Raw genomic sequence first — 72,089 nt, forward strand, 5'->3', positions numbered from 1 at the left:
CTGGGTAGCTTGGCACAAGCAGTCAAACTTACCTCAAAGTCAATGTATAAAGTATTTGTACCAGCACACACGGAAGCACACTGAATACACTACAAAATGGACATCACACCAGTTTAGAAAAATAGGCAATATTTATCCTAATCAAACAAGACCAAAATGAGAAAAATCCAGCATACACAAGTAAAGTTTTGAATTTTTCAAATAATAGAATCTTATTCCATAGAAAACAATGTAAACATTGTTGTTACACAAAGTACCTGGTTTGCATAAAAAATAAAGCTACACGGGTGAGCATGCATCGACAAAGTCAGTGATGTGTCGTTTTTCTCTCCCACAAGGGAGCGATGCATCGATTTCCAGGTTGGACACCTTGGGTCCACGCAGGTTCGCATTGATTTTGATGCGTAGCGATGATGCGTGCGAAATCTGGCCGCACGATGATGGAAAAATCACGCTGCATGGGGTTTGCATAATTTTCAGCAACTGCAAGTGGGTGTTGCATCGTTTCTCCAGCTGTGATGAAGGTGATGCATCGATTTCCCTGCCGCGATGCAGGGGATGCACTGATTTTAGCTTTGAGGTGGGTCATTTTTTACAGCCGTGTTGCAGGAAGTGTGTCAAAAGTTTCCCCACATGGCTTCCTGTGCATGGATTTCAGTTCATGTTCTTCCAGCTTCACCTTTCAAAGGCCGAGGGAGCTGGCAGGGCAGGAGTCTCAGCAGAGAGTCCAGATGCTGGCAAGGTAAGTCTTTGATGGCCCTAAGACTTCAAAACAGGAGGCAAGCTCAGTCCAAGCCTTTGGAGATACTTCACAATCAGGAATATACCACAAAGTCCAGTCTTTGTCCTTTTTCAGGCAGAAGCAGCAAATACAGGCCAACCCAGCAAAGCACAGTTATAGGCAAACGGGCAGTACTCCTCCTTCAGCTCTTCAGCTCATCTCATTGGAAGAGGTTCCTCTTGCATCCAGAAGTAAACTAAACATCTGGGGGTTTGGCTCCACTACTTATACCCTTGTTTAACTTTGAAGTAGACTCTGTTGAAGGAAAGTCTCTGTTGTTCACAAGATCCTGCCTTTCCCAGGCATGGCTTCAGACACAAACCAGGGGGTTGAAGACTCCGTTGTGTGGGGGCAGACACAGCCCTTTCAGGTATAAGTGACTACTCCTCCCTCCACTTTAGCACAGATGGCTCATACGGATATGCAGGCTACACCCCAGCCCCCTTTGTGTCACTGTCTAGGGGAAATTCACAAACAACCCAAAAGTCAGCCTGACCCAGACAGGGAAACCACAAACAGGCAGAGTCACAGAATGGCTTAAGCAAGAAAATGCCTACTTTCTAAAAGTGCAAAAAGTGCAAAAGATGGACAAAATGCTGAACAATGTCGAACATTCAACCCTTGTACAGAGATCTGGGCCTAACTCCATCATTTTATTGCTATCCATACCATTATAGTTTGGACCCAGCCATATGCAAATGATTCCTGACTCTGCTTCCTGTGGGAACAGTCGAGCCCTAACTAAGAAGCCTGATCCTCTCTGGATTGGAAACAAACATCCTGGGACCGGTTTCAGGGTATCATCCTTTATCAGCCAGGCTAGCTTGAATCCAGTGGATGTTCAGGTTGAGGTCTGAGGCCAGTTCAACTTTCTTAAAGGGATTTGTTTCCAAGCTTTGGTAACATTTCATCCACAGTGCTGGAAGTGTAGGACAGCCATAAAATGCTGACACTAGTGAGCTGTGGGGCTCAGGACGTCAGTTCCATTTTCCTCATCACAATTCTTTATATGAACGAGGCATATCTGTAGCTCCTGGAGGCCCCCATGACACCGCTATTAGCTGCTTTTATTTTCTGTCAGTAGATTGTAAGGCCACATGTGCACATGTCCACATGTGAAGGGCCTTCCCTTAACTGATCAACTCTACCCACAAAAGGAGGTGCTGAATAAGACCCAGCCGGGGGGGTGGGAGTGAAGTAGGGGGTACAAGCAGCAGGGGGGCTCACAACCTAAGTACTTCCTTCTTCCTCACCCTGGCCCTTCTGAGGCTCCAGCTGTGTCCCCTGTACTTTAAAGCACAAGGTGCACTAAGCATGAATGAAACACCTCCAAGGACCTGGCCAGGTGGATCCGAGGGAGCCGATGAGTATCCAGAGCTGTTCCCCCTGGCTCACTGCGGTGCCCTTGTACCCCCTTCAAACTGGACTCTGTGACAAGTCTATTCCCTCCTCCCTTCCACTGATATTAATATAAAAACAAACAAAGTCCAGTGTTTCTCAATGGAGGAAGGAAAGGTGAGTGAGTGAGTTACACAAGGTTGGAAGTGGTGGATCTCAGCCTTTCCTGCCCAGCAGCATTGCTCAGGAATGTTGAGGTGTGAAAACTTAAAATAACTCAGTCCCGAAAGTGCTCTTACAAAAGTAGGGTGACCAAAAAAACATTAGGAAACTTCTCTTATGTAATCCATCCAAAAGAGCTGTCTGACTGGCAAGCAGTAACTTTAACAAAACATTCCACTCTAAGTGAGATATGCAGAACATGAACAAAAGAAAAAGGAAGCAATAACTTTAACATTGTTTTTCTTCCAAATGAATTGATGAATTGAAAATCCTAAATGATTGTCGAAAGCTGACAAACCATGTATTATTAGTATTTAAAACAAATATGTAATCTTTGTAAACCAATAATTGTAATATATTTTTTGGCCAAACTATAGTAGAACTAACCCAGCAACAAGCAGAGTGCTATCAAAATAACAAACCCCTTAGAAGATTTGCAATATAAAGAGATGTTAATTGTGCCACCAAACCCCATCAACCTATCACAGGGGGTTAGTGGTTTTAGAGACCTTCAACTTCAGAAAAATAGGGATTTTTTTAAAGTGACTCTTTCATAAGCTACTATCACAAAACTGTAGTCCCTGCAAGTGTGTAAACAACAATGGGGGAAGTGAGTAAATCTACATGAGTATGTTTACCATTACACCTTCATCACAACTGCAAGGCTAAACTGAGATCCCTGTGCAAGCATGTGTTTGGACAGGGATAAAAAATTACAGGTTACTACAGCCAAAAATGAGCCATCGTAAGTCCAGCACCATACATGGCCAACCACTGATGGTGGAGAACTCCCTCATGGAAATTAATTGCAATCATTTCTAAAGCTTAATAAACTTTATCATCTTCCCCACACTTTACGATAGGGAGATCTCCGGTCGGGTGGCAGAGATTTCCCCATGATAAAGTTTAGGGAGAAAACTTATTTAACTTGTAAAAATATGTCAAATATTTTTGAAAAATATTGATAATTTTGAAGTAAATAACTAATTAATTTAAATGTATTACACTCAATATAATTTATTTTTCTGAAGTGTACATTTAAAAAATGCCACCTACAGTATAAAATATTTTATTATGCATCAATAATTAATAAAATTAATACACGTGGTGTATATAATTAATTACATGTAATTTAACTGTATTTTAATACATAGGTGCATTGATTGCTACGTTCAAAAGAGGTCATTAAAATGTGTTAAAATTAAATATTATGTTATTTTTAGAATGCCAATACTAACAATGTGATTTAATTCATGGAGGACATTTATTTTTTATAGAGAGGGTCATCCCAAAAATCTGACAATGGACATTGGGACTCAGTGAGTGTTTGTGAACTTGGCAGCAGTAACGCTGACAGAAACTACAGCTCATCCCCCCCACTGCACCCTCCCCTGCAGACTGATTCCATTTACACTTCCTCCTCCCCCGGCCGCCCCCAGATCAGAGCCAGGCTCAGTGTCTGTGTTATAGGATAAGATTAGACCTGTTGTACCCTGAGCCACAAACTGTCACCGGAAGTGCTGGTAACTACAGGTTACTGCTCTGAAGCATGGCTCAGCAGGGATCAGCTGCTATGTCATGTAGTGTGTCATACACATGGCATCTCACTGCTTTTATTAGTCCGACTGTGAACTTCAAAATGGTCCTGAGGTTTCCATCACAGACCAGGGTGTGAGTTGCTTGTGAAGCTGAGCTCTGTGTGACTGGTGTCTTCCTCTGTTAGAGGAGTGTGTGAACTTCAATCAGCTTTTGGTGAATGTTCCTCATATTTCACTCTGCTCTCAGTAGCAATCACAGAGATACGGACATTTATAAGTCAGTATTATGACAGTATTGTAAATATGCTGCTACCAAAGCAGGTCATTGCATCCTCAGGGGTCCAGTCTTCAAACAGTACAAGATCCCTGGGATCGAAGTCCATTATTAAGAAACCCACCACACTACGGGTCACGCCACATTAACTTAAAGTCAGGTCTGGATCTTTCCACTGACCCGTCAGCAGCAGGTGATCCTCAAGCGTCACTGTTTCTCAATGGTTGAAGGAAAGATGAGTGAGTTAAACAAGGTTGGAAGATGGATCTCAGCCTCTCCTCGCCCGCACCATTGCTCAAGGAAGATGGAGGTGTGAACGATTACAGAACAACTCAATTTTGAAAGTGCTCTTACGAAAGTAGGACGACAAAAATATTAGGGAATGTTCCTGGTGTTATTAATGCTAAGAAAAGTGCTGGCTCTTTGCCTAAAAGTAAGTTCATTAAATCAATTTGCATTACATAATCTACGGGGAAGGTGAGCAAAAAAGGAAAAAAACAGCAATTTTAGGGGCAGATTTAAGGAAAGTGACGCTGCACCCAGTGCTGCGCAACTTTCCTTGAGCACCTTAGCACCCCGTACCGCCACCATGTGTGCGCCAAATTAAAAATACGGCGTACCATGGTGCAGGGTAGGAGGCACTGGCGTCAGAATTCCTGACACTATTGATGCCCTCTGCAGTTTGGCGCTAGACCTGAACAGTATATAGAGGCCCTTTGTAAACAATGGAGTGCCCCCTTTTAACGCCTGCTCTGAAAAGGGGTTAAAAGTGCTGAACAAAATGCCGCAAAGTAATCTCTTACATTTCCTTACACCATTTGTCGGCCCCTTGCATACATTATGCCTGGCACAGGCATAATGTGCCGCAAGGGTTTACAAGTGTACAAGTGTACAAGTGCGTAATGGATGCCTTGTGCCACTTTGTAAATATGCCATGTGTGAAAAGCAACTTTAGCACTGCCTTAGCGTAAAAAAATAATTACACTATGGTGGCGCTAAGGAGCCTCTAGGGCTTCTTAAATCCAGCCCTTAGGTTTTTTTTTATTACAGCTAAAGAAAAAGGCTCAAAAGTTTGCAAAATAATAATCTATTTTTAGCACTTGGTACATGTCTATAATCAATATAAAACAACAATTGTATTAAACATACACATAAAATGCAAGATGCGTTTTGTTTTTAGCCAAAGAGTATTATTGATGTAGAATAAATACAGAAGTGGTCTGGGAGTAAAAGACCTCTTGCTAGAGTAGCAATATAAAGAGATATAACATCAGCCACTAAACTGGTTCTTTCATAAAATTAATTCCCCCTGTGATTCTCACTGTAAGTCTGTTAAAAGCACAGTTTTGTGACCCCGTTCAGCCTGATGTTGATAGGGGATTTAGATGCTGTTCCTTGTTTTATTTACATCTTAGAAACTTCTGAATGACGCTTTGGAAGGAATTACAAGTACTAGTTCCGTAAAACTTCACCGCCCCCTCCTTTTCTTCCTTACCTCAGTACTGTCTCCCCGATTAATCGGGACAAACACTTGAGGCCTGATTTAGATGTTGGCAGAGAAGTTACTTCATCACAACAGTGACGGATATCCCGTCCGCCGAAATCTAAATCTTATTATCTTCAATGGGATTTAGATTTCGGAGGACAGGATATCCGCTATCGTTGTGACGGAGTAACCCGTCCGCCGAACTCTAAATCTCATTATCTTCAATGGGATTTAGATTTCGGCGGACAGGATATCCGCTATCGTTGTGACGGAGTAACCCGTCCGCCGAAATCTAAATCTCATTATCTTCAATGGGATTTAGATTTCAGAGGACGGGATATCCGCTATCCTTGTGACTGAGTAACCCGTCCGTGGAACTCTAAATCTCATTATCTTCAATGGGATGTAGATTTCGGCGGACAGGATATCCGCCATCATTGTGACGGACTATCCCGTCCGCCGAACTCTAAATCTCATTATCTTCAATGGGATGTAGATTTCGGCGGACAGGATATCTGCTATCGTTGTGACAGAGTAACCCGTCCGCCGAGTTGTCAATCGGACCCTTGGTGATCTTCATAGGGTACACAGACACAGCTTCAGACTAGATGAGAGTGGCTGAATTCATTCCGGTTCCACAACTCCTCCACTCTCTCCAGTCAGGGGCTGAGGCTAGAGACATTGCTGCCTGTTCACGAAGGGAAACTCACCTGTGTAGATTTACTATTAGTCAACTTTCTCTTACTCTAAAGTATGGTCTGTGGTGCAGCAGAGGGTGCAATAATGCCAGGAGATTGGGGGTCAGTGGACAGGTGGACGTAAGGTCGGTGTAGATAGAGTGAGGGTTGTACAGGGTGTGGGTTGAGAGTTCTTCAGGCTGCCTCCTAACTATTCCCATAGTCTCTACGAGAGACACAGATCGACAACAATGTGTTATGCTGCCTCTGAGCTGCTGGGGTAAATCTGCTTGATATTGCTATCTTTAGTGAGCTACGTGTGCAAAGGAAGTAACTTGATGATTGATTCTGAATAAAATAGAACATTAGGTCTCAGAATCTCCTTATTCCTTTAGTCTCTTATCTGTAAACTTTAGGAATGCTTTGAAACAGGCTCAGTTAAGGGACAAGTGCTTTAAACACCCTGCTTTGTCGTGACTTGCACTATAATTGTTGCTCATAAGATGAGCAATTTGCATGGTTCTTCTAACTGCCATTTACAAACTCTGTGCACCCACTTCCTTCATAGCTTTAGGTTATATCACTAGGTGGCTTAAGATACCTGTGAAAGTCCTCTGAATGTGTCCCTGCTCTGTTTTCAGCCGATCATATTAAAATCTGTTTTGTGGAGATTTGAATTACAAATAACACAGTATACATACTTCACCGATGAAGACTAGTCTTTTTCAGCTCTTGAAGTGAAAGCTGAGAAGTGTGTGCCAGACATCTGGAGACATTCTGTTTAAACCGTAGTACTCAGCTTCCTTCAGGACCTGCTTAGAAGGAAGATAGTTGAAAGAAGTGACCAACAAGTGCGCATGAACGATTGACATTTTGCAATTGGCAGGTGCCAGATGGTCTGGTACAGTGTTGTGAGTGGGGGGGGGTAACTTTAAGGTTACATCACTGAAGTATCAGGTATTGTGAAATATCCATGTCTCACACAACAACAAGTGTAGCAAATGTATTCAGGTGGAGAGTGGTAGAGGGTGTAGAATGCAGCTGGTGGTTCAGTTTGGAGCACACAGTTTTTTTTTGTTTTTTATAAAGTGCGCAGCTCCTCCACTGAGCGCCTGGTCACAAGTCTGGAGAGAAGGACCTACACGCTCCCATCTACTGGGAACCAGACCGAAAGGTTTCCAGAGCATGCCTAGAAGTGGATTCCTGGGTAACAGCCCTTAATGAGAGTGGCAACAAATTCCACTCTTTACATGCCAAAGCCGAGGAGGCGCTCCCTCCTTTCCTAACTTATCTAGAGTGTGGGACCTCAACCAACAAGGCCAAGGAAGATCACCGAGGTCTGCCCAGAAAGTAACGCATATTCCTATTGATGAAGTTATTTGGGATCCTCGAATACAAGGGTCTGTGCATAAGCGGAAGACCCTTCAACAGAATCCTATTCTTGACAGGAAGCCAGTAGTGAGCTTGCAGATGGTGAGCTATAGTCCCGCTCTTGGGAATACCTAAAAGTGTTTTGAACCACTTGGAGTCTCCTGACCCACCTCCCAGGAAGCTGAGTCAGATAATGTCGGCTTAGTCAAGTCTTGAAGTTATCAAGGCACAAACAACTGTCCTACAGGCCATCACTAGGAGGGAATCCAGAATATTTTTCAAGTTCCAAAGTAACCTTCCCTTCCCTACTTAGGGAATAGAGAACCATTCTTGTTTTAGGAAGCTTATGACAACCTGGCCTTTCTCCTAAGGGGTGAGCGAGTCATTTCCAAGCTTTCAGGACAGGCTTTTTCCAGCATCAACATGCCCTCGGGTAAAACTGCACTCCAGAAATGCTTGTCATTCAAGAAGACTTTGTGCAGGAACCGTGGCTGCAGCGTTGTTTCAGTAATTAGACTTGTCTATTGTTAAATAAGTATACAGCATGTCTTCAGACATGGTCCCATGCAACACACAAAAGGAAATGTTAAAGCCTTATTGTGGAAAAGCAGAACACCCTAAGTACTGATAGGACTCTCACACCACTTACTGACTAGCAGCCAGTCACTTCTGAAAGTATTCGTACACTCTTTCACATACTAGCTGTCTCGCACTACTGACAGCACTCTTACATCCCTCACAACTAGCAGTCTCATACGGTGGAGGGCACTTTCACACCTTTCACAGTGTAGTCATGTTACACCATCAACAAAAGTGTTGGAAAGTACCCTCTTTCTTGGCATGGTTACCCCCTTTTTCTGCCTGATGTCAGTGTGCTTGACTGTGCTCACTGGGATCCTGCTATCCAGGACCCCCGTGAGTATGCTCTCTCTCCCAAAACTTTATATTTCACCCACAATTGGCACATTGGTGCCCCAATATAAGTCCCAAGTATATGGTACAAAGGTACCCAGGGCATTGGGGTTCCAGGGGATCCCTATTGGCTGCTGCATATATTTTGCCACCCATAGGGAGCCCAAGCAAAGGCTTCTGCTGGACTGGCATTGCAGCCTGTGTGAAAAGGTGCAAGCACCCTTTCACTGCCACTTTTCACTGCACCAGGTACCCACCACACACCAGACCAGCCTCCTACCAAAAGTCTCACAATACTCACAGATTAGTAGTCACACTCTACCAGAGGTACTTTCCCACCCATCACACAGCAGGAGCCACACACTAATGACAGCACACTCATGTCTAGTCCCATTTTATGGGAAGCATGCCCGCAGCCCTTCAAAACACGCAGCAAAATCAGTTGGTTGGTTGATAACCTCTTCATTAACTGGTGAGTTTGTGTGCATGGGAATTGGAGATCTGGCCGCGGTGGTCCATGAACACAGTTGAATTACTTTGGACACAGAGGTCGATGTCTCTCGAACTCCAGGTGAAGTCCAGCCAAAAAACGGTTGCTGCCGGTCTACTGGTCTCTGGTTACAGCAAAACCAGCAGTACCCTTCAAAAGTCGCTAGCATCTATCATGAGCAACCGAACTGCACTTTGACAACTCTCCCAGATCCAGCAGACTCACGTGCAACTTTTCAGTGTCAGGATTCAGTCTCCGGGCTGTGCTTTTGGGGTCAGCAGGGAACAAGAACTTGTGGCTATCAACTTTGCCAAAGTGGCTTCATCAGCTTTTGTGTCTCTGAAGCTCTCTCAGGAAATCAGTCAACTGATTTTTGAGTTCAGCTCTTCTGCCTTCCACGAGCAGGGCACCACAAGCACAGTCCTCTGATAGCTAGCCTAGGGGCAGCAAGTGCAGACCGGTATTTTGTGCAGCTTCTGCTTGCCAGGTCCAGAGGACAGAAGGGAAGTCCCTCTTTTGTCCTCTCTCCAATCCAGATGTGACCTAACGTATGGATGGACAGGGAGGGGCACATTTAGGCTCAGAACATGCCTTGGGGGGATATGTAGACTACTAGTCAATGGGCTACCAGGTACCCTCCCATCTGATGATGACTTCCAACAACGTGTAGAATCTAGCTATCCCTTAAAGTAAAATTTTGCCCATTTCCAAGATGGCAGAAACCTTCTCTTGGTGTCTAAAGTATGGTAGCCCACCCTAAATGTATGGCTACCTGTGGGCTACCCACCCATGGAAAAACAGGTTTGGCAAATGTTTTTCTCTTTCTGAGAACCAATCTATCAGAACAAAAGAGCAGCCTCTCTCATGTGTGTCCACCATTTGTTCTTCAAAGGCAGCTTCTACTTCGAGGCTCACCTTTGGGGCACACTCTCTGTGTGGCTTCCTGCCCAGGAGCAGTAATACTTCTTCCAATAGCAGGCCTCTATCGTTTCCATTTCTGGGAGCCATTCATACCTCTCCAGGGTGGGCAGAAGGCTGTCCTGTGTCCAGTATCTGTGAATGGCCACTAGAAAACCTGGACAACAGAGGGACAGCTTTCTAAAGTTGCTTTTATTCAACAATTTCATTAAGTTTGACTTGGGCATGAAGTCAAATTTAATGTAATGATTCTTTGGACACCCTGAAGTACTACCTTTATTAGTCCCATTGAGGATTAGTACAGCTGAGTGGTCAGGCCCAGATTTATGAGAAAGTGGTGCAGTGCAGGCAGCAAGTCACTGTGTCACTTTGCAAGGGCATGAATGTGCTGTATTTAAGGAATATGGCACATTCCTATCCTTTCCTCCTGCATTGGCACACAATGGGCTCCCTAGTGCCAACGCAGGCATCCTTACACCATGAGGCAAGGGTGTCTGAGTTGCATGCAGGATTGTTTTTGTGCATGAAGGGCACCTTCCTGCACAAAAACGATCCATGGAGGCTTTTTCCTTCTTCCATGTGTGCTGCAGAATGGAGCACACATAGAAAGATGAAACAACAATGAGAAATGAGGATATTTCTCCTTGCTGCGTCTCCCCTGGGGAAGCGTAAAGGTTTGACACATCCCCAGGTCCATGTAAAACTGGGGATGCATCAAGATCCATGGGTGTTGTGTGGGAAAACCCACCGTAATGCCCAGGGAACACCTCGCTAGCGCAAAGTAAGTCAACGCAACAATTTGCGCTGCCTTTATATATGAGTCCTGTGACCTATGTCATAATGTGCCGGTATGTACCACAACCTGTTGGCGGTACCACCGCCATATTACCACCGACCGCCGAGGTCAAAATGACCCCCTAAATGTTGAACAAGGTATTTTTTAAAATTTATAAATAAAGTGAAAAAATCCAGATGTCAGGTGACCCCTGGAAAAGACTCAGCTTTTTCCCTCCTGGTCAGGCTGGAACCAGAAGAAAGTATGGAAACTTTTGAAAACTTTTCCTTCAGAGTGGGGCCTGGCCGGCAGTTCCACAGTGTGGAATTGGATTTCAATTTTGTCCCACCCAGAGACATCCATACCTCTGGAAAAATTACTATGTGCCATTCTGCAGTCCTACTTAGATCATTTTCAGTGAGAAATGTTGCAAGCTCCAGCACACCAGAGGGACCCGCCTGTTATAGAAATATGCCCTTTGGTTCCATAGTATTGGCTACAATTTCAGCAATGCGCTGCGTGCAGAAAATTTTCTCCTCCAAAGTGACAAAATCTCAATCTTCATCGGGTCCAAGAAGAAATTATAAACATTTTCTACAAGAAAGTGACAAAGTCCCTTTCTGAAGTGAGACTAAGAGACTTTTTTGAAGTTTTTGATGTCCAGACTTTCACTGGGACCAATCCACGTGATGTATTTGACCCAGGTTGCACCATAGTCAGCTTGATTTTGCACCTTGGTTTAAGTCTGTGGCGATCACTGACTTACCTTGCTGTTTTATTTTTTTATGGTTGTTTTTCTGCTAAATCTTTCAAAATTCTCATCTCCTGCCACCCTAATTCGATTTTCGTCATTTTCGTGACATTTTGCTCATCACACCTTTCTCCATATTTTGGAAACTGGAGTGGGATTTTTATTCGGATGTGCCTTTGACTTTTTAACTGTTTTGGTGCTTCCAAATATTTTATACATTTTCTTTAAGTTAAGCCTGTCTGCTCTGTGCCTTAGCGAGCAGGGGTTGAGATCAGGTTTAAATTACTCAAACCTGTGACTGGGACTAACTGGTTGGTGACTTTATTACTAGTAGTGGGCTTCCAACCAACCCATAATTAATAATTCATGCTTGCAGATTGGTGTCCAGTAGTGGGACCCAGAACTTGCGTTTAGCAATTCCACACACTTTTAAAAGTTGAACTTAAAAATCCTGTAATTTAATTAACAACAAATATTGGTTTTTAATCTTTTATTGGCATAATGTATTTTATTGTTGAATTTTAGATTTTCCTAAATTCCATTTTACTGCAATTTTTGCATTTTAAGTGCTTTTTTGGAACAATGGAGGGGGATCTGTCTTCCATGGAGAGCCTTACTGTGGTAGAGCAGAGGTGAATGTGCAGAGAGCACTCTGGTTAAGCAGAGAATCCCAGGAGGAACATTTCCATAAAACCATCAGGGCCTGCAAAGAGGTCCAACAGCATCAACGCAGGATGAAGGGATTCAGGAGATCCAAGGAGAGGAGGAGGCAGATGATGAAACCATCGGGGCCTGCGAAGAGGTCCAACAGCATCAACGCAGGGTGAAGAGATTCAGGAGACCCAAGGAGAGGAGGAGGCAGATGATGGAACCATCAGGGCCTGCAAAGAGGTCCAACAGCATCAACGCAGGATGAAGAGGTTCAGGAGACCCAAGGAGAGGAGGAGGCAGATGATGAAACCATCAGGGCCTGCAAAGAGGTCCAACAGCATCAACGCAGGATGAAGGCATTCAGGAGACCCAAGGAGAGGAGGAGGCAGATGATTAAACCATCAGGGCATGCGAAGAGGTCCAACAGCATCAATGCAGGATGAAGAGATTCAGGAGACCCAAGGAGAGGAGGAGGCAGATGATGCTCTGACCCAAAGAAGCTTCTCATGTGCAGCTTCCGGGACAATCCAGGACATTGACTCTAACGTTGAAGCTCATCTTGAGTTACAAACGTACCAAGCCATTCTGGTGTGGCTCTAGTTGCTTCATCTACTCCAGCGACAAGCCCTTTGGTCACCACCCTTCAGGAATCAACCTTGGGTGGAGTAAGTGTCCATGTCAGGGTTGAATGTATGTTCACACCTGACTCTGCTCATCTGTCATGTGCAGAGAGAGCACCTAAAGACAACCTCAATCCCAGGAGTGTGCACTGGCCACGGGTAGGGTGAGGTATATCATTAAGGATACATCATGAGAAGAAGGCATGAGATGTGGAGAGGACAATGGAAGCTACATATGAAGAGAAGTAACAGGTGACAGAAAGAAGAAGGAGGTATTAATAGGCCCACCTAGTGCAATCAATGTCATATAATTTGCTCTTAACCAGGGCATTGCATGTGTGGTGTAGGCTGAAATAATGCACATTTGAAAGAGAATATTAATGTCCTTATCCTGGAGGTGTTCACCTCTACACACATGGTTACAAAGTCAAATACACACCGAGCACCTTCACAACTGTTTTATTAACAATATTTAAAATGAACAATACATTTGAAGAAGCCATTAAGGGTGGAAGAGAGGCTGCTGAGCACCGCATCCCTGGATGTGGCCTTCTCAGGGTGTCAGAAGCAGGCTTTGCTCCCACCACTAGCTCTTCACTTTGCCTTCAGTTGGTTTCGGGGTGCGGTGTATCTGACTCTGGGCCCCCGTCCACTGTCCAGCCGCTTCACCATTTACATTATCATTCGTTGAGAAACTGGCGGTCCCAAACCTGTGTTAAAGGAATAACAAATATGTTAGGAAGATGTCATGAATGGTAGAAAACCAAGGGAGGTAATGCTGGCATATTGTTCTCAGTATTGAAAACAGAAGATAGAAAAGGAATCAAACAAAGCACACATGCAGCGAGCACACATGCAGCGAGCACACATGCAGAGAGCACACATGTAAACAATCTCACATGCAGCAAGCACGCATGCGGCGAGCACACATGCCAAGAGCACACATGCAGCGAGCACACATGCAGCGAGCACACATGCAGCAAGCACACACACAACGAGCACACATGCAGCGAGCACACATGCGGAGAGCGCACATGTAAACAATCACACATGCAGACAAGCACACATGCATAGAAGACACATGCAAAGAGCACACATGCAGCAAGCTGACATGCAAAGAGGACACATGTAGACAATCACACATGCAGACAAGCACACATGCAACAAGCACACATGCAAAGAGCACACATGCAAAGAGCACACATGCAGCAAGCACACATGCAGAGAGCACACATGTAGACAATCACACATGCAGACAAGCACACATGCAACAAGCACACATGTAGAGATTACAAATGCAGAGAGTACACATGCAAAGAGAACACATGTAGACAATCACACATGCAGACAAGCACACATGCAACAAGCACACATGCAAAGAGCACACATGTAGACAGTCATACATGCAGACAAGCATATATGCAACGGGCACACATGCAGCGAGCCCACATGTAGCGAGCACACATGCAAAGAGAACACATGTAGACAATCACACATGCAGACAAGCACACATGCAGACACGCACACATGCAGCGAGCACACATGCAGACAAGCACACATGCAGAGAGCACATATGCAGAAAGCACACATGCAGAGAGCACACATGCAGAGAGCACACATGCAGACAAGCACACATTCAGAGGGAAGACATGCAGAGAGCACACATGCAGACAAGGACACATTCAGAGAGCACACATGCAGAGAGCACACATGCAGACAAGCACACATTCAGAGAGCACATATGCAGAGAGCACACATGCAGACAAGCACATATGCAGAGAGCACACATGGAGCGAGCACACATGTAAACAAGCACACATGCAGAGAGCACACATGCAGAAAGCACACTTGCAGAGAGCACACATGCAGACAAGCACACATGCAGAGAGTATGTTAACTACAAAAGAGGGTATTGCTTACTGGCACACTTCACAGTGCCCTTGCATCTTGTACACACTAGTTCCCTGTAGAGTGTAGTCACCTGATGTAACTTTGTCATCAGTTTCCCCCTTAACGTAATATAAACCCCATGACTCTGCTGACCCAACAACATGAAACGTGGGTTGACTGTACTAGCTGGGAACCCCTTGAGAAAGACATCTAATTGGAAGTTTTGATAAACTACTCTCCTCCCTGTTTAAGATCACAGGTGACACATTTCACATGCATTCTCTGTCTTCTGTCCTGAGGAAGGTTCTCTAATATAATTAATCAATCAATCAGAGTATTTGTAAAGCGCACTACTCACCGGTGAGGGTCTCAAGGCGCTGAGGTGAGGGGGTAATGATGAAATGATACCATTGAGTGGATAGGTTAAGGATTTGTATAAAATCAGCCCTCAGTAGGTAGATACATGTAAACTATCCGTTTCACTATACACAATACAGAGTCATCACTTCTTTTCCCAAAAGTACCACAGATCCACAGGCTGTGTTGTACCATTTTTCAGCTAGCATTCTTTGACATATGTTTAGGGTGTTTAATTTGAGAAGGTGATGTATTAAAATATGAAATCATTCAATTTCCGATATTTTAAATTGATTGAAATCCTTCCAGATAAGGCAATGACCGTGAAAGGGGCCACCCTGGAATGGCTTTGATTTTTCAACTGGCTGATGATATATGAAGTACCATGAGGCTTCATATCACTAAATGCATCCTTAAACTGTGAAAATGCATCGTGTTGGAATTACTCTACATAACATTATTTTTCTAGCTCCTCAGTGAGATCCTTAGTCGCATTGCAACCCTGATCCAAGTTTTAGTTCCAGACATGACAAGAGAACACCAAGTCAATGGGTGTGCCAGAATGCCGTGACACTACAGAGCCAAATAAGGCTTTGCAAGATGTCAAAACAAACCAGGAACTTTGATTTATTCATTGAAATCCCCAAACATTCCCTTAGAAAAGTATTAATGTAGTTGTCATGGTAACCCCATGACTCCCTGAGACCTGGGGCCTTAGAGGGTTGTGGAAACAGAACAGAAACTAAGTGAAGCCCTACGATTCCTCTTTACTTCCTGTTGGATTTGACCCTCTCTGCAGGGTCATCCCATACCCTTTTGCCTTTAACCCTCCTGTGGTGCTAACTTCAATGTTTGGTGGCTTTAACACACGTCTAGCTAGGGCTAAAGTGCTTGCACTCTCTCCTTTAAAAATTGTAAAATTGGCTAACACCTAATTGGCACATTTAATTTACTTATAAGTCCCTTGTAAAGTGGTACTACGGGTACTCAGGGCCTGCAAATGAAATGCTACTAGTAGGCCTGCAACACGTTTTGTGCCACCCACTTGATTAGCTTTTAAAGACATGTCCAAGGCCTGTCATTGCAGCTCGTCTGTGTAGTTTTAAAGGGACATTTAGACCTGGCAAAATAAACCCTTAGCCAGGCCTAAGCCTTCCTTTTTAATACATGTAAGTCATCTCTAAGGTAGGCCCTCAACAACCCATAGGGCAGGTTGTATTGTATTTTAAAAAGTTGTACATGTATTCTGAAGTCTTACATCTCCTGGTAGTGAAAAACTTTGAACTTTGTTTTTCACTATTGCAAGGGCTTCCTCTCCCATGGGATAGCATTGGGTCACCATGTTACATTTAATTCGTGTTAAGGTATGTTTGAGAGCAGGTAAGAATCTCATGTTTGGTGTCTGAACATTTATAATTTAAAATTCCTTTTAATAATGAACTCAGATTTTGAGTGACAGTTATGAAAATGCCACTTTTAGACATTTGTTTTTGTATGAACTAACCCTTTGGTGCCTGCAGCCTGTTTTCTGAGTCACGTGACTAGCTGTAGTTGGCAGATGGCCTTTGTGTATTCCTCCCAAACTGCCATACAATAGAGACGTTGGGTGTTGGCAGGATGGGCCATCTTGACTTGATCAGAGGGGCTGAGCTGTCACCTGTTACATTTGCACTTTAAAGACCCTCACTCTAGCCTGTTATGATTGCACACAGACTGAGGCCAGGGCAGGTGTGCAAGCATTGGCAACAGGTACAAAAATAGGACCCTCGGATCCACTCTTTAGTTCTCTCCTGTAGCAGTAGTTGTAATAGCAGTAGTAGCAGTAGTAGTAGAGGTAGGAGTAGTAGTAGCAGTATTAGCAGCAGTAGTAATAGTAGCTGTAGTAGAGGTAGTAGGAGTAATAGTTGCAGTAACAGTAGTGGTAGTAGAAGTAGTGGTAGAGGAACAAATAGCACTAGTACTAGCAGTAGTAGTGGCAGTAGTATTAGTAGTAGTAGTAAAGATATTAGTAGCAGTAGTATTAGCAGCAGTAGCAGCTGCAGCATTAGTAGTAATAGTAGTAGTGGAAATAGTAGAGGTAGAAGTAGTAGAATCATTAGTATTAGTAGTGGTAGTAGAGGCAGGAGTTGTAGTATTAGTAGCAGTAGTAGCAGCATCAGTAGGAGCAGCAGTAATACAAATAGTAGTAGAGGTAGTAGGAGCAGTAGTAGGAGCTGTAGCAATAATAGCAGTAATAGTAGTAGTAGTAGTAGTAGGAGCGATAGTAGTGAAGGTAGTAGTAATAGTAGCATTAGTCATAGCAGCAGTAGTAATAGTAGTAGCATTACCAGTAGTGGTAGCAGTGGCAGTAATACTGTAGTAGTAGTAGCAACAGTAGCAGTAATCATTACAGTACTGGTATTAAAAGTAATAGTTGAGGTAGAGGTAGTAGTAGTAGTAAAGGTCATAGTAGTATTAGTAGTAGTAGAGGTAGTAATAGTAGTAATAGTAGCAGTGATACCAAGAGTAGTGGTAGTATGAATAGTTGTAGCAGTAGAAATAGTAGTAGTACTAGCAGTAGAACTAGTAGTAGCAGCAGTAATACAAATAGTAGTAGCAGCAGTAGTAGCAGCAGTAGTAGCAGCAGTAGTAATAGTGGCATTAATAGGAGTGGTAGCAGTAGAGGTATTAGTAATAGTTGCAGTAGTATTAGCTGCAGTAGTAATAGTAGTAGTGGTAGCAGAGGTAGTAGTAGTAGTAGCAATGGCTGTAATAGTAGTAGTAGAAGCAGTAGCAGTAATAGTTATGGTAGTGGTATTACAAGTAGTAGAGGTAGAAATAGCAGTAGTAGTAAAGGTGATAGTATTAGTAGTAGAGGTAGTAATAGTAGCAGTAGTAATAGTAGTAGTGGTAGTTGAGGTAGTAGTGATAGTAGCAGTAATACCAAGAGTAGTGGTAGTAGAAATAGTAGAAGAGGTAGAAATAGCAATAGTACTAGCAGTAGTAGTAGCAGCAGTAGTAGTAGTAGTAGAGGTAGCAGTAGTAGCAGTAATAGTTATCCAGCAAAGCGCTACAATAACGCTGTTGTGGAAACGAGCCAACCGCGGTGTCATTAGGCGGGTGGGGACTGCACACTTTCTTGTAGATCTGGCCTGTTGTGTTTATGTTTCATGCAACCCCTCTTTTAGACCAAAGAAGGTCGGCACATAAGAGAATGGGAGGGGGTCACAGGGATTATTTGCAGTAAGATTAGTGAGCTGCTTCTGTGTTAAATCTTGAAAGCATTTCACTATCCCTGAGTATTCGATATAAACATATTTAGCATGTGGAATAGTGTGCCTGTGGCCAAAGAACACATGAAAGAGGTGACACTGGATCATATATTCAAAGTTGTTCTGGGCCCACCAAACCCTTAAGATGTCCCTGTCTGTCTCCATCACCATTAGTCTTGGCTGATGACTCCCTGGGTAGGCCTTCTGACACCTCCTAGACACAATGAAGAGCACTGTCTAGTTTCTGAATCCCCTCCCCAGCCCCCCACCACACCACCTCCACATCCTGGATCCAGGACAGCAGGAGCAGCGCCTGTTATCCTGGTCCAGCGTACTGAGACAAGTCCCTTCAGAAGTAATCAAGGTGCAGATGTCCCTCAGGCTCAGTTGGTCTGGCTCCAGTCTGGAATACTGAGCACAAAGATATGTGAAACTGGCAGCCAACAATTACCAGCTATGTTTCAAGAAGTCAACCCACATCATAGTTTTCGAGTCTGATCCTAAAATTATTGACTAACCTCTCATTGCGTGATCTCGATAGATGACACGCAATGGTTGTCTTGGCCTTTCAACTGAGCCATGACCAGGAAGCCTGACCACCATATTTAGTGGAATCTGTTGGTCTTTGGAGGAGAGAGATGAGCTGTGACGCTGTGCTTCGGTTTTACAAGAGTTGGTAATGTCCTCTGATGGCATTCCAGGTCTTAGGTCCATTGTGACCCACGGTATAGTGATAAATTGAAGTCCCAAAAAGAGCAGATTAAAATAGCACAAACAAAATGGCATAACCTTCCCTGCCCAGAAGGCAAGGAAATCTGTGTACTTTTCTGCTACAAACACAGGCCACTCTGAAGGGCAACAAATTGATGAGAAGCCCCTCTAGACTTACATCAATGTCTCTCCCCTGCAGTTGGGTGAGACCAGCATCTAGCATTGAGACTGCACTCACACCTGCTGCCCAATCTAGACTCACCTGAATGTCTCTCCACTCCATCAGGGGAGACGAGGATCTAGCACTGAGACAGCACTTACATCTGAAGCCTTCTCTAGACTTACACAAATGTCTCACCCCTGCAGTCAGGTGAGATCACGATGTGACACTGAGACAGCACTTATATCTGCAGACCCCTAGAATTACATGAACGTCTCACCCCTGCAGTCAGGTGAGACTAAGACCTGGCACTGAGAAGGCACTTACATCTGCAGACTTCTCTAAGTGTACTGAAGAACCCTAATAAGGGTGAAACTGGTCCCTGGTTCTGGTGTTCCTGTCAAGGGAGAACCTGGTCTGGCCGTTAGGGCTGGACTGTCCCCATGAGCCGCAGGTTCAAGACTGATTTGCATATGACTGAGTCCAAACTGAGGTGGTATGGAAGCGAAAACAATGGATTAGGATGCACCCTGATCAATTGTGAGTGGCTGAGATTAATTCAAGCATTCTATTTGCCACTTTGTTGTTATTGCATATGGTGCCCTATGTTTGGCAGGTATGCCCAGATGGGGGTCTTGTGCTCACTCTGCCACTGAAATCATATCCAGGTGATGAGCCCAGATGTGGGTCTTGTGCTCACTGTGCCACTGGAATCATACCCAGGCGATGAGCCCAGATGTGGGTCTTGTGCTCACTGTGCCACTGGAATCATACCTAGGTGATGAGCCCAGATGTGGGTCTTGTGCTCACTGTGCCACTGGAATCATACCCAGGCGATGAGCCCAGATGGGGGTCTTGTGCTCACTCTGCCACTGGAATCATACCTAGGTGATGAGCCCAGATGTGGGTCTTGTGCTCACTGTGCCACTGGAATCATACCCAGGTGATGAGCCCTTGATCAGATCAAAACCGGTCCTAAGTTGATTCTATTCCATTTCAGGAAGAACTTAGCCTGGCAGTTCAGACTGCGTCAAGACTGATTTGCAGATGACTGGGTTAAAACTGAGGTGAAATGGTGAGTGAAAAACAGCAAATTGAATTGTGGCCCAAGCGATTGTCAGTGCTTGAGATTAATTCAAACATTCCACCCATCATGTTTTTTTTTTAAAACACCGGAACAGTCAACAATACCCAAATTTTGTTGTAAGGAATTAACACTATCAATTCAAATATTTGCCATATAGTATATCGACTTCTCGGTATCCACTAAGGTATTGGCCCAACTAGAAGCATTCTTGCATTTACAGGAAATTCATACCTTCCCTTATCTTGAAAATTAGCTTATCTCTGATTGTTCTTTTTCTAAAACACAAATGAGTCTCAACAAAGTCTCAAAATTCCTATGTTCGGCGAGGTTACAGCACATCCAGAGCACCTCCGTCAGACTCATCCTGAACATCCCCCGCCGCAAACAGATCACCGAACACCTGAGATACTTCCACTGGCTCTCTGTCGAGAAAATGATCTACTTCAAACTCCTGTTACAAGGCTGTATGCAACCTAGGACCTACCTACCTCAACCAGCACATCACCTTCTACTCCCCTGCCAGGCCTCTCTGCTCCGCTCAACAGGCACTAGCCACCGTACCCCGTATACGGAAGACCTCAGCTGGAGGAAGACCCTTCGCCTACCCGGCGGCAAAGAGCTGGAACACCTTTCCTCTTCATCTCAGGCAGTCACCATTGGTACCTCAATTCAGGAAGGACCTTAAGACCTGGCTCCTCGACTGAAGCACAGAGGACCAAAGCCGCATAGCGCCTTGAGACCCTTGCGGTGAGTAGTGTGCTTTATAAAGTATGATTGACCGATTGATTGAGGTTCATCATCGACTCCAGTCTTCTCCCAGAACAGCAAAAACATTTGTTATAAACCTATCAGACGTGCAGAAGGGTCAGGCGTTTCTAAGGGTTTGGCAAGCGATCCCACAAGGTTACACTTCAAGTGACCACCTAGTTTCAGAAAATGTTCAGGTCAGTTTCCACTTCTTGGTCAGAGGCAGCAGGGTCTTCTCTGCAGTAAATCTGTGGGGAGGCCACCTGGTCCACACCAAATACTTTTATTTCTCATCACTTACTGTTAATCTTCAAAGTATTTCCACAATTATTGGACTTGTGGCAAACATTCTATGGCCCTAGCTGTACACTTGGGTTGTATCTCTGGAGTGGATGGTGGTGGGACCTTCTATTTTGTGAGTTGTGTCTACAAGATAAGTGTCCTGAAGGTAACGCACCTTGTCTTGGCATAAGTAACGCCTCTACCTGGACATCCATTGTGTTGTTTGTGCCACTGTGTCTTCAAGGTGCAGGTTTTGTTGCTGAGGGTGTCATTAGTACTGAGGCAGAAGGAGGTTTAGATGGTTCTGCTTAACGTTCGAGGGATGGTGAAGCGAGGGACCCACATACCCCAGTGGTATTTAACGCTCCTCATGAAACGGACGCAGAGATCCTGTTTTGCACTTCATCTTCATCGTGTGTGCTCTTTACTGCTATTTATTGTACGCATAACAGGGTTTTCTAATAAAGACGTTTCTTTATGCAGATAATTCTAAATGAAGTGCAGTGGTCGAAGTGGGAGGGATCAGATGGGCACGACAAGCCCATACTTTTTAATTTAAGAGAAATGGTTCCCCTACTTTTGTGGAAAGAGCACCGTTCCAGAATGGTTAAGTCTGAGAGTTGACATGGTTGGGCTGAAATGTAAGACAGGGAGTCTGTGAAACCGAGGGGGGGCAGACGGCTAAACAAGCCTTCCTGCCAGTGGACGGCTGCCTGACAGAAATGTGCACTACTGGTTAATCTGTAAATGTAAAGGGTGCCTGGAAGCCAGAATTGGCTTTAAATGATGGAGCCACTTGAAGCTTCCTGACGACACAGATGTATTCTTTTTGAGTGGTATTGCAAGGGAGTTACCAACTCAGATGTGAAGTGTGGTTTTTAATGGACAGTTATAAAAAATGTACTATGTACAGTCTGACTGTTACCAAAATGTAGATTTTGGAACCACTTTATGTTCAATGTTTTTTTACATTTAGTAGCAATATATCTAAAACTGTGAGTAATCCAAGTTTAAAATAATGATTTACATATTCAGTGCCTTCTGTCACTGGCTGGGGCCTCATGGCACTAGACATACACAAGTCACTGTTCTCCGCTGCACCACCCAGGAGTCAGTTCAGTGGCTCTCTGGTTACACACTGACCTCTGCGGAGCATTAACTAACAGGATTTGTGGTGTACAGAGCGCATTTCCCACTGATTAACAGAACTTGAATTTATTTCTCATTTAACCTGTGCCATATTTTGTACGTAGTTACCTGAAGGTGAAAGACTGAGAAAAGTTACATAATGTTTGTTTTTTAGCCACGCCTTTGACCCCACCCCCACTAACCACGCCCCTTTGCACACAGCATCAAGGATCCCATACTTTTTTAATGCGCTTCAACCACTGATGAAGTGTATGTTGAAAATATGAAGATATGTGATGCAATGCGGGTTATGATGAAACATGGGTCAGATTCAAGAGCCCCCTGTGCCATAATATCCCCACATTAGCATAATTTTTTTGGCACTAATGTGACGAAATTATGGCAAAAACGCTGCGCCAGATTTACAAAGTCACGCAATACATGCATTGCACCACTTTGTAACCCCTGGTGCCACATTATGCCTGCACCAAACATAATGTATGCACTGGGGGCGTTCCCCCGTTAGGGGGGGCTGAAAAAAGGGGCAAAGAAATCTACAAGATTTCTTTGCATCATTGTTTTTGGCATTTTTAAAGCCTGCTCAGAGCAGGCGTTAAAAGGGGGCACATAACAGTTTTCAAAGCACCCCTAGGAACTGTTCAGGGTTAGCGTCACAATTTTGGCACCAACCCTGACCGGAAAGAGTCACATAGAGCTACCCAGACAAACCACAGTTAGTGCTGTCAGTAACCTGCAAAGGGGCAAGTACAGAGCTATGGATCAAAGTGCTTCGAAGCCAGAAGTGAACAGTACAGAGACCCTAATGCATGCATGACTCAGGGACACCTCATCCATATTTTTTTTGCAGTTTTCTATAGTGCTAACTCGTCCGAAGGCATTGAAGCGCTTTACATGAGCACCAGTTACGTAACACAAGGACACATTCATTCTTCGTGGGCAGATTAAGTGATTTTCCCAGAATCACAGGATGTTGAGCCGGCGCCGGGACTCGAGCCTGGTTATGATACAGAGTAGAGAGATCGGCTCCACCAAATGGGTAGCTCTCCCACCCACACATCAGTGCCCCCCCTCACCGTGAGCTCTTCCAGTCCTCTGTCAGGTTTCCCATTGGCTCTCTCAGGATCCAGGTGGTTCTCAGGGTTGGTTCTCCATCAGGCTTTGTGTAGCACTGCCCTGCCAGCATGGTGATGGTGGCTGCAAGAGAGGGGAGCAAGGCACGGTGCGAAAAGGGTTTAATAAAGTGATAGTTGTGTACAACTGCTAGTCCGATCTCACATATCTGAACCTGATTTCATATGCCATAATGAAGAAAAGAAAGCTTTGGTGAAATAGAATATTTGCCTAAGATCAGATATTTTGAGCGGAGAAGCTGGTATTTATCCAGGTTTCCTGGTCTGACTTTACGTAAATCACCCAGTAAATGAATATCGATTTGTCTTCCCTTGTGTTAAGGCTCCACGGGGTCCTTGTGTACAGGCGCTGCGGGGAGGAATGTCTCTCTACCTTACCTGCCTCTAGGCTCGGCCTGTAGCTCGGGTCCATCACTTACAGACATTATTATATTGACTACAGCTCTAAAGGTGCGTGCAGTCACATTGTGACGTCAGTAGACGTGACCTGTACCTGCCCCTCCACATCCACCTCCATGAGATGCTGACGTCAGTAGACATGACCTGTACCTGCCCCCCTCCCCATCCACCCTCATGAGATGCTGACGTCAGTAGAGGTGACCTGTACCTGCCCCCTCCCCATCCACCCTCATGAGATGCTGACGTCAGCAGAAGTGACCTGTACCTGCCCCCCTCCCCATCCACCCTCATGAGATGCTGACGTCAGCAGAAGTGACCGGTGCCTCCCCCCCTCCCCATCCACCCCCATGAGATGCTGATGTCAGCAGAAATGACCTGTACCTGCCCCCCCTCCCCATCCACTCCCCATGAGATGCTGACGTCAGTAGATGTGACCTGTACCTGCCCCCCCTCCCTATCCACTCCCCATGAGATGCTGATGTCAGCAGAAGTGACCTGTACCTGCCCCCCCTCCCCATCCACTCCCCATGAGATGCTGATGTCAGCAGAAGTGACCTGTACCTGCCCCCTCCCCATCCACCCTCATGAGATGCTGACGTCAGCAGAAGTGACCTGTACCTGCCCCCCCTCCCTATCCACTCCCCATGAGATGCTGACGTCAGTAGACGTGACCTGTACCTGCCCCTCCACATCCACCCCCATGAGATGCTGATGTCAGCAGAAGTGACCTGTACCTGCCCCCTCCCCATCCACTCCCCATGAGATACTGATGTCAGCAAAAGCGACCTGTGTCTGTCCCCCTCCCCCATCCACTCCCCATGTGATGCTGATGTTTGCAGAAGTGACCTGTACCTGCCCCCTCTTGTACCTTCCAAGAGATGCTGATGTCAGCAGAAGTGACCTGTACCTGCCCCCCCTCCCCATCCACCCCCATGAGATGCTGACGTCAGTAGACGTTACCTGTACCTGCCCCCCCCACCCCCCTCCCTATCCACTCCCCATGAGATGCTGATGTCAGAGCAACAGTACAAAACATCCCAAGAAGAGGAAAGGGGTGTAAGGTAGGCGGGGAGGGGTTAGAAACAGGGAGAAGGGGGCGCAGGAGGGGCGTGCGCCTCCCACAGCGCCGAGAAGACATAGCGCCGCGCAGTACTCACGTGCAGCGCTGTTCTTGACCGTCACTCCGAAGGTTGGGTTGTCGCCCTGCTGCTGGTATCCAATCAGCACAGACGTCGGGGCTTTGCTGGATGACTGGTAGGTGCCGGTGATGATCCCGTTGACCCCAAGGCGCATGGTCATCAGGGTGCCATGTTCACTCCTCCAGGACCCCCCGAGGCTGCACTGGAGGGGAGAGGAGAGTGTGAGGTCACTACAGACCACAAGAGGTGCAGAGAGCACCAGCCAATCACAGTCACATCTTCACACCTCGACCCTCCAACAGGGGCATGACTCTATCACCAGGCTAGTCCACCACACAGCAGGGTGCCATGTTCACTCCTCCAGGACCCCCCAAGGCTGCACAGGAGGGGTGAGGCGAGTGTGAGGGCACTACAGACCACAAGAGGTGCAGAGGGCACCAGCCAATCACAGTCACATCTTCACACCTCGACCCTCCAACAGGGGCATGACTCTATCACCAGGCTAGTCCACCACGCAGCAGGGTGCCATGTTCACTCCTCCAGGACCCCCCAAGGCTGCACAGGAGGGGAGAGGCGAGTGTGAGGTCACTACAGACCACAAGAGGTGCAGAGGGCACCAGAGAGCATCAGTCACATCTTCACACCTCGACCCTCCAACAGGAGCATGACTCTATCAACAGGCTAGTCCACCACACAGCAGGGTGCCATGTTCACTCCTCCAGGACCTCCCAAGGCTGCCCTGGAGGAGAGAGGCGAGTGTGAGGTCACCACAGACCACAAGAGGTGAAGAGAGCACCAGCCAATCACAGTCACATCTTCACACCTCGAACCCCTGTGAGAAAGTAGCCTCTTTCTAGCCTTGTTACCCCCACTTTTGGCCTGTTTGTGAGTGTATGTCAGGGTGTTTGTCACTGTTTTCACTGTCTCACTGGGATCCTGATAGCCAGGCCTCAGTGCTCATAGTGAAAACACTATGTTTTCAGTATGTTTGTTATGTGTCACTGGGATCCTGCTGGTCAGGACACCAGTGCTCATAAGTTTGTGGCCTATATGTATGTGTCACTGGGACCCTGTCACACAGGGCCCCAGTGCTCATAGGTGTGCATGTATATGTTCCCTGTGTGGTGCCTAACTGTCTCACTGAGGCTCTGCTAACCAGAACCTCAGTGGTTATGCTCTCTCATTACTTCCAAATTGTCACTGACAGGCTAGTGACCATTTTTACCAATTTACATTGGCTTACTGGAACACCCTTATAATTCCCTAGTATATGGTACTGAGGTACCCAGGGTATTGGGGTTCCAGGAGATCCCTATGGGCTGCAGCATTTCTTTTGCCACCCATAGGGAGCTCTGACAATTCTTACACAGGCCTGCCACTGCAGCCTGAGTGAAATAACGTCCACGTTATTTCACAGCCATTTTACACTGCACTTAAGTAACTTATAAGTCACCTATATGTCTAACCTTTACCTGGTAAAGGTTAGGTGCAAAGTTACTTAGTGTGAGGGCACCCTGGCACTAGCCAAGGTGCCCCCACATTGTTCAGAGCCAATTCCCTGAACTTTGTGAGTGCGGGGACACCATTACACGCGTGCACTACATATAGGTCACTACCTATATGTAGCTTCACAATGGTAACTCCGAATATGGCCATGTAACATGTCTATGATCATGGAATTGCCCCCTCTATGCCATCCTGGCATAGTTGGCACAATCCCATGATCCCAGTGGTCTGTAGCACAGACCCTGGTACTGCCAAACTGCCCTTCCTGGGGTTTCACTGCAGCTGCTGCTGCTGCCAACCCCTCAGACAGGCATCTGCCCTCCTGGGGTCCAGTCAGGCCTGGCCCAGGATGGCAGAACAAAGAACTTCCTCTGAGAGAGGGTGTGACACCCTCTCCCTTTGGAAAATGGTGTGAAGGCAGGGGGGGAGTAGCCTCCCCCAGCCTCTGGAAATGCTTTCTTGGGCACAGATGTGCCCAATTCTGCATTAGCAAGTCTACACCGGTTCAGGGACCCCTTAGCCCCTGCTCTGGCGCGAAACTGGACAAAGGAAAGGGGAGTGACCACTCCCCTGACCTGCACCTCCCCTGGGAGGTGTCCAGAGCTCCTCCAGTGTGCTCCAGACCTCTGCCATCTTGGAAACAGAGGTGCTGCTGGCACACTGGACTGCTCTGAGTGGCCAGTGCCACCAGGTGACGTCAGAGACTCCTGCTGATAGGCTCCTTCAGGTGTTAGTAGCCTATCCTCTCTCCTAAGTAGCCAAACCCTCTTTTCTGGCTATTTAGGGTCTCTGTCTCTGGGGAAACTTCAGATAACTAATGCAAGAGCTCATCCGAGTTCCTCTGCATCTCTCTCTTCACCTTCTGCCAAGGAATCGACTGCTGACCGCGCTGGAAGCCTGCAAACCTGCAACATAGTAGCAAAGACGACTACTGCAACTCTGTAACGCTGATCCTGCCGCCTTCTCGACTGTTTTCCTGCTTGTGCATGCTGTGGGGGTAGTCTGCCTCCTCTCTGCACCAGAAGCTCCGAAGAAATCTCCCGTGGGTCGACGGAATCTTCCCCCTGCAACCGCAGGCACCAAAAAGCTGCATTACCGGTCCCTTGGGTCTCCTCTCAGCACGACGAGCGAGGTCCCTCGAATCCAGCGACTCTGTCCAAGTGACCCCCACAGTCCAGTGACTCTTCAGTCCAAGTTTGGTGGAGATAAGTCCTTGCCTCACCTCGCTGGGCTGCATTGCTGGGAACCGCGACTTTGCAGCTACTCCGGCCCCTGTGCACTTCCGGTGGAAATCCTTTATGCACAGCCAAGCCTGGGTCCACGGCACTCTAACCTGCATTGCACGACTTTCTAAGTTGGTCTCCGGCGACGTGGGACTCCTTTGTGCAACTTCGGTGAGCACCATTTCACGCATCCTCGTAGTGCCTGTTTCTGGCACTTCTTCGGGTGCTACCTGCTTCAGTGAGAGCTCTTTGTCTTGCTCGACGTCTCCTCTCTTTTCAGGTCCAATTTGCGACCTCCTGGTCCCTCCTGGGCCCCAGCAACGTCCAAAAACGCCAAACACACGATTTGCGCCTAGCAAGGCTTGTTGGCGTCCTTTTGGCGGGAAAACACTTTTGCACAACTCTCCAAGGCGAGAAGGATCAGTTCACCAAAGGGGAAGTTTCTAGCCCTTTTCGTTCCTGCAGAAACCTCAGCTTCTTCTGTCCAGTAGAAGCTTCTTTGCACCCGCAGCTGGCATTTCCTGGGCATCTGCCCATCTCCGACTTGCTTGTGACTTTTGGACTTGGTCCCCTTGTTCCACAGGTACCCTAAATTGGAAATCCACAGTTGTTGCATTGCTGGTTTGTGCCTTTCCTGCATTATTCCTCTAACACAACTACTTTGTCCTTAGGGGAACTTTAGTGCACTTTGCACTCACTTTTCAGGGTCTTGGGGAGGGTTATTTTTCTAACTCTCACTATTTTCTAATAGTCCCAGCGACCCTCTACAAGGTCACATAGGTTTGGGGTCCATTCGTGGTTCGCATTCCACTTTTGGAGTATATGGTTTGTGTTGCCCCTATCCCTATGTTTCCCCATTGCATCCTATTGTAACTATACATTGTTTGCACTGTTTTCTAAGACTATACTGCATATTTTTGCTATTGTGTATATATATCTTGTGTATATTTCCTATCCTCTCACTGAGGGTACACTCTAAGATACTTTGGCATATTGTCATAAAAATAAAGTACCTTTATTTTTAGTATAACTTTGTATTGTGTTTTCTTATGATATTGTGCATATGACACTAAGTGGTACTGTAGTAGCTTCACACGTCTCCTAGTTCAGCCTAAGCTGCTCTGCTAAGCTACCATTATCTATCAGCCTAAGCTGCTAGACACCCTATACACTAATAAGGGATAACTGGGCCTGGTGCAAGGTGCAAGTACCCCTTGGTACTCACTACAAGCCAGTCCAGCCTCCTACATTGGTTGTGCAGTGGTGGGATAAGTGCTTGAGACTACTTACCACTCTTGTCATTGTACTTTTCATAAGAGAAAAATATACAAAACAAGGTCAGTGTATATACACATAGCCAAAAAGTTTTGCATTTCCTCTTTTCACTCTTTTCTAAGTGCTGAAAAGTACTTCTAAACTTTCAAAAAGTTCTTAAAAGTTTAAAAAGTTTTTTTCTGTCTTTCCAAAAAGTTCTGAAAACTTTTTTCTCTTTTTCTATCACTTTAACTCTCTCTAAAAATGTCTGGCACAGGCCAAAATGTTGATCTGTCCAAACTTGCATATGACAACCTTAGCTGGAAAAGAGCAAGGAGTCTCTGTATAGAGAGAGGTTTGAGTGTAGGGAAGAATCCTTCCTTGGAACTGTTACTTAACATGCTTAAAGAACAGGATAAGGCCATAGGTGCCTCATCTGTTGAAAAAGTACCTAATAGTTCTCAATCTGATTCAGGGACTCCCCCAGGAAAAGATTCAGGAAAGAAACTTCCTAGCCTGCCCATTACTAGACAGTCTAGCATAGTTGGGAATGATGATGAGCCACACCATACAAATAGTGTTGTCTCACATCATAACAAAAGCATATATTCTCACCATACTGGTAGTAATGTTTCTGTTAACCAAGCTGTTAGGGTGGCTTCTGTAAGGGACAGGTCTCCTTCTGTTCATTCCCATCATAGCTCTGTTTCTAGGAATGTCCCTCCCACCAACCCTGATGACAGAATGTTAGAGAGGATACTCAATAAGTTGAGGGTGGAACAAACCAGACTGAAGCTTAAAAAGCAACAGCTGGATTTGGATAGACAGTCTTTTGAATTAGACAAGGAAAGACAGAAGTTGGGTTTAGATACCCATGGTGGCAGCAGCAGTATTCCCCATAGTCATCCTGCAAAAGAGCATGATTCCAGGAATCTGCACAAGATAGTTCCCCCTTATAAGGAGGGGGATGACATTAACAAGTGGTTTGCTGCACTTGAGAGGGCCTGTGTTGTACAGGATGTCCCTCAAAGGCAGTGGGCTGCTATCCTATGGCTATCATTTAGTGGAAAGGGTAGGGATAGACTCCTTACTGTGAAAGAAAGTGATGCCAATAATTTTACAGTTCTTAAGAATGCACTCCTGGATGGTTATGGCTTAACCACTGAACAGTACAGGATAAAGTTCAGAGAGACCAAAAAGGAGTCTTCACAAGACTGGGTTGATTTCATTGACCATTCAGTGAAGGCCTTGGAGGGGTGGTTACATGGCAGTAAAGTTACTGATTATGAAAGCCTGTATAACACAATCCTGAGAGAGCATATACTTAATAATTGTGTGTCTGATTTGTTGCACCAGTACCTGGTAGACTCAGATCTGACCTCTCCCCAAGAATTGGGAAAGAAGGCAGACAAATGGGTCAGAACAAGGGTGAACAGAAAAGTTCATGCAGGGGGTGACAAAGATGGCAATAAGAAGAAAGATGGTGAAAAATCTCAAGATAAGCATGGGGATAAGGGTAAAACCAAAGATCCCACTTCCAATCTTAAACACTCTTCAGAGGGTGGGGATAAAACAAATTCTTCCTCTTCTTCCCAACCTGCACACATTAAAAAGCCTTGGTGCTTTGTGTGTAAAAACAGAGGCCATAGGCCAGGGGATAAGTCCTGTCCAGGTAAACCCCCTGAGCCTACCACCACTAATACATCAAGCTCTAGTGCCCCTAGCAGTAGTGGTACTAGTGGTGGGACTGCTGGCAACAGTCAAGCAAAGGGTGTAGTTGGGTTCACTTATGGGTCCATAGTGGAAACTGATGTAATCAGTCCCAAGACAGTTTCTGTCACACCTAGTGGCATTGGCCTTGCCACACTGGCTGCTTGTCCCCTTACAATGGATAAGTACAAGCAGACAGTTTCAATAAATGCTGTTGAGGCCTTGGCCTACAGGGACACAGGTGCCAGTTTCACTTTGGTGACTGAAAACCTTGTGGCTCCTGAACAACACATCATTGGACAACAGTATAAGATTATTGATGTCCATAACTCCACTAAGTTTCTTCCCTTAGCTATAATTCAGTTTAGTTGGGGTGGAGTTACTGGCCCTAAGCAGGTGGTGGTATCACCTAGCTTACCTGTAGACTGTCTCTTAGGTAATGACCTAGAGGCCTCAGGTTGGGCTGATGTAGAGTTTTATGCCCATGCAGCCATGCTGGGCATCCCTGAGGAATTGTTCCCTCTCATTTCTACTGAAATGAAAAAGCAAAGGAGAGAAGGCCTGAAAACTCAGGATCCCTCTCCATCAACAGGTAAAAAGGGTATCACAGTATCCCCTAACCACCCTACCATTCAGGACACCATTCCTGTGGTGGGAGAAACCTCTCCTGGGGTGGCACCTGTTCCAAGGGAATCATCAGCTGACAAAGCTGGACTCCCTGAGGTAGAAGTACCTCTCTGTGGGATAACTAACATTGGTGACAAAAAGAGCACCATTTTAGTTAACATGGAGCATCCCTCCAACCCTCCCAGAGAAACTTTAGTGCAGAAACCCTGCACTGCCTCACAACACTTAGGACAGCATCCCTGCCCTAGTGTGGAGCTCATAGGACAGCATCCCTGCCCTGCTCCAACTCAAGAGAAACAGCATCCCTGTTCTCTCTTCCAGCCATATGGACAAAGTTTTTGCCCAGCTATGGCTTTTCTGAGACAGCATCCCTGTCTGGCATTTTCATCACTACAAATAGGTTCAGTGGACAATCCCCACTGCTCTAAACTAAAACTTACCGATAGAAACTCTGAAAATACATCTTCACATTGTTGCTTAGCTAAAAAACTTCAAACAGGGTGGTTTACATCCCCACAGGGAAGTAACCATATAGTGGATGATAAAGGGAGTAACCAGTCTATTGCAGAGCTACTCTATACTTATCACCACTTAGACAATAAAGTCTCAACTGGCCAAGGTTAGCCTTATTGTCCTTCGTTTGGGGGGGGGTTGTGTGAGAAAGTAGCCTCTTTCTAGCCTTGTTACCCCCACTTTTGGCCTGTTTGTGAGTGTATGTCAGGGTGTTTGTCACTGTTTTCACTGTCTCACTGGGATCCTGATAGCCAGGCCTCAGTGCTCATAGTGAAAACACTATGTTTTCAGTATGCTTGTTATGTGTCACTGGGATCCTGCTGGTCAGGACCCCAGTGCTCATAAGTTTGTGGCCTATATGTATGTGTCACTGGGACCCTGTCACACAGGGCCCCAGTGCTCATAGGTGTGCATGTATATGTTCCCTGTGTGGTGCCTAACTGTCTCACTGAGGCTCTGCTAACCAGAACCTCAGTGGTTATGCTCTCTCATTACTTCCAAATTGTCACTGACAGGCTAGTGACCATTTTTACCAATTTACATTGGCTTACTGGAACACCCTTATAATTCCCTAGTATATGGTACTGAGGTACCCAGGGTATTGGGGTTCCAGGAGATCCCTATGGGCTGCAGCATTTCTTTTGCCACCCATAGGGAGCTCTGACAATTCTTACACAGGCCTGCCACTGCAGCCTGAGTGAAATAACGTCCACGTTATTTCACAGCCATTTTACACTGCACTTAAGTAACTTATAAGTCACCTATATGTCTAACCTTTACCTGGTAAAGGTTAGGTGCAAAGTTACTTAGTGTGAGGGCACCCTGGCACTAGCCAAGGTGCCCCCACATTGTTCAGAGCCAATTCCCTGAACTTTGTGAGTGCGGGGACACCATTACACACGTGCACTACATATAGGTCACTACCTATATGTAGCTTCACAATGGTAACTCCGAATATGGCCATGTAACATGTCTATGATCATGGAATTGCCCCCTCTATGCCATCCTGGCATAGTTGGCACAATCCCATGATCCCAGTGGTCTGTAGCACAGACCCTGGTACTGCCAAACTGCCCTTCCTGGGGTTTCACTGCAGCTGCTGCCAACCCCTCAGACAGGCATCTGCCCTCCTGGGGTCCAGCCAGGCCTGGCCCAGGATGGCAGAACAAAGAACTTCCTCTGAGAGAGGGTGTGACACCCTCTCCCTTTGGAAAATGGTGTGAAGGCAGGGGGGGAGTAGCCTCCCCCTGCCTCTGGAAATGCTTTCTTGGGCACAGATGTGTCCAATTCTGCATAAGCCAGTCTACACCGGTTCAGGGACCCCTTAGCCCCTGCTCTGGCGCGAAACTGGACAAAGGAAAGGGGAGTGACCACTCCCCTGACCTGCACCTCCCCTGGGAGGTGTCCAGAGCTCCTCCAGTGTGCTCCAGACCTCTGCCATCTTGGAAACAGAGGTGCTGCTGGCACACTGGACTGCTCTGAGTGGCCAGTGCCACCAGGTGACGTCAGAGACTCCTGCTGATAGGCTCCTTCAGGTGTTAGTAGCCTATCCTCTCTCCTAAGTAGCCAAACCCTCTTTTCTGGCTATTTAGGGTCTCTGTCTCTGGGGAAACTTCAGATAACGAATGCAAGAGCTCATCCGAGTTCCTCTGCATCTCTCTCTTCACCTTCTGCCAAGAAATCGACTGCTGACCGCGCTGGAAGCCTGCAAACCTGCAACATAGTAGCAAAGACGACTACTGCAACTCTGTAACGCTGATCCTGCCGCCTTCTCGACTGTTTTCCTGCTTGTGCATGCTGTGGGGGTAGTCTGCCTCCTCTCTGCACCAGAAGCTCAGAAGAAATCTCCCGTGGGTCGACGGAATCTTCCCCCTGCAACCGCAGGCACCAAAAAGCTGCATTACCGGTCCCTTGGGTCTCCTCTCAGCCCGACGAGCGAGGTCCCTCGGATCCAGCGACTCTGTCCAAGTGACCCCCACAGTCCAGTGACTCTTCAGTCCAAGTTTGGTGGAGATAAGTCCTTGCCTCACCTCGCTGGGCTGCATTGCTGGGAACCGTGACTTTGCAGCTACTGCGGCCCCTGTGCACTTCCGGCGGAAATCCTTTGTGCACAGCCAAGCCTGGGTCCACGGCACTCTAACCTGCATTGCACGACTTTCTAAGTTGGTCTCCGGCGACGTGGGACTCTTTTGTGCAACTTCTGCGAGCACCATTTCACGCATCCTCGTAGTGCCTGTTTCTGGCACTTCTCCGGGTGCTACCTGCTTCAGTGAGGGCTCTTTGTCTTGCTCGACGTCCCCTCTCTCTTCAGGTCAAATTTGCGACCTCCTGGTCCCTCCTGGGCCCCAGCAGCGTCCAAAAACGCCAAACGCACGATTTGCGCCTAGCAAGGCTTGTTGGCGTCCTTTCGGCGGGAAAACACTTCTGCACGACTCTTCATGGCAAGATGGAAACGTCCACCAAAGGGGAAGTCTCTAGCCCTTTTCGTTCCTGCAGAAACCTCAGCTTCTTCTGTCCAGTAGAAGCTTCTTTGCACCCGCAGCTGGCATTTCCTGGGCATCTGCCCATCTCCGACTTGCTTGTGACTTTTGGACTTGGTCCCCTTGTTCCACAGGTACCCTAGATTGGAAATCCACAGTTGTTGCATTGCTGGTTTGTGTCTTTCCTGCATTATTCCTCTAACACGACTACTTTGTCCTTAGGGGAACTTTAGTGCACTTTGCACTCACTTTTCAGGGTCTTGGGGAGGGTTATTTTTCTAACTCTCACTATTTTCTAATAGTCCCAGCGACCCTCTCCAAGGTCACATAGGTTTGGGGTCCATTCGTGGTTTGCATTCCACTTTTGGAGTATATGGTTTGTGTTGCCCCTATCCCTATGTTTCCCCATTGCATCCTATTGTAACTATACATTGTTTGCACTGTTTTCTAAGACTATACTGCATATTTTTGCTATTGTGTATATATATCTTGTGTATATTTCCTATCCTCTCACTGAGGGTACACTCTAAGATACTTTGGCATATTGTCATAAAAATAAAGTACCTTTATTTTTAGTATAACTGTGTATTGTGTTTTCTTATGATATTGTGCATATGACACTAAGTGGTACTGTAGTAGCTTCACACGTCTCCTTGTTCAGCCTAAGCTGCTCTGCTAAGCTACCATTATCTATCAGCCTAAGCTGCTAGACACCCTATACACTAATAAGGGATAACTGGGCCTGGTGCAAGGTGCAAGTACCCCTTGGTACTCACTACAAGCCAGTCCAGCCTCCTACACCCCCCAACAGGAGCATGACTGTATCAACAGGCTAGACCACCACACAGCAGGGTGCCATGTTCACTCCTCCAGGACGGCCCCCCCCCCCGAGGCTGCACTGGAGGGGAGAGGCGAGTGTGAGGTCACTACAGACCACAAGAGGTGCAGAGGGCACCAGAGAGCACCAGCCAATCACAGTCACATCTTCACACCTCGACCCTCCAACAGGGGCATGGCTCTATCAACAGGCTAGTCCACCACACAGCAGGGTGCCATGTTCACTCCTCCAGGACCCCCCAAGGCTGCACTTGAGGGGAGAGGGGAATGCGAGGTCACTACAGACCACAAGAGGTGCAGAGGGCACCAGAGAGCATCAATCACAGTCACATCTTCACACCTCGACCCTCCAACAGGGGCATGACTCTATCAACAGGCTAGTCCACCAAAAAGCAGGGTACGAATGACATCATGGGCATACCAACAGGCAGAGGTCACAAACATCAGGAAATGCATGACGTTATTGTCATACCAACCGGCACAGCTCAGGGCACATGTCCTAAAATAGAAGTGGGGCCACTAACCAAGCTGGACATTATGCAAGTGTCATCATGGCACGTGACAGCATATGACATCACACGTGGAATCACAGGAAGTGGCATCACCATCCATGACCTCACAGGAAGTGACATCCCAAGAAGTGGCATCAGATCTTAACACCGCACACACGTTTAGCAGGTCTATCGTGAGTACATGTGACCACATTACAATATTTAACTAATGATATTTTGCATTGGGGTTGTCACAACCCTGACTCAAAATCTGGGCCTCAACTTAGAAAATGTATTTTTTTAAACCCTGCCACAAAGAAATTTTCAAGAACGAGAAATGTGGCAGTAAATCTGTTCTGCTTAATTGGTTGCAAAGTCTGTATTTTAAAATATCTGATGGAGTTAAGGCACCCGCTGCAGAGACCTTTGTGTTCCAACTAGATCTCAGCCAGTACTGATAACGGTAGGATAGCTCTGGAGGTTACACATTTGCTGCAGGGATCTCTGCAGCGCACAGTCCTAGTGTTGAATTAAAGTAGCAGAGAGGGTTAGAGTGTCTTCTGCAAAGCACATCATGTAACATGCAGGTGACACATGTGCATTGTATGTAGCCAGGTAAGTGGGTTACTGCTTTTAACACAGAGATCCTTTTGTTACTCGCAGTTCATAAATTGTGATCCTTCTATTGAGCACAGAGAGCTGTGAAGGACATGTGGCTACTACACCTTGTAACCCTCAGTGTCTTACGTAACACATCCTGTGCTATGATTTACACACATGATTTATTGTCATCGCATAATATGTACGTGTGATGTGAAGCGCTCTGACATCCTGCATTAGGATGATCAGCACAATAGATCTTTAAAAGAAATAAGATCAAATCGTGATATTTAAATTATTATTTGTGTAAATATTGAGAGAGACCAACACGTCAGACCTCCTTACAGTGCTTGCTTATGTCTCATATACAGAGTCACAGCAGCCTCTCTTAAGCACCTGCAAAGTGACGGCAAGCTGTGAGCCTTAATTTCTCTCCATCCCTCCATTGCACTTGCATTTAGGTGTGAGCCCCTCTAGCCTCATAGCCCCCAATCAGGATACTCTAAAGGTTTGCCCTTAACTTCGGCCTTTGTTATGGGTCCAGCTGGAATCTCATAAGGCCCTCCCAACTTCACCCTGCACGCTGCTGCTTGAAGGAAAGCAGGCACTGCCGAATGTGTCCCAGGGCCTGAAAATTACACCTGGACAAGTTTAACATGATTCTGTGCGCCTCAACCTCATGGCAGGGTAGACTGGGGGATACCCTGTGAAAATATTGGGTAGACGCCGTCTACTCACGTGTACTCCCGACTTGTACCCTGCATTGCTCACAGACACAAGGAAATGCATGACGTTATTGTCATACCAGCAGGCAGAGTTCACAGACATCACAACACGCCTAAAAGTCTATTTCAGCCAGACACATCTTTGTTATGGTATGCCTCAGCTGTACTAACCTTTGTTATGGTTTATCTCCGCTATACACATCTTTGTTATGGTCTGTCTCAGCTGTACTAACCTTTGTTATGGTTTATTTCCGCTATACACATCTTTGTTATGGTCTCTCTCAGCTGTACTAACCTTTGTTATGGTTTATCGCAGTTAGACACATCTTTTCTTATGGTCTGTCTCAGCTGTACTAACCTTTGTTATGGTCTGTCTCAGTTGGACACATCTTTGTTATTGTCTATCACAGCTAGATACATCTTTGTTATTGTCTATCACAGCTAGACACATCTTTGTTATGGTCTGTGTCCGCTGGTCACATCTTTGCTATCGTTTATCTCAGTAAGACTCACCTTTGTTATGGTCTGTCGCAGCTAGACACATCTTTGTTATGGTCTGTCTCAGCTGTACTAACCTTTGTTATGGTCTATCACAGCTGTACTAACCTTTGTTATGGTCTATCGCAGCTAGACACATCTTTGTTATGGTCTATCTCTGCTACTCACACCTTTGTGGCAGCATTTCCTCCATACAGGCACTGGCAGCCAGGAGGCTGCAGGAAGTGACAGGGCTTGCCACTAGTGTGTCTGTAGTTGGAGAGAACAGGGAGAACTAAGCAACTAAGACAATACTTTACAGAGAGGACTTTACAGCTGGAGGAGAAAGAACACTGGAAGAATATTGGCGATATAAAGTTACAGAGTCAGGACCAAGCAGTGAACCTGGAAGGCACCGATGCAGAGTGTGGTCCAAGGTTCATGGGCAGCAAATAACATGGAGTTTTTGGTTAAAATTGCCAAAAGTGTCTGCGTGGTCCCGTGCTAAGCTGATATCCCTGCCTGCACTGTTTGACCTTAGACAGGTCCCTTTATCTTCCCATGCCCACAATCCCTTGCCTACATAGACTTTGCGTAGCTAGCAGAGAGATTTCCTGCAGTAATCAGAGATGAGCATTTACACTAAGGAGGTCATTATGACCCCGGTGGTCGGTGATAATGTGGCGGTAGTACCGTCACATTATGACAACCAACCCGCCAATATACCATTCCAACCTCCAATGCAATAGCAGCTGCCGGGCTGGAGATAACAATCCCCAGCCCGGCGGCCGCTATTGTACCACCAGCAGCATTTTGACCCTGCCTACCGCTATGGTTTTCGTTGCATTCGCAACGCCACAAAAACCATAGCAGTAGGCCCTACAAGTGACAGGGAATTCCTTTCCCTGTCACTGGTAGGAGGATCACCCACCCCCCCAAACACTCCCCAGCTGCCCCCCAACCCACCTCCATCCACGCTCCCCTCTTCCAATCCCCCCCCCCCATTCATGCACACTCGCAGACACGCTCCACGCATACTCACACTCACTCACACAGGCATACACGCATTCATTCACACATGCATCTATTCATTCTTGCACAAATCCGTACACACATTCACACTGACACACAGACGTGCATTCACATTTCCATTCATACATGCATTCTCACACATGCACACACCCACGCAAACAACACTACACACACAGTCGCATTCACGCACACACACACATATTCATGCACACAACCCCATACACACACACACAACGCCCTCCACCCCCCTCCCCTGTTGGAAACCCAACTTTCCTGCATCCAGGGGGTCTTCTGTCAGGGAACAGGACGGGGCGCTGCTACAGCCAGTAGAGCTCGCCAGCAGAACACTGCCAGGCCGTATTATTTGTCATAATACGGCTGGTGGCAGTCTACTGGTATGGCGCAGCTGTTGGTAGCAGCGCCACCTTAACACCATCCGCCAGTATGGCCACAGCCGGATTTCCGCCCTTCTTATGGCGGAACTCCGGCTGTGGTCATAATTTGGCGGATGGATGTTAGCCGCGGCAACAGTCTTTTGGTGGCCGTCGCCGCGGTGATAGGCGGCATTTACCGCCAATCTTAAAATTAGGGTCTGAGGCTTGTCACCCTACAGGCTCCTAGGAAGGATTACAAATTTAATATAATTTCAATGTATCTTACCAGTCCATGGGCAGAATCAGCGATAGCCACTAGGAGTACCAGTGCAATGATCCCGGAAAGGCAGCGGAGAGCCATGGTGCTGTCAAAGAAGAACATTCATATGCACTGTGCAACTTTCTTATATACCTCTGCATGTGACATGCGCTACCAAAACATGTCGACTCCCTATAAAAATATGAGTAATAACCTGTTGCGACATGTTGTTAAAACCAGATGATCCACACCCAAGGAATGTTTCATCATATCAGGGCGGAGGATGTATCCTCAACATGGTGTTTTTCTTCGAAATCATGGTTTAAGAGGATGAGACTGACCACCTCCAAATAATGAGCTCTTATCGTGGTGGTGACAGCATAATAGTGTATAAAACGCGGCTGTCCCACTTTACACACGCGCGCTTCATTAACACAGAAACTTACACACTGATGAATCATCACTGCTCCACCCTGCCCCACACATGAGCAATGAAACTTGGAATCATTATTCTTTGGCGTGACCCATGTGGATACCGTGTAGTGCAGTGCCTACTTGGCAGAGCATCATACGCACACTGAGAAGAACCTTGCACAAGGCACATTTGTTGTATAGAAGTAGGGTGGACAAGATTATCTCCCCAGATGCTTAAAATTAGACTTATTTTTTCCTCTTTTTTCATGGGATTCTGTCTTCTTTCTGACCACAGTGTGAAGTTCTGTGGAAGAGCAGTAGGAAGTATGATAATTGGTTATTGCTCTTGCAGCATGTTAGAGATATGGTCACTAGTTGGCAGAGGTATCCACCCTTGTCCAAGTAGGGAACGCAATCCTAGACACGGAAAGTCACACACAATCCAAATTATCCTGTGGCCACCCTCTGGTAGTTTGGCACTGAGCAGTCAGGCTTAACTTAAAAGGCAATGTGTAAAGTATTTGTGCAATCAATCATACAGTGACACAGTAAAAACACAAGAAAAATACACCACTCAGGCTTAGGAAAATAGATAATATTTCTCTCAACAAACTAAGGTCAAAATGACAAACATCCAATAAGCACAAGTTGAAATATCACTTTTAAAAGGTTTAAGAGAGCCTTAATCCTTAGAAATAAACAGTTGTCTCTTTGTTATACTCAGTACTTGGTATGGGTAAAAAATAACAACGCATGGAGACCGCAGAGGAAGAGATGCGTGGAAAAATAAGGTGTACGTTGAATTTTCCGACGCAGCACAGACGATGCGTTGTTTCTTTCCACATTGCAAGGGGCTTCCGTCGCTTTTCGGTGTGAAGTCTTGGTTCCTCACTGCGATGGGGAGATATTTTGACATCCAGGGACAATGCGTGGAAAATCCTTGATGGGCTGGCATAAGGCACAGGTGCTGTGTCGATCCGGTAGGCGATGAGTCTAATTTTCTATTGCAAGGCAGGCGCTGCGTTGAATTTCCACTCAGGAAGTCAGGCTGTGTTGTTCTGGTCAGCTGTGCACCGATTTTTCGGTCGCAATGCAGGTTTCACCTCAGTTTCGGCAGGCGGTGCATCGAGTTTTTGATGCACAAGGAATTTACTGAAGAGATAAAGTCTTTTTGACCCTGAAACTTCAGAAAACAGGAGGCAGGCTAAATCCAAGCCCTTGGAGAGCACCCATGGGGAAGGCAGAGTCCTTCTCAGCTGAGTCAGAGGCCAGCAGGGCAGCAGGGCAACAGCATGGCAGCAGTCCTTCTCAGAAAATCAGTCCAGATGAGTCCTTTGGGCAGCCAGTCAGTTCCTCTTGACTGGATGCAGCTGTAGGTCCAGAAGTGTCTGATTTGGAGGGGTCAAAGACCCAGTTTATATGCCCTCAAATGCCTACAAAGTGAGGGAGACAGGGTCCTAGTGGGGGGGTTGATCAGTCTATTGTGTGAGGGCAGGCCACTGGCCTTTGTAATGTAAGTGCAGACCCTCCACCCTTCCAGCCCAGGAAGACCCATTTAACAAGCAGAAGAATGATGATGAAACTGGGTGTCCTGTGTTTCGGGTTACCTGGGTGTAGGAAAGTCCCATCTTGCCTGGCATGTTACCCACATTTTCACTGTATGTATGTATGTTTTAGCCCCTCAGTCCCTGGGATCCTGCTAGGCAGGACACCAGTGCTAATAGCATGTGCCCTGTATATGTTTCCTGTGTGGTGCCTGACTGTATCACTGAGGCTCTGCTAACCAGAACCTCAGTGTTTATGCTCTCTCTGCTTTTTAAATTTGTCACTGCAGGCCAGTGACTAAATTGACCAATTCTCATTGGCACACTGGTACACCCATATAATTCCCTTGTATACGGTACTTAGGTACCCAGGGTATTGGGGTTCCAGGAGATCCCTATGGGCTGCAGCATTTCTTTTGCCACCCATAGGGAGCTCAGACAATTCTTACACAGGCCTGCCACTGCAGCCTGAGTGAAATAACGTCCACGTTATTTCACAGCCATTTTTCACTGCACATAAGTAACTTATAAGTCAATTATATGTCTAACCTTCACCTGGTGAAGGTTGGGTGCCAAGTTACTTAGTGTGTGGGAACCCTGGCACTAGCCAATGGTGACCCCACATTGTTCAGGGCAAATTCCCCAGACTTTGTGAGTGCGGGGACACCATTACACGCATGCACTATACATAGGTCACTACCTATGTATAGCCTCACAATGGTAACTCCGAACATGGCCATGTAACATGTATAAGATCATTCTGGTATTGGGGGGACAATTCCATGATCCCCCGGGTCTCTAGCACAGAACCCGGGTACTGCCAAACTGCCTTTCCGGGGTTTCATCTGCAGCTGCTGCTGCTAAACCCTCAGACAGGATTCTGCCCCCCTGGGGTCCTGGCAGCCCTGGCCCAGGAAGGCAGAACAAAGGATTTCCTTTGAGAGAGTGTGTTACACCCTCTCCCTTTGGAAATAGGTGTGAAGGGCTGGGGTGGAGTAGCCTCCCCCAGCCTCTGGAAATGCTTTGATGGGCACAGATGGTGCCCATCTCTGCATAAGCCAGTCTACACCAGTTCAGGGATCCCCCAGCCCTGCTCTGGCGTGAAACTGGACAAAGGAAAGGGGAGTGACCACTCTCCTGACAAGTACCTCCCAGGGAAGGTGCCCAGAGCTCCTCCAGTGTGTCCCAGACCTCTGCCATGTTGGAAACAGAGGTGTTGGGGGCACACTGGACTGCTCTCAGTGGCCAGTGCCAGCAGGTGACGTCAGAGACCCCTCCTGATAGGTGCTTACCTCTTTCAGTAGCCAACCCTCCTTTCATAGTAGCCAAACCTCCTTTTCTGGCTATTTAGGGTCTCTCCTCTGGGCTATTCCTCAGATAACGAATGCAAGAGCTCACCAGAGTTCCTCTGCACTTCCCTCTTCGACTTCTGCCAAGGATCGACCGCTGACTGCTCAGGACGCCTGCAAAGCCGCAACAAAATAGCAAGATGACTGTAGGAAAGTACCATCTTGCCTGGCATGTTACCCCCATATTTCACTGTATATATGTTGTTTTAGTTGTATGTGTCACCGGGACCCTGCCAGCCAGGGCCCCAGTGCTCATAAGTGTGCCCTGTATGTGTTCCCTGTGTGATGACTAACTGTCTCACTGATGCTCTGCTAATCAGAACCTCAGTGGTTATGCTCTCTCTTTGCTTTCCAAATTGTCACTAACAGGCTAGTGACCAATTTCACCAATTCACATTGGCATACTGGAACACCCTTATAATTCCCTAGTATATGGTACTGAGGTACCCAGGGTATTGGGGTTCCAGAAGATCCCTATGGGCTGCAGCATTTCTTTTGCCACCCACAGAGAGCTCTGACAATTCTGACACAGGCCTGCCATTGCAGCCTGAGTGAAATAACGTCCACGTTATTTCACAGCCATTTACCACTGCACTTAGGTAACTTATAAGTCACCTATATGTCTAACCTTTACCTGGTAAAGGTTGGGTGCTAAGTTACTTAGTGTGTGGGCACCCTGGCACTAGCCAAGGTGCCCCCACATCGTTCAGGGCAAATTCCCCGGACTTTGTGAGTGCGGGGACACCATTACACACGTGCACGATACATAGGTCACTACCTATGTATAGCGTCACAATGGTAACTCCGAACATGGCCATGTAACATGTCTAAGATCATGGAATTGTCATCCCAATGCCATTCTGGCATTGGGGAGACAATTCCATGATCCCCTGAGTCTCTAGCACAGACCCGGGTACTGCCAAACTACCTTTCCCGGGGTTTCACTGCAGCTGCTGCCAACCCCTCAGACAAGTTTCTGCCCTCCTGGGGTCCAGCCAGGCTTGGCCCAGGAGGCAGAACAAAGGACTCCCTCAGAGAGAGGGTGTTACACCCTCTACCTTTGGAAAAAGGTGTCGGGGCTGGGGAGGAGTAGCCTCCCCAGCCTCTGGAAATGCTTTGATGGGCACAGATGGTGCCCATTTCTGCATAAGCCAGTCTACACCGGTTCAGGGATCCCCCAGCCCTGCTCTGGCGCGAAACTGGACAAAGGAAAGGGGAGTGACCACTCCCCTGACCTGCACCTCCCCTGGGAGGTGCCCAGAGCTCCTCCAGTGTGCTCCAGACCTCTGCCATCTTGGAAACAGAGGTACTTCTGGCACACTGGACTGCTCTGAGTGGCCAGGGCCAGCAGGTGACATCAGAGACTCCTTCTGATAGGATCTTACCTGTGTTGCTATCCTATCCTCCTTCCTAAGTAGCCAAACCTCCTTTTCTGGCTATTTAGTGTCTCTGCTTTGGGGAATTCTTTAGATAACGAATGCAAGAGCTCATCAGAGTTCCTCTGCATCTCTCTCTTCACCTTCTGCCAAGGAATCGACCACTGACTGCTCTGGACGCCTGCAAAACCGCAACAAAGTAGCAAAGACGTCTACTGCAACCTTGTATCGCTGATCCTGCGGCCTTCTCAACTGTTTTCCTGGTGGTGCATGCTGTGGGGGTAGTCTGCCTCCTCTCTGCACTAGAAGCTCCGAAGAAATCTCCCGTGGGTCGACGGAATCGTCCCCCTGCAACCGCAGGCACCAAAAGACTGCATCACCGGTCCTCTGGGTCCCCTCTCAGCACGACGAGCATGGTCCCTGTAACTCAGCAACTCTGTCCAAGTGACTCCCACAGTCCAGTGACTCTTCAGTCCAAGTTTGGTGGAGGTAAGTCCTTGCCTCCCCACGCTAGACTTCATTGCTGGTTACTGCGTGATTTGCAGCTGCTCCGGCTCCTGTGCACTCTTCCAGGATTTCCTTTGTGCCCAGCCAAGCCTGGGTCCCTAACACTCTAACCTGCAGTGCACGACCTCCTGAGTTGTCCTCCGGCGTCGTGCGACCTTCTTTTGTGACTTCGGGTGAGATCCAGTTCACTCTTCTTCGTAGTGCCTGTTCCGGCACTTCTGCGGGTGCTGCTTGCTTCTGAGTGGGCTCTTTGTCTTGCTGGGTGCCCCCTCTGTCTCCTCACACAATTGGCGACATCCTGGTCCCTCCTGGGCCACAGCAGTACCAAAAAACCCTAACCGCGACCCTTGCAGCTAGCAAGGCTTGTTTGTGGTCTTTCTGCGTGGGAGCACCTCTGCAAGCTTCTTCATGACGTGGGACATCCTTCCTCCAAAGGGGAAGTTCCTAGTCCTCTTCGTTCTTGCAGAATCCACAGCTTTTACCATCCAGTGGCACCTTCTTTGCACCCACAGCTGGCATTTCCTTGGCATCTGCCCACTCCCGATTTGAGTGTGACTCTTGGACTTGGTCCCCTTGTTCCACAGGTACTCTCGTCTGGAAATCCATCATTGTTGCATTGCTGGTGTTGGTATTCCCCTATCACGACTTCTGTGCTCTCTGGGGAACTTAGGTGCACTTTACACCTACTTTTCAGGGTCTTGGGGTGGGCTATTTTTCTAACCCTCACAGTTGCCATCATCTCCTGGGAGTGGTGGTAGGCTCCCTTGATGTTGGAGAGGGCCTTGTGGAGAGTGGGTTCCCTGGGCCTGTCCGCCCCCTGTCGCACAGCAGCCCTCCCAGTTCCCCTGTGTTCCTGGGCCTCCGTCCCCTGGACCGTGTGCCCACTACCACTGCCCCCAGTTCCCTGTTGTTGTTTGGGTGGTGGGTTAGCCTGGGTTCCCTGTAGTAGTGGACACACTGCTGATTGACGTATCCTGGGGACGGAGGTATGGGCCCGCTGGGTGGGTGCTGTGCTGGTGTTTCCAGTGGGGGTTAGCTCTGTGGTGGCCTGTGACTGGGTGTGGGGAACCGACTGTCCATAGGTCCCCAATAGGCCAGGCTGGTCATCTAGATCCAGTTGGACAGAGGTGCTGTCATCACTGTGGGCCTCTTCTGTTGGTGGTGTGGACATGTGTGCACCCTCCTGTCCGATGACGTTGGGTAGGGGTACTGCAGGGGTATAAAAGGATGTTTATTACATCTGTGTGTGCCATGGTGTGCAATGGGGGTGTGACCGGGTACCCCAGTGCTTGCATTCCTGTGTGGGACCTTGTTTGATGATGGTTTAGTGGGGTGTATGGGTATGTGCAGTGGCCATGCTTTAGTGATGTGTGTCCATGCATTGTTGTTTCATGCAGGGCTTGGTGTTGGGATGGGTAGGTTGTGATATTGGGACATTTGTGAGGAATTAGAGTGATGGGGTGAGGGTGAGGGTGGGGGTATGTGCTAGCATGCAGGTAGGGTGGGGGATGTAATAGTTAAGATTTGACTTACCAGAGTCCATTCCTCCACCTACTCCTGCGAGGCCCTCAGGATGCAGAATCGCCAAGACCAGCTCCTCCCATGTTGTTAGTTGTGGGGGAGGAGCTGGGGGTCCACTGCCAGTCCGCTGAACCGCCAGGTGGTGTCTTGAGACCACGGAACGCACCTTCCCCCGTAGGTCGTTCCACCTCTTCCTGATGTCCTCCCGATTTCTTGGGTGCTGTCCCACTGCGTTGACCCTGTCCACTATTCTTCGTCATAGCTCCATCTTCCTTGCAATTGAGGTGTGCTGCACCTGTGCTCCGAATAGCTGTGGTTCTACCCGGACGATTTCCTCCACCATGACCCTGAGCTCCTCCTCCGAGAACCTGGGGTGTCGTTTCCGTGCCATGGGGTGGTGTAGGTGATGTGTGGGGTGGTGTGTGGGGTGATAAGTGTGCTGATATGTAAAGATGTTTAGTGTGAGGTGCGTGGAAGTTCTGTGGGTGATGGTGTTGTGTGCCTGTGGATGCTAGTATTGTTGATGGTGGTGTCTCTCTCTGGCCTTCGTTCGTGAAATTTGGTCGTAGGGGTTTGTGGGTGATGTGGGTGTGTGTTTTATATTGTATTAGTTGTGTGGGAGTGGTGTGTGTATGTGTATCAGGTGTGTGTATTTGGAATTGTCCAATATGGCTGTGTTTTGGAGATGTGCGTGTATTTTGAGCGCGGAGGTGTGTCCCTCCAATGGAATACCGTGGTTGAAAGACCGACGCGTGGATTCTTGTGTTGTGATAGTGTGGGCGTATTTCTGTTGGTGTGACGGTAGAGGTTTTGTTTTCGCCAGTTTATCACTGACCTTTGGTGTGGCGGAATTGTGTGGGTGTCTGAATTTTGGCGGATTCCGTGCTGTGGGTCATAATAGCTGTGGCGGTTTTCCACGGCCGCAGCGGTGTGTTGGCGATCTTCTGCACAGCGGTAAGCTGCTTTTACCGCCAATGTTGTAATGAGGGCCTTAGTTCTATGCAGCAATAATGAATTAGAAAAGCAGTTGGACCACAGCCCGGACACTAGCTCGCTGAGCAAACTTATGGAGGAAATGTTTTCAGATTACTGTATGTCCCTCTAGAGGAGTTCAGGGATACACTAGCAATCCAAACAATCTTTTATTTATGAATAACACACTCAAAGAAAGCACTAAGAAATGGGGAAAAGTAGTTTAACATGTTAATTTTAAAAACAGTTAGGCATGTAACAGTCTGCTAAAACATGCTAAATGTTCCTAGCATTGTTAACCCTAATGCTATTTCCATGGACGTGAATTCAACAAAATGCCATAGGTAGCAGAAGTGACATCCCATGCCCTTTGACTTCCACTTTCACTCACACACTTGCTTACACATACACACACATTTACACATACACACACCCTCTCACATAAACACACTCTCACCCGCAAGCATGCGTACAACATACATTTAAAAGCCTTTTTGCTTCTCTCAGGACCCAGGAAGGGTCATATTCCAGCTAATTACACTCCACTTTTTATTACACTAATAATGAATATAGTGATTCACTATCAGTGTAAAAAAGAATGACAGAAACTAGGAAAGTGGGGTCTCAATTAACATCTATGAGGACTAGTTGCCCTACGGTAAAGCTGTCATTTCTTGGTGTGGGGTAAGCTTCAATCCAATGACTAAAGATACAAACAATCACCAACACATATCTCAAGCCTCCACGCAAAGGCATCTCAATAAAATCGATCTGCATTCTGCTAAATGGACCTCCTGCTTTTCCATTGTGGCTCAAACTAACCACAGTCCCTTTTCCCAAGTTCCTCTGCTGACAGATGATCCAACAATGGCAAACTGCTTCGGCAACCTGTCTAAATTTTGGATTGAACCAAAACTGCTTAAATGTTCGAATCATGGCATCCCTTCCAACATGTGCTTGATCATGAAAATATCTAGTGGTTTGAGTCAACAAATTGTTTGGTAAAACCACTTGTCCCTCTCAGAACACCCATACGTCATCCTCACGCTGAACACATTTCAATTTTAATTAAGATTTTTTTTCACCCTTGTCAACATTATCCTGGAGCGCTTTCAATTCTTCCAAAGTATCTATGACATGTAGTTCATATTTGGGCACATTTCTTCTTCCTCAGGTAACAATTCTCATTTGTCTTTGAACAATATACAGTTCAATGTGAAAAACCTCGTGACTTGATCCGCATATCCATTTCCCATTGATACAAAATCTTGTGACTTCAGCTGTGTACTACATTTCACCACAGCAATCTTTTCAGGAATTTTTAAAGCTTGTAACAAATCATGAATCCTTTCACCATTACTAACTGGTGAACTGTTGGAAAATGGGTTATTGGTAGGGCAGGTAGGTACCTACACCTAGCAACAAGCCACTAACCGCCACATAGGTACAGTTAGGTCTCCGTAAATTAATCCCAGCTCTACCCTTGGTAGCTTGGCATCGAGCGTTAAGGCTTAACTTAGGAGACAAAGGTGGTCATTCTGACCTCGGCGGTAAAAGGCACCTACCGCCGGTCAGAAATCCTCCATAATCCCGCCGCGGTCGCGGTAACCCGCCACGGTCATTCTGACCTGCAGCAGCCAAACCTCCGAAAATCCGACAGCCACAACCGACCGCCAGACCAGCGGGCGGCGGAAAGGTGGAGGTGACCAAACCTCCACCGCCTTGCCAACAGAAATACGCCCATGCCATTACGACCCACGAATCCACGCGGCGGTCATTCAAACGCGGTATTCCATTGGCGGGACACACCGCCGCGGTCAGAATACACACAAACGAACAAAACTCAGCCACATTGGACGATTTGAATCCCACACACCTGATACACATACACACACCACTCCCACACACACAATACAATATAAAACACCCACCCACATCACCCACAAACCCCTACGCAAAAAAATTCTGAAAGAAGGCCAGAGCGAGACACCAGCATCCACAAACTAACAGCCACAGCCACTCAACACCATCACCCACACACTATCCACACACAAAACAACACACACCACCACACTCAACACACTTACCTACACATACTCCACCCCACACATCATACACACCACCCCATGGCACCCCAAAGACAACCCCGCTTCACAGACGAAGAACTCAGGGTCATGGTGGAGGAAATCGTTCGGGTAGAGCCCCAGCTGTTCGGCACACAGATACAATACACCAGCATTGCCCGGAGGACGGAGCTATGGCAGAGGATTGTCGACAGGGTCAACGCAGTGGGACAGTACCCCAGAAATCGGGAAGACATCAGGAAGCGATGGAACGACCTACGGGGGAAGGTGCGTTCCATGGTATCCAGGCACAACATCGCCGTGCAGAAGACTGGCGGAGGACCCCCACCTCAACCCCCACAATTCACATCATGGGAGGAGGAAGTCTTGAACATCCTGCATCCTGACGGCCTCGCAGGAGTCGGCGGAGGAATGGATACTGGTAAGTTGAAGCTTCACCACTGCTTCCCCCCCACCTGCATGCCAAATCATACCCCAACCCTCACCCCCATCCTCGAACCCCACCCTCACCCCCACCCCCATCCTCACCCCCACCCTCACCCCCACCACCATCCTCACCCCCACCACCATCCTCACCCCCACCCCCAGCACACCTATTCCCCGCCAATGTCTCACCATCACAACCCACACATCCCAAAACCTAGGCCTGCATGCGTCCACTAAGCATGGACACCCATCACCAAAGCATGCCCAATGCATATACACATCCCCCCCACAAGCCACCCTCACCAAAGCCCCCACACACGAATGCCAGCACTTGGGGACACGAGAACCCATAGATACACCCATATGCCACACATTGAAACTATAACCATACCTCTATACCCCTGCAGGACCCGACCGTCAACACACCGCGGCGGAGGGGCCAGAATTTTCCACACCCCCCACCCAAGAGGCCGTCAGCGATGACAGCAGCTCTGTCGACCTGGACACCGATGACCAGCCCGGACCATCGGGGACCTCTGGACAGTCGGTTCCCCTCACACAGGCCCAGGCCACTACAGCCCCAAACCCCTCTGGGAACACCAGCACAGCTCCCACCCAGCGGGCCCATGCCTCTGTCTCCAGGGCGCGTCAATCTGCAGTGTGTCTACCACTACAGGGCACCCAGGATAACCCACCACCCCAACAACAACAGGGACCTGGGGGCAGTGGTAGTGGGCACACCGGCCAGGGGGCAGAGGCCCAGGGAAACAGGGCAACTCGGAGGGCAGCTGTGCGACAGGGGGGGGACGGGCCCAGGGAACCCACTCTCCACAAGGTCCTCACCACCATCATGGGAGCATACAACCGCTCCCAGGAGACGATGGCGACGGTACTGGTCCGGTTCCAGGAGATCCAGGTACTGCAGGAGGAACACTATCGGGGGTACAGGGAGGACATCAGAGCCATCAACACCACCCTGGTTACCATGGTAGGGCTGCTGCAGGACCTCGTCAACACCAGGGCGGACACTCAACAACACCCAAGGGCCCCTGCCACCAGCCTGGACCAAGAACAGCCAACCACCTCCGCCGGCGCTAGTGGACAGGAGGCCCCCGCACAGCAGCAGCCCACCAGACCCCCACCTCCTGCAGGAGAAGAACCACCCCGCAAGAGGGCCCTGAGATCTCGCAAGACAGAGTAGGATGTCAAGACCCCCGCCAGCAATGGATACCACCTGATGTCATCCCACTGTCCCACATTGTCACCCTGTCCATCCTTGAACTGCCCATGCTCCATCTCTCCACAGGCCTCTGGACAATGCACCTGTGTGACTGTTACTCTGGACTCTGCCATGGACATTCCTTCACCATAGCCCCCACCCACTTGAAACCACCCATTCCATTTTGAGCACTTAAATAAACACCAATTTTGCACAAAACTATCTGGAGTCTGGCTGTGATTTCAATATATTGTAATTGACATGACAGTGCAAATATGTCCTTGTACATGGTGAAGTCAACAAACAGCTGCCACAAAGCTGTAGTCCATGGGGAAACGAAGCACAGGACTCGTAGTGGGGACCCCAGATCTGAAATAGGGAGGGAAAAGCCAAAACTCAGTCATCATACACTGGGGCAAATAGACAGGCAGCAGAGATGCAGGAGAGTAGTTAACAGTTACTAAATTATCTTTGAAATGTTACCTGTGTCCTATTGGAAGTACTGTTCAATGATTCTGTCCCTGTTGTCTGTTTCAGCCCCGTCGTCTTCCTCCTCGTCACTCTCCTCAGGTTCCACCGCTGCCACAACACCACCGTCTCGACCATCCTCCTGCAGGAAAGGCACCTGGCGGCGCAAAGCCAGGTTGTGAAGCATGCAGCAGGCCACGATGATGTGACACACCTTCTTAGGTGAGTACATTAGGGATCCACCTGTCATATGCAGGCACCTAAACCTGGCCTTTAGGAGGCCAAAGGTGCGTTCGATCACCCTCCTAGTACGCCCATGGGCCTCATTGTACCGTTCCTCTGCCCTGGTCCGGGGATTCCTTACTGGGGTCAGTAGCCACGACAGGTTGGGGTACCCAGAGTCCCCCACTAGCCATACACGGTGTCTCTGTAGCTGTTCCATCACGTAAGGGATGCTGCTATTCCTGAGGATGTAGGCGTCATGCACTGACCCTGGGAATTTGGCATTGACATGCGAGATGTACTGGTCAGCCAAACACACCACCTGGATGTTCATTGAATGGTAATTTTTTCTGTTCCTGTACACCTGCTCCCTGTCTCTTGGGGGAACCAAAGCCACATGGGTCCCATCAATGGCACCAATGACGTTGGGAATATGTCCAAGGGCGTAGAAATCACCCTTCACTGTAGCCAATTCGCCCACCTCAGGGAAAATGATGTAGCTCCTCACGGATTTCATCAGGGCAGACAACACTCTGGATAACACCTTCGAAAACATGGGCTGAGACATCCCAGAAGCTATTCCCACTGTTGTCTGAAATGACCCACTTGCCAAGAAATGGAGTACTGACATGACCTGCACCAGAGGGGGAATCCCTGTGGGTTGGAGGATGGGGGACATCAGGTCGGGCTCCAGCTGGGCACACAGTTCATGGATAGTGGCACGGTTAAGACGGTAGGTCAGGATAATGTGGCGTTCTTCCATTGTCGACAGGTCCACCAGCGGTCGGTACACGGGAGGATTCATCCGTCTCCTCGCCCAACCCAGCGGACGGTGCCTAGGAAGGACAACATGGAGCACACAGTCAAGCAACCCACAGGTACGTACTCACAGCTAGCACAGTAAACGATTCTCTATGCAGTGAATGGCGTGTCTGAGTGGCTATGCAAGGCCTAGGCCTGTGTGACGCAGTTGAAATTGAGCCATGTGGGCCCTGGAAATGGCGGCTGCCTGACCTGTGAAGTGTGACAATGGGATGTGAGGTCAATGCGCTGGCGTGGCACACCGCGGCGGGCGGCGGGCGAAGACCACGGCGCGAAGCCGCATTGGTTAACATTGAAGCCTATGGGTTTCAGGAGCCAATGGCGAAGGGCGCCGGCGGTGGCGGGACGCACCGCCGCGGTACGCACCGCCGCGGACGTGACCGCCATTTTCTATCTACTTATCCACTTGCGACTTGAACTTTCACAGGAGAGGACCTATACTGCAAGTGTTGCTGTGACCTCGGTCTGGAAGGGACAATGGCTGCTGCGCCTGGGGAAAGGGCCCCTGCCTTCACTGGAGAGGAGTTGGAGAAACTTGTGGATGGGGTCCTCCCCCAGTATGCGCTACTCTACGGTCCTCCAGACCAACAAGTGAGTTTAATTCAATCTGGATTTGGGGCCACTGGCTGGCTTGGGGGCCTGGCGGGGGGCCTGGCGGGGATGGGGGGCATGTTGGGCCTGGCGGGGGTCATGGCGGGGGGCCTGGCGGGGATGGGGGGCATGTTGGGCATGGCGGGGGGCCTGGCGGGGATGGGGGGCTTGTTGGGCATGGCGGGGGGCCTGGCGGGGGGCCTGGCGGGGATGGGGGGCATGTTGGGCCTGGCGGGGGGCCTGGCGGGGATGGGGGGCATGTTGGGCCTGGCGGGGGGCCTGGCGGGGATGGGGGGCATGTTGGGCATGGCGGGGGGCCTGGCGGGGATGGGGGGCATGTTGGGCATGGCGGGGGGCCTGGCGGGGATGGGGGGCATGTTGGGCCTGGCGGGGGGCCTGGCGGGGATGGGGGGCATGTTGGGCATGGCGGGGGGCCTGGCGGGGATGGGGGGCATGTTGGGCCACTGGCAAGGAAAATGCTGACAAACTTGAACGTGGTATTTCTCCCTCCCTGTACGTGTCACATAGGTCCGCGCCCATGAGAAGATCGGGATTTGGCGTGCCATCGCCAAGGAAGTCCGGACCCTGGGGGTCCACCATCGACGGGGCACCCACTGCCGCAAGAGGTGGGAGGACATCCGCCGCGGGACCAAGAAGACCGCCGAGTCTCTGCTGGGGATGGCCTCCCAACGTAGGCGGGGTGCCTGCCGTCAACTGAGCCCCCTGATGTTCCGGATCCTGGCGGTGGCCTACCCTGATTTGGATGGGCGCGTGAGGGCAGCACAGCAGACACAAGGGGGTGAGTCCAAGCATTATCTACTCTGTTGTCGCGCAGTGGAGGTGTCTGAGTGGGGGAGGAGGGCTGGGGGTCCCCCTAGGCCAGGGCGATATCTGTAGGCTGGGCACCCCCGTAAGCCCCTGTGTCCCCAGCCACCACCCTCAGTAGTTTGTCAGTACAGCCATCCCTGGGCCGTGTCATCCATGGGTGCAGTTGTCAACTCTAGGCGTGTAGGGCATGTTCCACGGAATGCGTAGCGGACCCCAAGTGCGCAACTTAGTGCAGGGGGCATCTGTGTCTGTCATGTCCGCTAACTGTACCGGAGATCCATGTACTCAATATCCCTTTATTTCTCTCTCCCCCCCCCTTTTTGTTTGTCTTTCTGTGCTTGTGTGCATCAGCATCATCAGGCGGAGGAGAAGTGGCATCGGGGCAGGAGGGAGCTGCATCTCACATGGCCCAGGAGGGCCATGCCACAGAGTCAGACTGGACCAGTGAGACGGAGGGCGAGGGGAGCTCCACGACGGGGACGACTGGACCCTGCAGCGACACGAACACGTCCTCGGAAGGGGGCTCCCTTGCGGGGGTGGCACCATCCGTGCCCCCCGCCATTACAGGTACAGCCGCCACCCAGCGCACCATCTCCGCCCTCCCAGCAGCCCCTCAGCGTTCGCCCCGTGCCCGCTCTGCCAGGAAGCCGGGCATCTCCTTCGCCCCAGGCACCTCAGGCCCTGCCCCTGTTACCCCCGCTGCCCTCAGTGAGGAGGTCATTGACCTCCTCCGAACGCTCATTGTTGGGCAGACTACCCTTTTGAATGCCATCCAGGGGGTGGAGAGGGAGGTTCATCGCAGCAATGCGTACCTGGAGGGCATTCATTCGGGTCAGGCTGCCCATCAGCGATCGTTCCAGGCCCTGGCCTCAGCACTGACGGCAGCCATTGTCCCTGTCTCCTGCCTCCCTCTACTAACTCCCTCCTCCCAGTCTCCTGTTCCTCTGCCTGTCCCACCCACACCATCAGACCAGCCTGCACACACCTCAACACCCAAGAGAAGCTGATCCAAACATAAGCACCACAGATCACGCAGACATTCACACACGCAACATTCCGATGCAGACATGCCAACAGTCACTACCACCTCTGTGACCCCCACCTCCTCGTCTCCCTCCTCCCTCCCTGTGACGTCTACACTCACACCTCCATTCACCTCACCATCAGCCAGTGTTTCCATCACCAGCACACTCTCCACTCCAGTCCGCACACGTGCAGTCACCACCCCCACTGCCATTTACACGTCCCCTGTGTCCTCTCCCACTGTGTCTGTCACCCCCTCTTCCACACCACACAAACGCAGCCACCCACCCACCCAACAGCCATCCACCTCACGACAGCCTATCCCTCCTGCACCTGCACCCAAAGACAGCAAACGTGACTCACCTACAACCACATCCTCTCCCTCCACTCCCATTCCCACTGTACCTCCCACTCTCCATTGTCCCAAGAAACTCTTCCTCGCCACTACTAACTTCTTTCCTGACCCTGAGCCCCCCCCTCCTTCTCGTCGGGGTAAGAAGAGCACCTCAGCCACCACCAGCCCTGCAGCCCCTTTGACAAGGGTGCAGGGGTATTGGAGCCCGCCAGCCCGCATGTCTGGATCTTCGCCCAGCAGCAAGGGGACAGCCAGCCCACCCCCTGGGAAGAGGAGCAGAAGGCGGAAGGGGCGCCGCAGGAGCCCGCCTTCTACATCTCCCCCGGACACCACCCAGAGACAGTCACCAGCCACAGCTCCAAAGGGAGGAAAGGGCCACAGGCCCACGACTAAGGAGGGCAAGGGCAGCAAGTCGGAGAGGTCAGGCAGCAGGCCTGCTGCCCAGGAGGAGCCCACAACCCCCATAGCCGCTGCCCCGGGAGGAACCGGCACAGCTGCCCCGGGAGAGCCCACCACCCCCATAGCCGCTGCCCAGGGAGGACCCAGCCCAGCTGGCCAGGAGGGCCCCACCACCCACAGCCCAGGTGGGCATTGAAGGAGCACCATCCCCGCTGCCCAGGAGGGCACCACCAGGAAATGAGCAGTTGGCCATAGACCGGCCGCCGTCTCAAGAACCGCTGAACTGGGCCCTTCAAGGCAAGGAGCGCTGAACTGGGCCCCGCCGTCTCACGCACCGCTCCGCTGGGCCCCGCCGTCTCAAGAACCGCTGAACTGGGCCCTTCAAGGCAAGGAGCGCTGAACTGGGCCCCGCCGTCTCCAGAACCGCTGAACTGGGCCCCGCCGTCTCACGCACCGCTCCGCTGGGCCCCGCCGTCTCAAGAACCGCTGAACTGGGCCCTTCAAGGCAAGGAGCGCTGAACTGGGCCCCGCCGTCTCCAGAACCGCTGAACTGGGCCCCGCCGTCTCACGCACCGCTCCGCTGGGCCCCGCCGTCTCAAGAACCGCTGAACTGGGCCCTTCAAGGCAAGGAGCGCTGAACTGGGCCCCGCCGTCTCCAGAACCGCTGAACTGGGCCCCGCCGTCTCACGCACCGCTCCGCTGGGCCCCGCCGTCTCAAGAACCGCTGAACTGGGCCCTTCAAGGCAAGGAGCGCTGAACTGGGCCCCGCCGTCTCAAGAACCGCTGAACTGGGCCCTTCAAGGCAAGAACCGCTGGCCCTTTGGCAGACGTGGCAGGGCAGGATCTATCTCGGGCAGGGCTGCAGGATGTCCTCTGGCCAACTTGCCTCCTCCAGTGGCAGTGGGGTCTGTTATGGACTGTATGGACCGTGGCTTTGCACTCCCCAGGATGGCCCAGTGGGCAGGCCACCCACTGTATGGACTGTTTGGACTGTGGCTTTGCTCTCCCCAGGATGGCCCAGTGGGCAGGCCACCCACTGTATGGACTGTATGGACTGTGGCTTTGCTCTCCCCAGGATGGCCCAGTGGGCAGGCCATCTTGGGAGAAGTGTGGCTCAATGGTTAGAGCGGCAGACCCTGAAGCAGAGATCTGGCTCAAGACCAGGGTTCAAGTCCCGCTTCGGCAGGTCTTGGGCTCAATTCCCCTTGACCAGATAATTCTCGCCTCGGTGCCTAATCTAATTCATGGGTCCCACTCTGCAACTCTGGGCAATAGCTTGCTTAATCTCCACAACGGCCCCAACAGCGCTTGGATGCCTGGCTTCACCCTGGGGGTGCTCAGGAGTGGGTGCCTCACAGGGAAAAGCCAGGAGGGGTTCCATAGCGGTATGAGTACAGCGCCTTGAGACCCTAACGGGTGAGTAGTGCGCTATACAAGTGCTAATTTACATTTACATTTACCCACTGTATGGACTGTATTGACAGTGGCTTTGCACTCCCCAGGATGGCCCAGTGGGCAGGCCACCCACTGTATGGACTGTATGGACTGTGGCTTTGCACTCCCCAGAATGGCCCAGTGGGCAGGCCACCCACTGTATGGACTGTTTGGACTGTGGCTTTGCTCTCCCCAGGATGGCCCAGTGGGCAGGCCACCCACTGTATGGACTGTATGGACTGTGGCTTTGCTCTCCCCAGGATGGCCCAGTGGGCAGGCCACCCACTGTATGGACTGTATGGACTGTGGCTTTTCTCTCCCCAGGATGGCCCAGTGGGCAGGCCACCCACTGTATGGACTGTTTGGACTGTGGCTTTGCTCTCCCCAGGATGGCCCAGTGGGCAGGCCACCCACTGTATGGACTGTATGGACTGTGGCTTTGCTCTCCCCAGGATGGCCCAGTGGGCAGGCCACCCACTGTATGGACTGTATGGACTGTGGCTTTGCTCTCCCCAGGATGGCCCAGTGGGCAGGCCACCCACTGTATGGACTGTATGGACAGTGGCTTTGCACTCCCCAGGATGGCCCAGTGGGCAGGCCACCCACTGTATGGACTGTATGGACTGTGGCTTTGCACTCCCCAGAATGGCCCAGTGGGCAGGCCACCCACTGTATGGACTGTTTGGACTGTGGCTTTGCTCTCCCCAGGATGGCCCAGTGGGCAGGCCACCCACTGTATGGACTGTACGGACTGTGGCTTAGCACTCCCCAGGATGGCCCAGTGGTCATGGAGTCCCCTCGTGGATCTGGCGTCGTGTACTCAAGTGGCTGAGGTGCCCCCCCTTCCCTTCCCCCTGAGGTGCCTGTCCTATTTTCTTTCTGATGCCCCTGCAGTGTTCTCTCCGTGGAGTTCTTGTCGTGGGACTGGGCCTTGCCCCTTTGCACAGGACCCCTGTGATCCACGGACAGTGGTTGGACTACATTTAGTAGCTGTGTATATTTTGTACATAGTTTATTTATTTATTGGGATTACTGGTGTACATATTTCAATATATCTGCCCGTTTATGATCTCTTCTTTTGGTCTTTGCATTATTTCGGAGGGGGGTGGTTTGTGGGTTGTGACAGTGATCTGTGGGAATGCATTGATGTGTGTGTTGTAGTGGGTGTGGGTGGGTGGGTGTGTGCCGGTAATCTTTTCCCTCCCCTGTGTCGTAGGTGCAGTACTCACCGATGTCTTCCGCGCCGCCGGGCGTGCTCCTGGTATATGAGCAGGTATAGGAGTGCGGGGATGACCTGCAACTCTGGTTCCATACTGCCGGAATCTCGCGTGGAGTGCGTAGAGGTGAGCGTTTTCCCGTTCGTAGTCTGTTTCCGCCGTGTTCTTATCGGCGGTGCTCCCGCCCCGGAAAAGGTGGCGGATTGGTGGGTCGTGATAGGGTGGGCGGTACTTTGTCTGCCGCCTGGCTGTTGGCGGGGACCGCCGCGCTGTTTGTTTGTACCGCCGTGGCGGGCGGAGTGTTAATACGGCGGGCTGTGTTGGCGGTTCCCGCCAGGGTCAGAATTGCATATTTTAGACCGCCGGCCTGTTGGGGGCTTGGCCGCCGCTTTATCACCGACCGCCAGGGTCAGAATGAGGGCCAAAGTGTAAAGCATTCAAATATCACAAAACAGTAATTAAATAAAACACAGGAAACAGTTTAAAAATCCAAAACCAATTTATAAAAATAGCTTATATTTTTATCTTTAAAATGACACAAAAACTATTAAAATCGGTCCAGGGGAACCGGAGATATGAATTTTTAAAGTATTATTATTTTCTAGCGCTTAGAAACAAAAAGCGCCAATCGGGTCATCTGGTTGCACCAGGACCGGGGCAAAGTCAAACTTTCAGGCCGACCGCGATGGAGCCCTGCTCGGCTACAAGTCGCGGGAGGCCTCGGTTAAAAAGTTACCTTCTGACTTAGTCTCTTTTTTGATGTTTTTCTTCCCCGGGACGAACCTGCCAGTTGGATCCGACCTCCTGGAGCCCTTGTCCGGATACGCGAAGTCGGTTTCCTCGGTGGTGATTTTTACCTTCGGACTTAGTCGTTTTTTCGAGATGAAAATCCTTCGACCGGGGTAAACCTGGATCTTGATCCGACGTCCGTGGAGCCCTTCTCGGATACGATGGCTGGAAGGTACCGGTCAACTTTTTACGTTCGGACTTAGTCTCTTTTTTGGATGTTTTTCTTTACCGGGACGAACCACGAAGTCAGTCCGGGTCGCGGTTGAGGCAAGCCGGCTAGAATTTCCGCGGCAGGTCGGTCCCTCTCTGGAGCTTTTTTCCAAAAATTCTCAAATCTTTTCCAAACTTCTGGGGCTTCACCCAGATGTTCTTTTAAGGTTCTTTTGGGGTCCACAGCTCACCCCAAGGGTCCAGAAGTTCTGTGATGGTCCTTGGGGGGAGCGGACTTCAACTCCCAGAATGCACCTGGCGCAAACTCCTTTTTGGCCACTGGACAGTGGTCAGCTGGTCGCTTTCTTCAGGAGTTGGTGCAGGGGACTCTGGTTAGCAATTTTTCACCTGTAGCAAACAGGGAGTCCCTCCTTGAACCAGTTGAAGCCAGGCAAAGTCCTTCTTGTAGTGAAGCCCAAGTGTGCAGCTGGTGCAGTCCTTCTGAATGCAGGTTCCAGGTGCAGGCCAGGGGTCCAGCAGGGCAGTCCTTCTTCTTCTTTAGTTCCTTTCTTGTTGAATTCTGGAGGGGATCTGAGGCGTGGGTGCAGGTCTGCCAGTTTTATCCTTGCTCCTGGGTGAAAAGCAGGGGGGCCCTGGTTCTCCAATCAGGGACAGGGTCGTCCCCCTGTGATGACCACTTCCTGGGAAGTGTGGCAAAAATCCATCCCAGAAGGCAACAGTCTCTAAAAATCCAAAATGGATGAATCTGATTTTTGGAGGAGAGATCTGGCTGAGCCCACCCACTGGTGTGGCTAAAAATCATAAACACACCCCTCTCCTGCCCTCTCCTAATCTAATCAAGGGGGCACCTAGCTGTCTGGGGTTGCAGGATGTGGGGGTGGTGCTGGGTGCTCCAGATGTCCTTCTCTGCCTTTGAAGACCAGTTTGGCAGCCCTCCCCCTTCCTTCCTCACCATCTGCTGAGGGGAGATTCTCTCCCCCAAGCACATTCCTTTGTGTGAAGCCAGGCCACTTCACACCTCATTAAAGTAGCCTGGCAGAATCTGCTGCAGGCTAGCCAATCAGAGCACAGCAGCAAAAACAATGCAGAGCTGAAATTGGCAACTTTTTAGGTAAAGTCTAAACTTTTTACCTGCACTAGTTATATTAAATCCAACAACTGGAAGTTGTGGGATTTATTATAACAATCAATTTGATACCAAATTCTTGGTATGTAACATTTAAGGAAACTTTAAAATTTAAAATAAAGTCTGCCCATTCTAGCCTATGAAGGCCATTTACTTCAATGAGGGAAAAACGAATTTTGCTGTTTTTACCTCACCAGGGCTTATAAATCTATTTTTATAAAGTCCCTGCTTATAGTTACATGGCACCCAGCCCTAGGGGCACATAGGGCACACCTTAGGGGTGACTTATATGTAAAAATAAGGTAGTTTAAGACTTTGGAAGTACCTTTAATTCCAAAGTCGAATTTGCATATAACTTTAATTTAAAAGCAGCCAGCAAGGCAGGCTTGCTTTTAAAATGACACTGGGCACCTCAGCAATGCACCTAGGTGTGCACCACCTATGCTGTGGTCCCTAAACCTACATGCCCTACCATATACTAGGGACTTATAGGTAGGTTAACTTAGCAAATTATAATTAGCCTAATTTGCATATCCATTTTACACAGAGCACAGACCCTGGGACTGGTTAGCAGTACCCAGGGCACCATCAGAGTCAGGAAAACACCAGCATAAAGTGGAAAATGGGGGCAAAAAGTTATGGGGCCTCTGCAATCAGCCCTAGTTTCTCACACAACCCCCCCAGCCCACACGCCCAGGAGACTCAGCCCAACCCTGGGAGAGTCTTCCTGGCTTGTTAGGCGAGGAAGACAGTGAAGAAAACTGGCTGTCCCTTTGCAGGGCCTACTCTGCCTTATATCCTCCTGTCAGGGTCACTCCCTCTGGGTAGTGAAGCCATCCCAACAGTAAAAGGACCCAACTCAAACTGAAACTTTCCTCTAGGGGGGTCTTCCTCCTTTCTCTCTGCCAACTTGGGTAGTGAGGTGCCCACCTCCCCTACTCCTAACTTTGCTAGGGCAACACCTAGCTTACCCAAAGAGGTCACCCAACACTTGAGCAACCCCACCATGACCAATAGGGTCACGGGACCTACTTTGCTATTGGCCCTGGGGTCTGTCTCCCAGGCCAAGTACAGTGCTGCCAGGAAGGCTAGCACCCAGCAGAGGCTACTGACAGCTGTCAGTACCCAGAACCACACCCTAAGCTCTCCACTGACAGGTGGCTGAGCTGCTTTAGGGGCATCTTTGGGGTCCTGGCACCCCTCTTGCTGTCTAGAGTGGGGGGCTACCACCTCCTGTGGCAGACACCCTCCTTCCACTCTCCCTTCTGTCAGTGCAGGGGCAACACCTTGCATCTGGACAGCTGCCTGACTACTCAGGACTTCCTTGGGGTCAGGTGAGGCCTCACCAGTGCCAACTCTGGGCTCCCCCCCTACTGGGGAAGAAGGCCTTTGGCTCCCTGGAACTCTCTTTAAGAGTGGCCTACCCTTCCTTTTCTTCTTTCCTTTTCTTGGGGACCCCTGTCTCCTAACTGTAGGGACTGACTCCCCAGGACTTTGGGTTGGGGGGGCGCCCTGGGCGACCACCCAATCTGTGACCAGACTCACCTCTGGGAGGTCATTGCCCAGGATACAATCTAGGGGAAGGTCAGCACTGACTACCACCCTAATCCAGTCAAGGATACCCTCCCTCTCTAGGGGCACTATGGCTACAGGTTTGGAGGTGACCTCCCCTGTGGCTATCCTGACTTTCTTTGTCTTTCCTGGGACATACATGTCTGGGGTCACTAACCGGTCACTCACTATAGTGTGACTGGCACAGGTGTCTCTCAAGCCAGTGGTAGGGATCCCATTCACTTGAATGTGGTGGAAGTGCCTACTCCCACCCTCAGGGATCACCAGCTTACCATCTGGTCCTGTCTCCCAGCACAATGCTAGGAGGACTTCATCATCTGAGGAATCCTCCTCTATGGCTACACTGGACAGCCCAGTGCTAACCACCTTCTTTGGACAGGCTGCATCTCCTCTGAAGTGACCTGTCTGCTGACAGTCAAAGCAAGCCCTACTGTCCAAGAGCTTTTTTAACCCTGGGTCTCCCTGTCTCTGCTTGTCAGAGTGGGAGTGGGATTTACTCTCCTCCTTCTTAGGGTTCTGGGGTACAGAGGGAGTCTCTGTGGTGGGCTTACCACCTCCCTCCTTAGGTTTTTGGGGACCTGTCCCCCCCTTCTTGGAGTCTCCCCCCTGGGACTTGACAACCACCCTGGTTCTCAACCACTCATCAGCTGCCTCCCCTAGCTCTCTAGGGTTGGTCTGCTTAGAGTCCACTAGATGCTGGCGTAACCTTTCTTGGGTACAATTGGTCAAGATGTGCTCTCTCATGGTCAGATTGTATAACCCCTCATAAGTATCTACTTTGTTACCAATAATCCAGCCCTCTAGTGCCTTTAGTGAAATGTCCACAAAGTCAACCCAAGACTGGGTACTGACCTTCTGGGTGTCCCTGAACTTCATTCTATATTGCTCTGGGGTCAGACCAAACTTCTTGGCTAAGCACCTCTTCATACTAGGGTATGAATCTGCCTCCTCCCCCCTTAAGGTCAGAAGCCTATCCCTCCCTGAGTTGGGGACCAACTCCCACAAAAGGGAACCCCAGTACTGAGGCTTGACTCTCCTCATCTGGAGGGCCCTCTCAAAGGCCCCCAGCCACTTATCTATGTCATCCCCCTCTACATAAGCAGGAACCACCCCCTTGGGTAATCTGGGGCAAACTCCCCCACCCATGGACACCTCAGCTTCTTTATCGCTGCTTCCATCTCTTTTCTCTTTGTATGCCCACTTTTTCTTTTCTAGGGCCAGCTTCTCTGCTTCCAAAGCTATGTATGCTAGCTGGGCCTCCAGCTCTCTTTCTCTGATGGATGGGTTCTCTCCTCCTGAAAGGACCCCCTTCCCACCACTAGCTTTGGATCTGCCCCTAGTGACTGTGTTTACTGAGGACCGTTCTTCCTCATCCTCACTTGGGCTCAGATGCCTTCCCTCCCCTGAGTGGTTAGAGCTTGCATCCTCCTTTCTTTCTCCCTCCTCTGGAGCTTCTTCTGACTCTACCTCTTGGGCCTCAGCCCATGCTGTCAGGGATGTGATCAGGATTTGCTTCCTGAGATCAGTGGTTGCAGGCAACCCTCTTTCAATACACAACCCCCTAAGCTGGATTACTGTCAGTGTGGGTAGGCTAGCCAGATCAAGCTCCATGGTTCCCTAGTTTTGTGTCAACAAAAACTTTTTGCAAAAATTGGAAACAAGAATTTAGAAAAATTACAAAAAATCAATAATTGAAATTAATCCAAATTAAAAATTAAAAACTATTTTTGCACTAGGACAATTTAAAGGATTTTTAATTTGTTTTACCTAAAACTGTAACGTGATATTGAACACAAGTACAGGATCCCGTCGCTGCTTCCAATTAGGTTGGAAAATGGGTTATTGGTAGGGCAGGTAGGTACCTACACCTAGCAACAAGCCACTAACCGCCACATAGGTACAGTTAGGTCTCAGTAAATTAATCCCAGCTCTACCCTTGGTAGCTTGGCATCGAGCGTTAAGGCTTAACTTACGAGACAAAGTGTAAAGCATTCAAATATCACAAAACAGTAATTAAATAAAACACAGGAAACAGTTTAAAAATCCCAAACCAATTTATAAAAATAGCTTATATTTTTATCTTTAAAATGACACAAAAACGATTAAAATCGGTTCAGGGGAACCGGAGATATGAATTTTTAAAGTATTATTATTTTCTAGCGCTTAGAAACAAAAAGCGCCAATCGGGTCATCTGGTTGCACCAGGACCGGGGCAAAGTCAAACTTTCAGGCCGACCGCGATGGAGCCCTGCTCAGCTACAAGTCGCGGGAGGCCTCGGTTAAAAAGTTACCTTCTGACTTAGTCTCTTTTTTTATGTTTTTCTTCCCCGGGACGAACCTGCCAGTTGGATCCGACCTCCTGGAGCCCTTGTCCGGATACGCGAAGTCGGTTTCCTCAGTGGTGATTTTTACCTTCGGACTTAGTCGTTTTTTCGAGATGAAAATCCTTCGACCGGGGTAAAGCTGGATCTTGATCCGACGTCCGTGGAGCCCTTCTCGGATACGATGGCTGGAATGTCCCGGTCAACTTTTTACGTTTGGACTTAGGCGGTCATTCTGACCTTGGCGGGCGGCGGAGGCCGCCCGCCAAAGTCCCGCCGTCAGGTTACCGTTCCGCGGTCGAAAGACCGCGGCGGTAATTCTGACTTTCCCGCTGGGCTGGCGGGCGGTCGCCTTCAGACCGCCCGCCAGCCCAGCGGGAAAGAGGCTTCCACGATGAAGCCGGTTCGGAATCGAGCCGGCGGAGTGGAAGCTGTGCGACGGGTGCAGTTGCACAAATACATGTAGGGGCCCTCTTACGGGGGCCCCTGCAATGCCCATGCCAGTGGCATGGGCACTGCAGGGGCCCCCAGGGGCCCCGCGACCCCCCCTACCGCCATCCGGATCCCGGCGGTCGGACCGCCGGGATCTGGATGGCGGTAGGGGGGGTCGGAATCCCCGCGGCGGTGCAGCAGGCTGCGCCGCCGTGGAGGATTCAATGGGGCGGCGGTACACTGGCGGGAGCCCGCCAGTGGTGCCGGTCCGACCGCGGCTTTACCGCCGCGGTCGGAATCCCCATTGGAGCACCGCCGGCCTGTCGGCGGTGCTCCCGCGGTCCTCCGCCCTGGCGGTCTTTGACCGCCAGGGTCAGAATGACCCCCTTAGTCTCTTTTTTGGATGTTTTTCTTTACCGGGACGAACCACAAAGTCAGGCCGGGTCGCGGTTGAGGCAAGCCGGCTAGAATTTCCGCGGCGGGTCGGTCCCTCTCTGGAGCTTTTTTCCAAAAATTCTCAAATCTTTTCCAAACTTCTGGGGCTTCACCCAGATGTTCTTTTAAGGTTCTTTTGGGGTCCACAGCTCACCCCAAGGGTCCAGAAGTTCTGTGATGGTCCTTGGGGGGTGCGGACTTCAACTCCCAGAATGCACCTGGCGCAAACTCCTTTTTGGCCACTGGACAGTGGTCAGCTGGTCGCTTTCTTCAGGAGTTGGTGCAGGGGACTCTGGTTAGCAATTTTTCACCTGTAGCAAACAGGGAGTCCCTCCTTGAACCAGTTGAAGCCAGGCAAAGTCCTTCTTGTGGTGAAGCCCAAGTGTGCAGCTGGTGCAGTCCTTCTGAGTGCAGGTTCCAGGTGCAGGCCTGGGGTCCAGCAGGGCAGTCCTTCTTCTTCTTTAGTTCCTTTCTTGTTGAATTCTGGAGGGGATCTGAGGCGTGGGTGCAGGTCTGCCAGTTTTATCCTTGCTCCTGGGTGAAAAGCAGGGGGGCCCTGGTTCTCCAATCAGGGACAGGGTCGTCCCCCTGTGATGACCACTTCCTGGGAAGTGTGGCAAAAATCCATCCCAGAAGGCAACAGTCTCTAAAAATCCAAAATGGATGAATCTGATTTTTGGAGGCGAGATCTGGCTGAGCCCACCCACTGGTGTGGCTAAAAATCATAAACACACCCCTCTCCTGCCCTCTCCTAATCTAATCAAGGGGGCACCTAGCTGTCTGGGGTTGCAGGATGTGGGGGTGTTGCTGGGTGCTCCAGATGTCCTTCTCTGCCTTTGAAGACCAGTTTGGCAGCCCTCCCCCTTCCGGCATCACCATCTGCTGAGGGGAGATTCTCTCCCCCAAGCACATTCCTTTGTGTGAAGCCAGGCCACTTCACACCTCATTAAAGTAGCCTGGCAGAAGCTGCTGCAGGCTGGCCAATCAGAGCACAGCAGCAAAAACAATGCAGAGCTGAAATTGGCAACTTTTTAGGTAAAGTCTAAACTTTTTACCTGCACTAGTTATATTAAATCCAACAACTGGAAGTTGTGGGATTTATTATAACAATCAATTTGATACCAAATTCTTGGTATGTAACATTTAAGGAGACTTTAAAATTTAAAATAAAGTCTGCCCATTCTAGCCTATGAAGGCCATTTACTTCAATGAGGGAAAAACGAATTTGGCTGTTTTTACCTCACCAGGGCTTATAAATCTATTTTTATAAAGTCCCTGCTTATAGTTACATGGCACCCAGCCCTAGGGGCACATAGGGCACACCTTAGGGGTGACTTATATGTAAAAATAAGGTAGTTTAAGACTTTGGAAGTACCTTTAATTCCAAAGTCGAATTTGCATATAACTTTAATTTAAAAGCAGCCAGCAAGGCAGGCTTGCTTTTAAAATGACACTGGGCACCTCAGCAATGCACCTAGGTGTGCACCACCTATGCTGTGGTCCCTAAACCTACATGCCCTACCATATACTAGGGACTTATAGGTAGGTTAACTTAGCCAATTATAATTAGCCTAATTTGCATATCCATTTTACACAGAGCACAGACCCTGGGACTGGTTAGCAGTACCCAGGGCACCATCAGAGTCAGGAAAACACCAGCATAAAGTGGAAAATGGGGGCAAAAAGTTATGGGGCCTCTGCAATCAGCCCTAGTTTCTCACATGAACCAGAAGAGGTCAGGAAACCTTTCTGTGACCAACCTGGCCAAAATCACGGACTATTCCAAATCTGTACTGGCTGACTGTAGATATGGTAACTTTAAGCTGTGCAGAGACATGGCATGCTCTCGTAAAGGCTACCAACTCAGTCACTTGTGCAGAATACACTTCTCGGAGCCAGTACGCATCGAGTATACCAGAAATTGTGCACACAGCAGATCCTGCTCTCAATGTTATCTCTTGAACAGGAACCATCAACAATCATAATTTGGTCATTTTCTTCCAATCGACTATCTCGAATATCAGGTTTCAGTTTTGTGTCAATTCAACTGGATTTTCTCTCAACCTGGGAATAATAATTTGAAAAGGACAAAGGCCCTCATTACAACCCTGGCGGACGGTGTTAAAGCGGCATTATTACCGCCAACAGGCCAGTAGTAAAAAAAATGGGATCACAACCACAGCGGAAACCGCCATCAGAGACAGCAACTTTAACACTCTGACCGCCACAGCGGTAACAATAAATACCGCGGTGGTCACCACCAACAGACAGACGGAAGACAATGTACCACCCACACTATTTTGACCTACCAATCCGCCAGCTTTTCCGGGGCAGTACCAACGCCATCAAAAGAAGGGCTGAAACAGTATTTGGAAGGTAAACCACTCACCGCTCAACACTCAACGAAGAACCAGGACACCATGGAGCCCGAGCTGCAGGTCCTGCCGATGCTGGTGTATCTGCTCATATACCAGCAACATCAAAGATGGCGGCAGCTATGACCACGGTGATTGCTGCACCTAGTACACAGGGGAGGCGGGGAGGAAAAAGAGAGGGACACACACACGCAACACCCCCACCACCACCCTCACCCACAACACCATACACACAAACAGATCCAACAACATTACAGATACACCCCGTAACCCCCAGGAATTACGCAGGGACAAAATGAATTGAGTGAAATCAGTGATATTTTAGAATTAGGCAGATATACGTAACAAATAGAAAAACGGTATAGACAAATATTTACAATATGTACTGTAGGCCGTACATTGTCCTTTGCAAATGTCCGTGGCCTACTGGGCCAAAAATCATGGGCCAAGCCCACACTTGACTCCTGCCTCAATACGGAGAGAACACTGCAGGGGCATCAGGTCGAAAACACACAGGCACCTCAGGGGGACGGGGAAGTGGGGTGCACCTCAGCCGGAAGATGGAATAATAACACTGCTCCTCGAGGGGGCTCCATTCCCTCTGCTAGGTCCTGGGGAGTGCAAAGCCACAGTCCCTCAAGTCTCTCAAGTGGGTGGGTTGTCCACTGCTTGGTCCTGGGGAGTGTAATGCCACAGTCTCTATAGTCTTTCAAGTGGGTGGTTTGCCCACTGCTTGGTCCTGGGAAGAGCAAAGCCACAGACTCTCTAGTGGGTGGTTTTCACCTCTGCTTGTTCCTGGGGAGTGCAAGGCCACTGTCTCTCTAGTGGGTGGTTTGCCCACTGCTTGGTCCTGGGGAGTGCAAAGCCACAGTCTCTCAAGTGGGTGGCTTCTCCACTGGTTCTGGAGGGGGCTTTTTGCCCAGAATGCTTCATCCTGCCAAGGATAGGGTGAGTGGACGCCTTTCTCCACTGGTTCTGGAGGGGGCTTTGTGCCCAGTTTGCTTCATCCTGCCAAGGATAGGGTGAGTGGATGCCTTTCTCCACTGGTTCTGGAGGGGGCTTCGTCCCCGGAGTGCTTCATCCTGCCAAGGATAGGGTGACTGGATGCCTTTCTCCACTGGTTCTGGAGCGGGCTTGGTGCTCAGTGATGCAGTACTTAGGGTGTGCCAGTACACATTCCCTCAGCTGGGTATCTGAATCACGAGATTAACAGGTAACATGTAGCATGACGGTACATGGAGGCAGGGCTAGAGTTCATCCTGCGGCACCTAAGGCTGCTAAGTGGTGGCAGTGCCAGAACTGGTGGGGTGCTGCCTGTGGTGGCGGTAGGCTCCAGCCCTCCTCCTGCACCCTCAGACGGCTGCCCACTGGGGATGCTGCTGCTGACAGAAGTGGTGGCAGCAGCGGTGCAGGTGACAGTGCTTGCAGCAGGGCTGGTGGTGGTGCTGCACGTAGTGCGGGTGGCGGGCCTGGCACTTCTGCTGGTGGGCACCAGGGCTTCACCTGCGTCCTCCATCGGCTGAAGTGCCTTGCCATCGATTTTCCTCCTCTTCCTCATTTTGGCAGATGCTGTTGTGCCCTTGGCTCTGTCAGCTGGAGGTTTGGAGGAGGCCTTGCTGGGTGGGTCGTGCTCCTTGCCCTTGCTGCATGCTGGCCCCTTCTTCATCTTGGCAGGTGGTGGAATGGTCTGATCCTTTGCAGGGGTTGGTGGCACACTGGCATTCCTGACGGGTACCCCCTTTCAGGCTCTGGGAGTTGCAGGTTCCACATTGGATGGCGACTTTGTGGCCGAGGTGCTGGGCTGGGTTCTGGACACCCTGGCCCGAGGGGAAGGATGAGGGGGGGAGCGGTAGGGAACAGGTCAATGTTTGCCAGGAAAAGTTTTTTTGACACACTGGGGCTGGGAGATGGAGAGGGTTTGGCAGTGGAGGAAGAGGGAGTGGTTGTAGGAGGTGTCTTTCTGCTGAGTTTGGGTGAGAGTGCATGGGCTGGATGCTGTTGTGAGGGGGATGGCTGTTGGGTGGGTGGGTGCTTACATTTGTGTACTTTGGAAGGAGGGGTCACTGACACACTGGGAGAGGACACAGGGGACGTGTGCATGGTTGTGGGGGTGGTGACTGCCAGTGAGGGGTGTGTTGTGATGGGCGTGCTGGTGATGAAGGTAGTGGATGAGGATGTAGTGCATGCAAGTGTGAGTGGAGATGAAACTGGGAGGGACAAAGAGGAGGAGGGGAACACAGTGGAGGCAGTGGATGTTGGTGTGTCTGCAAGGGTATGGTGTTTGTGTGAGTACCTGTGAGATGAATGGTGGTGCTTATGTTTGCCTGAGCCACCTTTGTGTGGTGATTTGGGTGAATGCTGGTCTGAAGGTGTGCCTGGGATAGGCTGGGGTGGAGGGGATTGGGTCTGGGTAGAGGGCGTTGGAGTCGGGAGGCTAGACACAGGTGAGCGGGCACGGGAAACACGCTGAGGGGCTGCTGGGAGGGCGGTGCTGGTACGGGTTGGCGGCTGTACCTGTTGTTGGGGTGGGCACAGAGGTGTCCTCCACCACCAGGGAGCTTCCATCGGAGGAGGAGTCGCTGCCTGTGGTCTCCTCTCCTGTCCTGGTTGTGGTGCTCCCCTCGCCCTCCGTCCCACTGGTGCCCTCACCCTCAGTGGATTCGGCCTCCAGGCCCGTGTGTGATGCAGCTCCCTCCGTCGCCTTTGCCTCTGCTCCTCCGCCAGATGATGCTAATGCACACAAGGACAGGGTAACAAAACAAAAAGGAGGGGGAGAGACAGTGGAGGGACTTGGTCAATGCCAGCAACAACACTACCCATGGCGTACACAACACACAGGGAGCAGCCCTTTGTACTAGGCCATGCACTACCAGTTATTAAGACAGTCACCATCCCATGGGGTTCAATGCCTAACGCCATTAGCTGTACACCTGAAACCCACAGGACCCTGCCCAGGAGTAGAAGGCCGCCAATACTATTGGGGTAGGAGTGATTCTGAGCCTGTCCAACAAGGGACCTACGCTGTCATTTTCGCCCTGGCCTAGGGGCACACACAGCCCACATCCCCCACCCAGGAACCTCCTAAAGTGCGCAAAGTCAGGGTTCAGATTCTGTACTCACCCCCTCGTGGCTGCTGTGAGGCCTTCAAGCGCCCATCCAACTCTGGATAGGCCACTGCCAGGATGCGGAACATCAGGGGGGTCATGGTGCAACGGGCACCCCTTCCTCGTTGGGAAGCTAGCCCCAGCTGGGCCTCCGCCGTCTTCTTTGCCCAGCGGCTCAGGTCCTCCCACCTCTTGCGGCAATGGGTGCTCCGCCTGTCAAAGACCCTCAGGGTCCACACCTCCTTGGCGATGGCACACCAAATCCCCTTTTTCTAATGGGTGCTGACCTGCATGGACAAGACAGCAGAAAAGGGAATTAGTCACCCGTCCGGACCGTCATACACATTGCCCACCAGATCCCTCCCATCCCCTGACGCACATACATTGACCACCTTGCATGCTGCACTCTGGCCTCTGCCCCCCCATATGTGGCTTACACACACAGCACTCCATACATTCATGGCCCACGCATCATGCTAACAGTGTACTCACCAGTTTGTCTGGAGGACCGTAGAGTAACGTGTACTGGGGTAGGACCCCATCCACCAGTTTCTCCAACTCCTCTGAAGTGAAGGCATGGGCCCTTTCCCCAGACACATGAGCCATTGTTGCTTCCAGACACAGGTCACAGCAGCACTTGCAGTGTAGGTCCTCTCCTGTTGAAGGCCAGGTAGCAAGTGAGTGAATAGATGGCGTACCGTCACCGGGGGCGTACATCGCCATTGGCTCCAGGAACCCATAGGGCCCAGTGATAACCAATGCGAATATGCGCAGCGGTCATTGACCGCCTACCGCGACAGCGCACAACACGAGTGCAATTACCTCATTTCCACTTGTCCCTCCTCACAGGTCAGGCAGTCGCCATTTCAAGGGGGCACAGGGCATGGCACCTAACTCTGTCACAGCAGACATTGGCTCAACCACGGACTCTCGAGTTCACATAATGTTTCTGTAAAGTAAACAAATCATCATTAGTGCTAAATAAGTGTGAATATGACCCTCTGCTCACCGTTCTCTTCCATAGCCTTCAACCACTGAGGCAGAATATGAGATGGCCACATCCTCCAGTGTTCAGACCCCTGGTGGACCTAGCGACAATGGAGGACAGTCACATTATCATTGCCAAAAAACAACAATAGGAGGGGCAAATGTGGGATATTCGGAGGACAGACTCCTGGTCCCATGTGTGGAGCTCCCGATACTGTATAAATCAAAAAAATTGCATATGCCGGACGACCTACCCTCCTTGTGGTTCCCCGGAACTAGGGGAACCACAACGAGCGTAGGTCGTCCGGCATGTTCGGAACCAGAGAGAAGCCACAGTGGATTTTTTTTCAACTCGATGTTTTCCCCGATGAGGCCCTACATTTAATATTTGGAGGGCTCTGTTCTCCCTAGTATGGGATGCCCAAGTGTTTAAAGGATTAGACCACAGTGGATTTTTTTCAACTCGATGTTTTCCCCGATGAGGCCCTACATTTAATATTTGGAGGGCTCTGTTCTCCCTAGTATGGGATGCCCAAGTGTTTAAAGGATTAGGTACGTCTTTGAGGTCCTGACGAATCGCATAAGATCATGTATTGACTAGAAATCAGCGAGAAACGTGTTCACCTATGATGTAGAGTAACACAGGGGATCGTGTGTTTACTTTTTTTCGTTCTTACTACTCCCCAGTGTGAGAGTTAGTAGCTGTCATTAGAAATTCTTCTTTTTATGGGGAGTGTAGACATTATTTTACTATATCCCTAATTATCGTTTTTAATCTTGTCAGAGGTATTA

At 49.4% G+C, this 72,089-nt stretch overlaps 1 protein-coding gene across 1 annotated transcript; it reads right to left on the minus strand.

Moving 5' to 3' along the window:
* Positions 1-13,247: 13,247 nt before the first annotated feature.
* LOC138296352 (avidin-related protein 4/5-like) lies at positions 13,248-39,345 on the minus strand. The gene is made up of 4 exons (XM_069235411.1): positions 39,242-39,345; positions 25,125-25,308; positions 23,512-23,632; positions 13,248-13,514 (listed from the first exon to the last, which is right to left on the minus strand). Exons 1-4 carry the CDS (start codon positions 39,335-39,337, stop codon positions 13,391-13,393), a joined length of 525 nt encoding a protein of 174 aa, XP_069091512.1. The 5' UTR covers positions 39,338-39,345; the 3' UTR covers positions 13,248-13,390.
* Between the last annotated feature and the right edge of the window lie 32,744 nt (positions 39,346-72,089).

The sequence above is a fragment of the Pleurodeles waltl genome, chromosome 1_2 (assembly GCF_031143425.1).
Source record: "Pleurodeles waltl isolate 20211129_DDA chromosome 1_2, aPleWal1.hap1.20221129, whole genome shotgun sequence".
Lineage (NCBI taxonomy): Eukaryota > Metazoa > Chordata > Amphibia > Caudata > Salamandridae > Pleurodeles > Pleurodeles waltl.

What these genes read in the sequence shown, in the direction of transcription:
- LOC138296352 (XM_069235411.1), bottom strand. Translation starts at nt 39,337, where the DNA reads ATGTTCTTCTTTGACAGCACCATGGCTCTCCGCTGCCTTTCCGGGATC. An exon ending in CTGATTCTGCCCATGGACTG is followed by an intron (nt 25,309 to 39,241) that starts GTAAGATACATT and finishes TCTCCCCTCCAG; the next exon opens with TGCAGCCTCGGGGGGTCCTG. An exon ending in GGTCAAGAACAGCGCTGCAC is followed by an intron (nt 23,633 to 25,124) that starts GTGAGTACTGCG and finishes CCTCTCTTGCAG; the next exon opens with CCACCATCACCATGCTGGCA.